Source organism: Pseudorca crassidens, chromosome X (assembly GCF_039906515.1).
Source record: "Pseudorca crassidens isolate mPseCra1 chromosome X, mPseCra1.hap1, whole genome shotgun sequence".
Lineage (NCBI taxonomy): Eukaryota > Metazoa > Chordata > Mammalia > Artiodactyla > Delphinidae > Pseudorca > Pseudorca crassidens.
In genome coordinates this window covers 97,353,183-97,425,271 of record NC_090317.1, presented here as the reverse complement: position 1 = coordinate 97,425,271, position 72,089 = coordinate 97,353,183, and the positions used below count along the sequence as shown (strand labels likewise).

The window sequence follows — 72,089 nt, the reverse complement described above, 5'->3', positions numbered from 1 at the left end:
CTCTGTGGTGACCTAGATGGGAAGGGAATCTAAAAAAGAGTGGAGACATTTTATATATATATATAAATATATACAGAATATATACAGATTCACTTCGCTGTACAGCAGAAACTAACACAACATTGTAAAGCAACTATACTCCAGTATCAATTAATAAAAAAATTAATAAAAATAAAAACAAAGGGACAAAATAAATCTCTAAAAACTGACCCTAAAGAAATGGAGGTATATGAATTACCTAACAAAGAATTCACAATAACCACCATAAAGGTGCACAATGAGATCAGAAAAATGATACATGAACAAAATGAGTTCAACAAAAAGATAGAGAATGTAAAAGAGAACCAGATAGAATTTTGGAGATGAAGAATGTAATAACTGAAATGAAAAATTCACTAGAGGGGTTCAATATCAGACTTGATCAGCAGAAAAGAGAATCAGCAAACTCAACAGTTCATTTTGAAATTATCCAATCAAAGAAGCAACATGAAAAAGGATGAAGAAAGCCTAGGGGATTTATGGGACATCACTGAGCAGATCAACATAGGCGTTATGGCAATCCCAGAAGAAGAAGAGAGAGAAAGGAGGAGAAAGCTTATTTAAATAAACAGTAGCTGAAAACTTTCCAAATCTGGGGAAGAAAGTAGCATCCAGATGCAAGAATCTGTCAAAAGTCAAAGACAAAGAGAGAATTTTCAAACCAGCAAGAGAAAAGTGACTCATCACATTCAAAGGGTGACTCATCACATTCAAAGGAACTCCTGTGAGACTATAAGTGAATTTTTCAGCAGAAACCATGCAGGCCAGAAGGAATATTACTCAAAGTACTGGAAAAACAAAACAAAACAAAAACCTGCTAACCAAGAATACTATATCCACCAAAACTATCCATCAGAAATGATGTAGAGATTTTCCCAGATAAGCAAATGCTGAAAGAGTTAATGACCAGTAGACTAGTCTTACAAGAAATCCTAAAGTGAGTCCTTTAGATTGAAATGAAAACACACTAAACAGCAACACAAAAACATATGAAAGTATAGGGCTTCCCTATCAGTCCAGTGGTTAAGATTTTGCGATTCCACTGCATGGGGTGCAGGTTCAATCCCCTGGTCAGGGAACTAAGATCCCCCATGCCGCACGGTGCAGCCAAAAAAAAAAAAAAAAAAAGCATAAAGCTCACTAGTAAGGATATATATACAGGTAAATACAGAATACTGTCATACTGAAACTATGATGGATGAATCACTTTTAATTGTGGTATAAAGTTAAGATACAAAAGAATAAAAATAACTATAAAAATATGTTAATGGGGGCTTCCCTGGTGGTGCAGTGGTTGAGAATCTGCCTGCCGATGCAGGGGACACGGGTTCGAGCCCTGGTCCGGGAAGATCCCACATGCCACGGAGCAACTAGGCCCATGAGCCACAACTACCGAGCCTGCACGTCTGGAGCCTGTGCTCCGCAACAACAGAGGCTGCAACAGTGAGAGGCCCGCACACCGTGATGAAGAGTGGCCCCCACTTGCCGCAACTAGAGAAAGCCCTTGCACAAAAATGAAGACCCAACACAGACAAAAAATAAATTAATTTTTAAAAAAAGCTTTAAAAATATGTTAATGGATACACAATATAAAAGATGTAATTTCTGACATAAATAACATAAAGTGGAGGGGTGAGAAGTAGAAGTGTAGAGTTTTTATATGTGATTGAATTGTTATCAGCTTAAAATAGATTGTTATAACTATAAGATGTTTCATTTTAAGTCCCATGGTAACCACCAAGAAAATGCCTATAGAAGATACACAAAGAAAATAAGAAAAGAATCAAAGCACGTCACGATTAAAAAAAAAAAATCAATGAAACTCAAAGGAAGACAGCAAGAAAAGAGAGGGACAAAAGAGCTATAAGACAAACAAGGGGGGTGTTAAAGTCCTCTACTATGAATGTGTTACTGTCGATTTCCCCTTTCATGGCTGTTAGTACTTGCCTTATGTATTGAGGTGCTCCTATGCTGGGTACATAAATATTTACAATTGTTATATCTTCTTCTTGGATTGATCCCTTGATCATTATGTAGTGTCCCTCGTTGTCTCTTCTAATAGTCTTTATTTTAAAGTCTATTTTGTCTGATATGAGAGTTGCTACTCCAGCTTTCTTTTGGTTTCCATTTGCATGGAATATCTTTTTCCATCCCCTTACTTTCAGTCTGTATGTGTCTCTAGGTCTGAAGTGGGTCTTTTGCAGACAGCATATATATGGGTCTTGGTTTTGTATCCATTCAGCCAATCTGTGTCTTCTGGTGGGAGCATTTAGTCCATTTACATTTAAGGTAATTATCGATATGTATGTTCCTATTCCCATTTTCTAAATTGTTTTGGGTTCGTTATTGTAGGTCTTTTCCTTCTCTTGTGTTTCTTGCCTAGAGAAGTTCCTTTAGCAGTTGTTGTAAAGCTGGTTTGGTGGTGCTGAACTCTCTCAGCTTTTGCTTGTCTGTAAAGGTTTTAATTTCTCCATCAAATCTGAATGAGATCCTTGCTGGGTGGAGTAATCTTGGTTGCAGGTTTTTTCCTTCATCACTTTAAATATGTCCTACCACTCCCTTATGGCTTGCAAAGTTTCTGCTGAAAGATCAGCTGTTAACCTTATGGGGATTCCCTTGTGTGTTTTGTGTTGTTTTCCCCTTGCTGCTTTTAATATGCTTTCTTTGTATTTAATTTTTGACAGTTTGATTAATATGTGTCTTGGCGTATTTCTCCTTGGATTTACCCTGTACGGGACTCTCTGTGCTTCCTGGACTTGATTAACTATTTCCTTTCCCATATTAGGGAAGTTTTCAACTATAATCTCTTCAAATATTTTCTCAGTCCCTTTCTTTTTCTCTTCTTCTTCTGGAACCCCTATAATTCGAATGTTGTTGCATTCCTTGTTGTCCCAGAGGTCTCTGAGACTGTCCTCAATTCTTTTCATTCTTCTTTCTTTATTCTGCTCTGCAGTAGTTATTTCCACTATTTTATCTTCCAGGTCACTTATCTGTTCTTCTGCCTCAGTTATTCTGCTATTGATCCCATCTAGAGTATTTTTCATTTCATTTATTGTGTTGTTCATCGTTGCTTGTTTCATCTTTAGTTCTTCTAGGTCCTTCTTAAATTTTCTTGCATTTTGTCTATTCTATTTCCAAGATTTTGGATCATCTTTACTATCATTATTCTGAATTCTTTTTCAGGTAGACTGCCTATTTCCTCTTCATTTGTTAGGTCTGGTGGGTTTTTATCTTGCTCCTTCATCTGCTGTGTGTTTTTCTGTATTCTCATTTTGCTTATCTTACTGTGTTTGGGGTCTCCTTTGTGCAGGCTGCAGGTTCGTAGTTCCCGTTGTTTTTGGTGCCTGTCCCCAGTGGCTAAAGTTGGTTCAGTGGGTTGTGTAGGCTTCCTGGTGGAGGGGACTAGTACCTGTGTTCTGGTGGATGAGGCTGGATCTTGTCTTTCTGGTGGGCAGGTCCACATCTGGTGGTGTGTTTTGGGGTGTCTGTGGGCTTATTATGATTTTAGGCAGCCTCTCTGCTAATGGGTGGGGTTGTGTTCCTGTCTTGCTAGTTGTTTGGCATAGGGTGTCCAGCACTGTAGCTTGCTGGTCATTGAGTGAAGCTGGGTGCTGGTGTTGAGATGGAGATCTCTGGGAGATTTTCGCCATTTGATATTATGTGAAGCTGGGAGGTCTCTTGTGGACCAGTGTCCTGAAGTTGGCTCTCCCACCTCAGAGGCACAGCACTGACTCCTGGCTGCAGCACCAAGAGCCTTTCATCCACATGGCTCAGAATAAAAGGGAGAAAAAGTAGAAAGAAAGAAAGAAAGAAAGAAAGGGAAGGAAGGAAGGAAGGAAGGAAGGAAGAAAGAAAGAAAGAAAGAAAGGAAGAGAGAAAGAAAGAAGGGAGGGAGGGAGGGAGGAAGGAATGAAGGAGGGAAGGAAGGAGAGAAAGAAAGAAATAAAATAAAATAAAATAAAATAAAGATAACAAAAATAAAGTTATTAAAATATAAAATAATCATTAAGAAAAAAAAAATTTTAAAGAAAAAAAAAATGGACGGATAGAACCGTAGGACAAATGGTGGAAGCAAAGCTATACAGAAGGCAAAATCTCACACAGGAGCATACACATACACACTCACAAAAAAAGGAAAAGGGGAAAAAATCATAAATCTTGCTCTCGAAGTCCACCTCCTCAGTTTGGGATGATTCGTTGTGTATTCATGTATTCCACAGATGCAGGGTACATCAAGTTGATTGTGGTGCTTTAATCCGCTGCTCCTGAGGCTGCTGGGAGAGATTTCCCCTTCTCTTCTTTGTTCTCACAGCTCCCAGGGGCTCAGCTTTGGATTTGGCCCCGCCTCTGTGTGTAGGCCGCCGGAGGGCGTCTGTTCTTCGCTCAGACAGGACGGGGTTAAAGGAGCCGCTGATTCGGAGGCTCTGGCTCACTCTGGCCGGTGGGAGGGAGGGAGGGTCACGGAGTGCGGGGCGGGCCTGCGGCGGCAGAGGCCGACATGACGTTGCCAGCCTGAGGCGTGCCGTGCGTTCTCCCGGGAGAGTTGTCCCTGGATCCCGGGACCCTGGCAGTGGCGGGCTGCACAGGCTCCCCGGAAGAGGGGTGTGGATAGTGATCTGTGCTCGCACACAGGCTTCTTGGTGGCGGCAGCGGCAGCCTTAGCGTCTCATGCACGTCTCTGGGGTCGCGCCTGTCTCTGGAGCTCCTTTAAGCAGCGTTCTTAATCCCCTCTCCTCACGCACCAGGAAACAAAGAGGGAAGAAAAAGTCTCTTGCCTCTTCGGCAGGTCCAGACTTTTCCCCGGACTCCCTCCTGGCTAGCCATGGTGCACTAACCCCTTCAGGCTATGTTCAGTCCGCCAACCCCAGTCCTCTTCCTGGGATCTGACGGAAGACCGAGCCTCAGCTCCTCAGCTGTGGGAGAGCAGACAAGCCTCTCGGGCTGGTGAGTGCTGGTCGGTACCGATCCTCTGTGCAGGCATCACTCCACTTTGCCATCCGCATCTGCGTTGCTGCACTCTCGTCTGTGGCTACAATGCTTCCCCCTCCGCCCCCCCACAGTCTCCGCCCGCGAAGGGACTTCTAGTGTGTGGAAACGTTTCCTCCTTCACGGCTCCCTCCCACTGGTGCAGGTCCCGTCCCTATCCTTTTGTCTCTGTTTTTTTCTTTTTTCCTTTGCCCTACCCAGGTACATGGGGACTTTCTTGCCTTTTGGGAGGTCTGAGGTCTTCTGCCAGCGTTCAGTAGGTGTTCTGTAGGAGTTATTCCACGTGTAGATGTATTTCTGGTGTATCTGTGGGGAGGAAGGTGATCTCCGCGTCTTACTCTTCTGCCATCTTCCCCTCGTCCTCCTCTTTTCTAATGTAAGCATTTAGTGTTTATAAATTTTCCTCTCAGCACTGCTTTAGCTGTGTCCCGCAAATTTTGATAAAATGTGTTTTCATTTTAATTTTCATTCAGTTCAATATTTATTTATTTAACATTTATTTTATTTATTCGACTGCGTCAAGTCTTAGTTGCGGCACATGGGATCTTTTAGTTGCAGCGCATGGGATCTAGTTCCCAGACCAGGGATGGAACCCGGGCCCCCTGCGTTGGGAGTGCAGAGTCTTAGCCACTGGACCAGCAGGGAAGCCCCTCAATATTTTTTTAAAATTTCACTTGAGACTTCCTCTTTGGCACATGGATTATTTGGAAGTGTTCTGTTTCATTTCCAAGTTTTTAGAGATTTTCCTGTTATCTTTCATGTACTGATTTCTAGTTTGATTACACTGTAGTCAGAAAACAACTATATGATTTCAAATCTTTTAAATTTCTTGAGGTTTGTTTTATGGCCCAGGATATGCTCTATCTTGGTATATGTTCCATGGGCACTTGAAAAGAATGTGTATTCTTCTTTTGTTAGGTGGAGTGCTTTATAAATGTTGATTTAGATCCTATTGGTTGATGGTAGTGTTGCGTTCTTCTATATCTTTTCCAATTTTCTGTCCAGCTATTAATTGTTGAGAGAGGAATGTTGAAGTCTCCAACTATAATTGTGGATTTGTCTATTTCTCCTTTCAGTTCTATCAGTTTTTGTTTTTTGTTTGTTTTTTTTTGCGGTACGCGGGCCTCTCACTGTTGTGGCCTCTCCCGTTGTGGAGCACAGGCTCCGGACATGCAGGCTCAGCGGCCATGGCGCACAGGCCCAGCCGCTCCGCGGCATGTGGGATCTTCCCGGACCGGGGCACGAACCCGTGTCCCCTGCATCGGCAGGCAGACTCTCAACTACTGCGCCACCAGGGAAGCCCAGTTCTATCAGTTTTTGATTCACGTATTTAGCTGTTCTGTGGTTTGGTACATACACATTTAGGAATGCTATGTCTTCTTGGTGTATTTACTCTTTTATCATTATGTCGTATCATTCTCTGTTCCTGGTAATTTTCTTTTTTCTGTAGTCTACTTTATCTTCTATTGATATAGCCACTCCTGCTTTATTTTGATTAATGTTTGAATTATATAGCTCTCCCATATTTCTACTTTCAATCAACCCATATCATATTTGAAGTGTATTTTTTATAGACAGAATATAACTGAGTCATTTTTAAAATCCATTCTGCCACTCTGTCTTATAATTGGTATACTTAGGCCATTTAAATGTAATTATTTATATGTAAAATCTTACGTCTGCCTTTTTATTTTCTGTTTCCTGGTTATTCTCTGCTTTTCATTTCTTTTTCTGCCTTCCTCTGGGTTTCTAGAATATTTTTTAGAATTGTGTTTTATGTGTAGTGTTTTTGAGTATATCTCCTTGTATAGCTTTCTTATTGGTTCTTCTAGGTAATACTTATACTAATGTATATGAACACATACCTATTATTCCTGTCTACCAGTGTCACCATTTTACCAGTTTTAGTGAAGTCTAGAAACTTTATCTCCTTTTGTAAGCCTTTACCCTCCCCAATTTATAATATAATTGTCTTAAATATTTCCTTTACATACATTTACACCCAAATAAGATCTCCATGGCTCTTGGTATGATGAATAATTTTCTGTTGAAACCTATGTTATGAGACTTGGGATTTAATTCGTAACCAGCTTCTAGGTTATGCTGATGCTGCTGGTCTACAGACCACACTTTGAGGAACAAGTTTCTCTGCCTCTCAGTGAATTTTCAAATCAAAAAAAATTAAATAATTCGTTTTCTGTGCAAAAGAAATATTGACATCTGATCTCAGTCCATAGATGACTGTCCTTCTAGTTGGCTGAGACGTGAAAGAAAACACAGGTGCTCTGAAATGCAGCATTCGCACCACCAGAAAAACTTGCCTCGTGTATTTCTCAATATTATGTTTTAATTCTGTAGCTAAGCACCAAGGCCTTTCCTAAACTGTATTCCCTGAGATGCCAGCCTCCTGCAAGGTGTTAACAGGGCTTCTTAAGGAAAAGGGATTCTAAGGTCAATTGAATTTGGAAAGCCTATAGCCTGCACATTTGGGAGTTGACAAAGCCCATTAATTTCCTAAAGACTACAAGAGTACTGAAGTGAAGAAGCTTACTTAATTTTGTCTAACCCAAGCATATTTGACCCCCGAATCTCATAACACCTATTAGCCTCTCAAAGTCCAGCAGAGTTCATGCAACCCAGGTAGGAAGAAGTGCTGTGCACAGGGGACTTTGGTATTTTGTCCTCTAATAATACATTATAGAAAGTATATTATTATACATTATTATGCTAGTGTTCAAATCAGGTATGCCTTGTCAGGAAAACACTTAAATCTTTAACCTTGAATATGCAATCTCTTGCCTTAGTTTGGGCTCCCCCAGAAGCAGACCCCAAGACAAGAATTTGAGCACAAATTTGGGGAGCGGGGGGGAAGGTGATCTCAGGAAACATCAGTAGGAGAGTGAGAAAGTAACTTGGGGAAGAGAAGGGAGACAAAAAGTGTGAGTTGGTGAGCGGGTTACAGTTATGGGCAACTGAGCCTCCGTCCCACTGGGGAACTCTGGGAAGACAGCGCAGGACACACTTTGGGGGTGTCTAGTTACCGCCATACAATGAAGAAAAGAGGCCAGAGTATTTATCCTCAACTCCATCTCTGGCTGAGGGCTGCTCGCAGGGGTGTTAACGCTCTGGCATTTCCTGCCTGCCCTGCCCTGCCCTGCCCAAGGCTGAGAGAACGTGCACAGGCTCAGTCACAGGTGCTCGCTGGAGGGAGCCTGAGTCTCATACTGGAAAAGTGAGCGCCAAGGGGCTGTGAATAGGGCACTGACAGCATCCGCCACATCGCTGGATTCTAAGCATGTTTTTCCGAAAAAATGCCATTTGCAGCAACATGGATGCAACAGAGATTATCATACTAAGTGAAGTCAGTCTGAAAGAGAAAGACAAATACCATATGATATCACTTACATGTGGAATCTAAACTATGACACAAATGAACCTACCTACAAAACGGAAATACACTCACAGACATAGAGAACAAACCTATGGTTGCCAAGGGGGAGGAGGCGTGAGGGAGGGATGGACTGGGAGTCTGGGGTTAGTAGACGTAAACTCTTACATATAGAAAGGATTAAACAACAAGATCCTACTGTATGGCACAGGGAACTATATTCAATATCTTATGATAAACCATGATGGAAAAGAATATTTTAAAAAGAATGCGTGTGTGTGTGTGTGTGTATATATATATACACACACACACATATATATATAACTGAATCACTTTGCTGTATAGCAGAAATTAACACAACATTGTAAATCAATTATACTTCAATTAAAAATATTGATTGAAATAAATAAACGTGCTTTTCCTAGTCTCTTCTTGGCTCTCGTGTAGGTAAATGTAAAACCCTATTAGTGGGACTTCGCTGGTGGTGCAGTGGTTAAGAATCCACCTGCCAATGCAAGGGACACAGGTTCGATCCCTGGTCCAGGAAGATCCCACATGCCGCAGAGCAACTAAGCCCATGAGCCACAACTACTGAGCCGGCATGCCACAACTACTGAAGCCCACGCGCCTAGAGCCTGTGCTCTGCAACAAAAGAAGCCACCGCAATGAGAAGCCCGCGCACCACAACGAAGAGCAGCCCCCGCTCGCCGCAACTAGAGAAAGCCCGCGTGCAGCAACAAAGACCCAACGCAGCCAAAAATAAATAAATAAATTTATTTATTTTAAAAACCCTATTAGTAAAATATTTTTGAGGATGCTGAAATGAACTATTTATTTATTTATTTACTATGTATATTCTAATATATTTTTTTTCTCTTTTTGTTTTTTAAGAAGCCGTCTGGGAATGACCAGGTTGGCTGCAGTAAGATGAGGGAAGGCTGGGAAGGACTGACATCTCAAACTACCCCCTCCCTCCCTGGAATGGCACAGAGGCCAGTGGGGACAGTCTCAGCTGCAGGGACATGGGCCACGACCCAGCTTCTAGGAGGAGAACAGTCCAATATAGCAGAAAGCCCGTGGCCTCTGACAGCCATGGCAAAGCACAGCTGACTGTGATCTTGGCAGCATTAGGAAGGACACACCTGGGTGAACAAAATGTCCCTGAAGGTGCTCAGAGCAAGTGATGGGAATCAGGCATAGGTGATGCTTAGAGAGCCAAGAGGACAGACGGGCAGCGGGTGACAGTCATCAGCTGCCTCCACTGGGGCCGGTCCCTGGGAAGTGATTTGGGCACTACTCTGGATTCTGTGATTAGCCAATCAAGGCTACAGCAAGGCCCCCAGCCTGAAAGGCTTTTAGGAACCAGACGGGTGTCCAAGGCACGGCCTTAAATACAGAGCACAAATCCAAGACCAGGAGAGAGTAGAACTGTGGCTTCCAGTTAGGGAGACAAAAAGATCCAGATGACATTAACAGCAAGGCTGCCCTGTTTCTGGGTCCCAGCACATGGGGCCAGGGCTCCTGAGATAGCCCAGGTTAAGGCCAGAATTTGTCCTCAAGCTTTGGGAAGGCTGCACAAACAGATGGTCATCGAGCAGCCCTAGCAGTAGGGGAGGAAGTTCGCTGAGACCAGGCAAGACTTGGCCCCCTACTGTGATATTTGTAGCCAGGTGGTCAGCGGTTCTTGGCAAGGAGCCCAGCCATCCTTCCCAATACCTTCCTCAGGGCCTCGCATATCCCCTCCTCTCCCTGCCCCACTGCCACCCTAAGCTTTTGGAGCACTTAAAAAACTGGGCATCATGATCCTGCCCAGTGGCCTTGAAAAACAGCTGACTTCTGGGATGGAAAATCATAGGAGCTAATCATTCCTGTGACGACATCCAGAGCTTCCTTCCTCTGTAATTCACAGAGATAGAATTGGCAGGTAATTTGAAAGGCCTGCATTTTTGAATATTTAAAACCCGTCTCTCCCCGAATTTTCTGCTTGCCTAGTGCTAATGGCCCCTTGTCCCCCTCGCCCTTCCGGTGACACTGTCTGTACTTGTCTATTTCGGTTGGTTTCCTGTTAAATGTGCTTCCTTTCCTCTTTCTATTCTTGCTCCTTATTCATCTTTTCCCTTCGACTCATTTACTTGCAATTTTTTTTTTTTTAACCCCGAGTTTGACCCCGGCCGGCTGTCCCCATGCCATGACCCCAACACCACCCCCAACACCACCCCCAACAAGATGTGGATCTTTTCATTTCTATGGACCACGTCACCAGCCATTTATTCCTCGTAGTACTTTTCTTATCCGGTTCCCTTTTTGTTTTGTTTTTAATCCTTCATTACCCAGCTTTCCCTGGCCAATGTTCAAGACAAAACTGCTTATTTGTCTAAGCTTTCTCTCTCTTTCGGTTCTTTTTTCTTTGCTCCCTTTTGCCCCTGGTTTTTCCCCCCGAACATCTGCCAGAGGGTCTATTTTATATCTTTGTTTATACCAATAACAAATACTTCACTTACTATGTTGAATAGATGGTGCTTTTCAGCTCATGGAGAACTTGTTTCTCCTTTGAAAACATTGTATTCAAAGAACCAGATAAACCTCTCTGCTACTTTTCTTGAACTATTTCTGCATTCTCCTCGCAGAATTCCAAACATGTGGCATCACGCGTATTTGGAGCCAGACTTCTGACAAGATGCCCTCCGTCACCCACAGCTTCTTCATGAGTTTTTCCATCAAATGTGACTTCGGTTGTTAAGATGTCCCAGGTGATTAGACTTGCCGGCAGTCTCCTAAATACTCAGCTGAGGAAACCTGATATTGTTGGGAGAGGCTGTTCGGGGGAGATTACTTTGCAACGGTAAAAGTCAGAGGCCTGATGTCTGCAGAATTTTGTTCACTTCTCAGAAGTCCTTTGACTGTGGGATGTGAGGAAGTCCCTCTAAACAATGCTTTGCACGTCTTGTATATTTCACCACAGCAGATCTAGCAAACTACTTTTCTTTGTCCCAGTCAGGCACTCTGAGGCAGAGAACTGTTCAGGGTGGTAAGGCTAGCCAGGGGGTAGCCTGTGGGGTATACCGTTCCAGGCATATTTCCTTAGCTTTCCAGTATTTTGTACATCTGAGAGTTCATATTTTTTTTCTTGAGACTATCTATTCCTTATGGTTCAAGTTAACAAGGGCCGATGGAGTAAAATGATGATGGAGAGGCAGTATAACACGGTGGTTGAGAATATAGATTTGCACGGACATAGAGAACAGACATGTGGTTGCCCAGGGGTTGGCGGTTCGCGGAAGGATGGAGTGGGAGGTTAGCAGCTGCAAACTATTATATATAGAATGGATAAACAACAAGGTCCTACTGTATAGCACAGAGAACTATTTCAATATCCTATGATAAACCATAATGGAAAATAATATTTTTTTAAAAGATGTAAATATATGTATAACCGTATAACTTTGCTGTACAGCAGAAATTAACACAACATTGTAAATCAACTATACTTCAATAAAAAATTTTTTAAAAAAGAATATAGATTTGGAAGGCAGGTGCCCTGGTTTCGACACCTGGCTCTGCCATGTTTAGCATTTTTTTTTTTTTTTTTTTTTTTTTGCGGTACGTGGGCCTCTCACTGTTGTGGCCTCTCCCGTTGCGGAGCACAGGCTCCGGACGCGCAGGCTCAGCGGCCGTGGCTCACGGGCCCAGCCACTCCGCGGCATGTGGGATCTTCCCGGACCGGGGCACGAACCCGTGTCCCCTGCATCGGCAGGCAGACTCTCAACCGCTGCGCCACCAGGGAAGCCCTGCCACGTTTAGCTTTGTGGCAAGTTACTTAACTTCTCTGTGCCTCAGTTTTCTTATCTACAAGTTGAGAATCATGTTATGAGGATTAAGCAAGGTAATATTGTAAAGGGCCTGCTTGGAACAGTGCCTGACACATAGTGAGTATGTTAAAATACTTGGTAAATAAAACCATTGATCCAATTCTAATGGTCTTAATGTTATACAGTCTTTCTTGAAAAATAATTGGATAAGATATATCAAAAGACTGGAAAGACAGCCTTCTTCTGGCAATGTGGAAAATAAAATGTAAACATAGCAAAAATACAATTCTTTAGGGAGCGCCAGACAGACCATCAAAATGACCCTGCTGGCAAGATATCATACTGTGAAACAATAACTCACTGATGGTTGTGCTGTTTATAACTGAGAGGATGGAAGGACAAAAGGGAGGGAGGGAGGGAGGGAGAGTGGAAGGGAAAGAAGAGAAAAGAAAGTCCTCTGAGGTTTGGATTTCTTTTTTACAAATGTACATCCAAGAGAGTTCCTGTAGAAATTTGGGAAGTGTGACAGATTGTATGTGGCCAATATGGCTGCATCAATTGATGTATCCCGTCCCACATGCTCTTTTTTCAATGTGACTTTGACACCCGTCCCACCAAGAAGTGGGGTCTCTGTTCCCTCCTCTGGAATCTAGGTGATGGTTCATGACCGATCCAACCAATGGAATATGGTGGAAATGGTGCTAATGTGACTTCCAAGCCTAGGTCATAAAAAGGATACAGCTTTGGCTCTGCACTCTCTCTCTTTCTGGATACTCGCTCTTGGAATCCAGCCACCATGCTATGTGAGCCATCTGAGGAGGCGAAGTGTAGGTATTTTGGCTGGCAGCCATCATCAGCCACTAGATATGTGAGTAAGTGAGCCTTCGGATGTTTCCAGCTCCCAGTCATGGAGTCTTCCCAGCTGAGGCCTACACACTGTGAAGCAGAGACAAACTGTCTCTGCTGTCCCCTGTCTGAATCCCTGACCCACAAAAACCATAAGAGATGATAAATAATGATTGTTGTTTTAAGCCACTACGTTTTAGAATAATTTGTTATGTAGTAATAGATAAAATAATACAGGAACTATAAGAAGGTAAAGAGTATGGTTTCTAAGAAGGACCATGGTGAACTCCTACACTGTTGGTGGGAATATAAATTGGTACAAACACTATGGAGAACAGTATGGAGGTTCCTTAAAAAACTAAAAATAGAACTACCATATGATCCAGCAATCCCACTCCTGGGCATATATCCTGAGAGAACCATAATCCAAAAAGATACCTGCACCCCAGTGTTCACTGCAGCACTATTTACAATAGCCAAAACATAGAAGCAACCTAAATGTCCATCGACAGAGGAATGGATAAAGAAGAGGTGGTACATACATACAATGGAATATTACTCAGCCATAAAAAGGAATGAAATAATGCCATTTGCAGCAACATGGATGGACTTAGAGATTATCATACTAGGTGAAGTGAGTTAGAGAAAGACAAATATCATATGATATCACTTATATGTGGAATCTAATTTTAAAAATGATACAAATGAACTTACTTACAAAACAGAAACAGTCTTACAGATATCAAAAACAAACTTATGGTCACCAAAGGGGAAACGTGGGGGTGGGGGGTGATAAATCAGGAGGTTGGGATTAACATACACGCACTACTATATATAAAATAGATAACCAACAAGGACCTACTGTATAGCACAGGGAACTATACTCAGTGCTCTGTAATAACCTATATGGGAAAAGAATCTGAAAAAGAATGAGTATACGTACATGTATAACTGAATCACTTTGCTGTACACCTGAAACTAACACAACATTGTAAATCAACTATACGCCAATAAAATTAAAATTAAAGAAAAGAAACTGAAAAAAAAAGAATTTTCCCATGGCAAATCCTGTTTATTTAAGCCTTTGGCATCCATGCCATTTTATGTTGAAATCCTCCCCCCAACAAGCAAACTCGTCATTCTAAAATATTGTCAAATGAACTATGCTTGATCCAAGTCAAATTAAGAATCTCTGAAAAGGCGCCATACTTGGGAGCCTTGAAAGCCCCTCATAGAGATCCAGGGCTCCCTGACCAGGCTGCCATCCAAGGACCCAGTGAAGGAAGGGCTAAAGATTTTCAACCTGAGAGTAATTATGAAGTGGCCTGATGCATGGAGCCCATGAAAAGCACAACCAACAGCATTTTGAACTTATTTCCTACTGTGTTGGCTACAAGTATATACAATAAATGTAAGAAAATATAATTTAAAGTAACTAAAAGAAAACACTACTCAATCCTCTATTATTTCCTAATTAAATATACAAGTAATCCATATTTCATTTTAGATAAATTAAAAAGTAAAAAGTTTTAAAAAGAAAAAAATTAACAAAATCCCACCACCCAGAGATAACCACTCATAATATCTTGGTGTATTCTTTAAAGAAATTATACATATTAATGATATATATAATAAATTATAATATACAATAAAGAAATATTGTATTCACCTGGATATATAGACAGGGGACCATATGAAACATTCAATTCTGTATCCTACTTTTCTCATTTAACAACATATCTATACATCTTTCCATGTCAATAAATAAATATAGCTGTACTTTACTATTTTAATTGTCATATAGCAACCCATTGCTTGAATATACCATAATTTAGTCAATTTCCTATTATTTGGAATTTTGTCATTTCTAGTTGCTTTGTTTTTTAATAAAAATTGTACATATTAAGATCTACAACATGATGTTTGATACACATATAAATAGTGAAATGATTACCACAGCCAAACGAATTAACATTTCCATCTCCTCACATAATTTCCATTTGTGTGTGCATGTTATGTGTGTGCGTTATATGTGGTGTGTGTGGAGAAAGCACCTGATATCTACTCTCTTAGCAAATTTCCACTATACAATACAGTATCATTAACTACAGTCCCCATTGCTGTACAGTAGATCTCTAGAACTTATTCATCCTACATAACTGCTCCTTGGTAGCCTTTGACCAACATCTCCCCATTTCCCTCAACTTTCTGCCCCTGGTAACCACCATTGTATTATCTCCTTCTATGAATTCAACTTTTTTTAGATTCCACATAAGTGAGATCATGCAGTATTTTTTGTTCTGTGTCTGGCTTATTTCACTTAGCATTATGTTTTCCAGGTTCACCCTTGTTTTCAAAATGGCAGGATCTCCTTTTTGAAGGCTGAATGATAATCCATTGTATATATATATCAATATATATACTACATCTTCTTTATCCATTCATCAATCAGTGGACACTTATGTTGTTTCCATATCTTGGCTATTGTGAATAATGCTGCAATGAACATGAGAGTGCAGATAGCTCTATAAGATACTGATTTCATTGCCTTTGGCTATATACCCAGTAATGGGATTACTGGATTGTATGGTAGTTCTCTTTTTAATTTTTTGAAGAACCTGCATACTGTTTTTATGGTGGCTGTACCAGTTTACATTCCCACCAACAGTGTGCAAGTAAGTGTTCTTTTTTCTCCACATCCTCGCCAACACTTGTTACCTCTTTTTTTTTTTGCGGTACAGGGGCCTCCCACTGCCGTGGCCTCTCCCGTTGTGGAGCACAGGCTCCAGACGCGCAGGCTCAGCAGCCACGGCTCACGGGCCCAACCGCTCCGCGGCACGCTGGACCCTCCCGGACCGGGGCACGAACCCATGTCCCCTGCATCGGCAGGCGGACTCCCAACCACTGCGCCAGCAGGGAAGCCCTCCCTTATCTTTTTGATAATAGCCAACCTAACAGGTGTGAGGTGATATAGCTCATTATGGTTTTGATTTGCATTTCCCTGATGATTAATGATGGTAAGCACCTTTTCACGTACTTGTTGGCCATTTGTATGTCTTCTTTGGGAAAATGTCTATTCAGGTCCTTTGCTCATTTTTTTAATCAGATTGGTTTTTTGTGGTTGAATTGTATGAGTTCCTTTTTTTTTTTTTTTGGATATTAACTCATTATCAGATATATGGTTGGTGAGTATTCTCTTCCAATCTGTAGGTTGCCTTTCCATTTGGTTGGTTATTTCCTTTGCTGTGAGGAAGATTTTTAGTTTGATGTAGTCCCACTTGTTTACTTTTGCTTTTGTTGCCTGAACTTTTAACGTCATATCCAAAAAATCACTGCCAAGGCCAATATCAAGGAGCTTTCTCCCTACGTTTTCTTCTAGAAGTTTTACAGTTTCAAGTCTTATGTTTAAGTTTTTAATCCATTTTGAGTTGATTATTGCGTATGTTGTAAGATAGGGGTCCAATTTCATTATTTTGCATGTAGATATTCAGTTTTCCCAACACCATTTATTGAAGAGACTATCCTTTCTCATTGTATATTCTTGGCACCCTTGTCAAAAATTAGTTGTCCGTATATGCTTGGGTTCATTTCTGGGCTCTTGATTCTGTTCCATTGGTCTATGTGTCTGTTTTTATGCCAATACCATACTGTTTCTACTTGCTTTCTATTACCCAGCCTGGAAGTGACCATACTTCTACACACACATATCTGATTAGTTCTTTAAGATAAATTCCTAGAAGTAGAATTGTAGGATCAAAGAGTCAGAATCTTATAGTCTTTGGTGAAACAGTGCTATATTGCCCTCTAGAAAGATTATAACAATTTACACATACACCAGCAGTATATGAGAGTTATATACTTGCTAGCAATCAGATTATTTTTAACTTGGCTAAACTTATAAGCAAAAAATTGTGGATCATTGTTGTTTTAATTTGTACCTTTTAAAGTTGAACATGTTTTTCTTTTGTTTTGGTTTGGGTTTTGGCCATTCGTAGTTATTCAGGAATTGCCTGTGCCTGTTTTTTACCATTTTTATTAATGTATATACACTTTCTAATTGATTTGTTCGAATTATTTATGTGGTAAATATATTAACCCATTGCCTATCAGAGATACTGTAATTACTTAAGTTTCATTTGTCTTTTAATATTATTAATGCTGGTGGCAGTGTTTTCTTTGTTCTTTTTTTAATTTCTCCAAATTTTCTAAATAGAAAATACCTTCGCGTCTAGTGACAATTTTGTTAAATTGTCTGATATTAGCATACACCATATATGCAAAAAGTCCTGGGGGGAAGGTTGCTCTTTGTACTTTTCTGTACTTCTCAGGTTTACTAAAATGAGTAACTAACTTTTATAATCTTAAAAAGTACTCTAAAGAACTTTTTTTTAAGTGCAGAGACATTTTGTGGTCTATGTGAGTGGAATGCCAAAAGCAAGAAGGAGGATGGCAGGGGGAAGAGAGGTGAAGGATGAAACTGGAAATGAAAATGGGAACCAGACAAGCAAGGACTTTGGATTCCATATCTGGGTTGCAGTTGGTAGTTGAAAGCTTTTCGACAGGAAAGTGCTCTAATAGGATCTGTATTTTAGAAGGAGAGCTCTGGCTACAGTGGGAAACATTAATTAGATTTTGGAAATAAGAAGCCATTGGTGATGGTATCAGTTGTTTATTGCTACAATAATGCTGTTTAACAAGGAACCACAGAACCTCAGTGATATACAACAGTGTTCATTGCTCACATGTCTGGGGTCAGCCAGAGGCCAGCTAGGCAATCCTGCAGGTCTTGGCAAGGCTCATCCACACGTCTGTGAGTAATTGCCTGTTGGCTGATCTAGACTGGCCTTGGCTTGTTCCGGACTGTCTTTTCATGGATGTTTGTATAGCTAAGAGGCTTGGAAGATAGAGATGGTATCTCCCTCCACAGCAAAGGGCAAGCATGTTTACTTACCATCTATTATAAAAGATTCACGTTCCCTAACCTTAGAGTTATTCTCCTGTAACCGCCGTCCACTGTGTGTGCAGGCATCCATCTGAGCCCATCCACATCAGCTTCATCAGACTTGGGGAGCAAGTCTGCTTGCTGCACCATGAGTAATGAAATCCTTTACCTTTGACCCAGAAGTCACATGTCTCTTGCCAGCAACAAGGAAACTGTGGCAAGTTAATGGGGTAGAATCTCAAGATCCTTCAGTTTATTTTAAAAATAAAAGTGTTTATTCTTTTTCAGTTTTATTGAGATGTAATTGACATACAGTGCTATGTAAGTTTACAGTGTACAGCATAATGACTTGCATATACTGTGAAATGATTACCACAATAAGTTTAGTTATCATCTATCACCTTACATAATTACAGAAACAAATTTTCCTTTGTGATGAGAACATTTAAGATCTACTCTCTTAGCAACTTAGAAATATACCGTACAGCAGTGTTAACTGTAGTCATCATGTTGTACATTACATCCCTAGTACTTATTTATCTTATAACTGGAAGTTTGTACCTTTTGACCACTTTCATCTAATTCCCCCTGCCCCCACCCATGTCTCTGGCAACCAAAATCTGATCTCTTTTTCTATGAGTTTGGGGTTTTTTTGTGGGGTTTGTTGTTGCTGTCGTTGTTGTTATTGTTTAGATTCTACATATAAGTGATATCATACATTATTTGTCTTTCTCTGACTTATTTCACTTAGCATAATGCCCTCAAGGTCCATCCATGTTGTCACAAATGGCGAGATTTCCTTCTTTTTTATGGCTGAATAGTATCCCCTTGTGTATGTATGTGTGTGTGTGTGTGTGTATATATATATATATATATATATATATATATATATACACACCACATTTGCTTTATTCATTTTAGAACCTTCACAATTCTTGACATCAGTAGCTTCTGCCTTGCAACCATTGGATCCATGAGGATCTTTCACAGTCATATTCCCAGTGCTGGGCACAGGGCTTTTATTTAATTGGCACTTCAGAAATACTTGTCAAATGAATGAATTATTCATTTTTATTTATCCTTTGTTTTTAATAAATAGTCTTGGAAATACCATTTTACTTGACATGGTCATCAATCTCCTGTCACTGCCCAGTACTTCTTAAGACAGTGGTTTCACAGCATTGGGGTATTTGGGTGTATTGTAATTTTTAGAGCATTTTGGGATGGTGCCTGATGCAGTGTTTCCTTATACCCAGCACAGTTATACAAGGGCTCTTATTTTTCTGAAATTCATTTCATTATGAGCTCTGATTTCTTTATGGAAATTCTTCCTGTAGACTTTAGAAAAGAAACTCGTAATGCTTCCCTGTACACTTATAGGTTGGATTCCCAACTATTTGTCCAACCGAGTGGGCAAACCCAGAAGGAAAATAGGGGGAAATAAAAATAGGGAATCAATTGACTCAAAAGGGGAGAAATGGATAAAGGTTAGGACAACTTGTCCATTCAACTGTATTGTGCAAGTTTTCTGCAGCTGTCTGTTCAGCTGCTGAAGTCTGGGTTAAAGTTCAAAAGGGAAAGCTCTATGTGCACATATTTTCCAATTTAAAAAAATGTTCAAGTATTTGCAACTCAAACACTTTCATACGTTAAAAATCCAGTGATGAATTTTAATAAAGCATATATGCAGGATAGGGGAGATTCAGCTCAGATTTAAACATCATCAATATTTAAACTGCATTAATTTTAAAACCTCAACCTTGGCACACTTAGCCTGTCTCCTCCTGCTGACTCTGGTGACAATCTCCAGGCTAAACGTGAGTCATAACTTGTGACACTGCAGACAGCATCTGTGCAGTGGGGTGTTTCACTTCTCACTTTAGCTCATGTTTGCTTGGGCTGATTGGAAAGTAGGGATGTAAGAGGAAAGCAAATTTGAGAATAGGGTTCTCCTAATTTCATTCAAAAGGCTCTGTGTGAAAAAAAAAAAGCCTCTGGACTAAGAAATAAAGTTTTGGTTTTTTTTTTAATGGAACAGATGAGACAGTTTGAGCTTCAATAAGTAGAAGAATGCAATGGAGACTTAATGTCACAGAACTGTACACTTAACCATGGCTAAAATGGTAAATTTTATGTTATGTGTACTTGACCACATTTTTTTTAATGTAATGGATTAAAACCCATAAAGTATGTTTAAATATTTTAATTTATAGTGATATTTTAAAACTAGCCTCTTTGGAGGATATCAGGGAATAAATTCACCATCTGGAAACTAAAAATGAAATTTAAAAATCATCTGAAAAATAAAGGGAAAGAATCAAATGTATATCCTGCTTTTCCTATAGAAACTGTACCACTAGGTAACCAAACAGTACATCATGGAAGCATTTCTTTGTAAAGTTATTCCAACCAACTAATAAATGCAAATAAAATGACAGAATTAGATTATCACTATTTTGCAACTCTCAATGAAGTAACTGATTCAGACAATGAGAATCAACAGGTGCTAATGTTGCAAAAAGAGACACGATCAGAAGCTGTGTATCTCCTGATGAAAGACCTCAGCACTGCTTATAGTCTTGCAAAAGAAATCCAGTTTAAGTCTGGTCAAACCTCTGAATCCAGGACTATTTTTAAGAAAAGTTGGGGACAGGATACATGTTGAAATGCACCATGAATGTGTCATCAACAAAATTCAAATTGTGGGAAACTCTATAGGTCAAATTGTCCATGTTCTTCAATAGGTAACACATAAGGAAAAGAAAGCGATGAAGAAGGGACCTGTAGGTTAAAAGAGGTTTAAAAGATGAATCAATAATTTTTAAATGAGCAAGTCTAAACTAGAATGTCTAAGGATGCACACTTGCATAATGAAGCCATAAAGAAGCGTGAGGAAAGTATTACTATAAAAATCAGGATCGTGGGCATGGAGCGGCTGGCAAAGTACTACTTCTTCACCTGGATGGTAGTTATGAAGGTGTGACCTTATAATAAGTCACTAATCTATACATTGGTTTTGTGTGCATTTCTGTGTTTTATCTTAAAATAAAAATATAACTAAGTGGTACCCAGACTGCCATGTGGATGTGGACAGCTGGTCAGAAAGAAAGACGACAGGAGAAGTGGTGAGGCCTCAGAGTTCGCCTACGCACCAAGCGTTTGCCCAGCTACATGTGGGCAGGGGGCTATTGACTTGTATCATGAATTTGGGTCAAGACAGAGTTTTCAATTCCTGGCAGAAATGAAGAGGAAAGGGCTCAGAAGTTGTTTTACGCCAACCGTATTTTAGTTCCTGGAGCAATTCTGTTCTCTGGTCATCATAGCTCAGGCCAGTCAATTACCAGCAAAAACTTGGAATTACACCTTCAGAACTGTGCTGTCTGAAGGATGTGAGTGAGGAAGTACTAGTTTTAGACACCTCAATTCATTACCGAGCAATGATACAGCATCCGTATCAGCAATGCACTTAAAGCTGTCTCCAAGGCTGCAGCTAGCTCTTTTTCTACCGAGAAATGTGGAGAAAGTGAGGAGCTTATGACATAAACGATACCAAAAAGCCCAGATGTAAGTCCCCAAGGGGAAGGTAATATAAAATGTCAGAGTAGGAGAAATAATGCCAAAGAATCTACCAAAGATTATATTTAAAAGTAGGATACCAATAAACACCTATCAGAATCCTAAAATCCACAAACATGTCAACACCAATTGCTGGCAAGGATGTGGAACAACAGAAATTCTAGCCACTTTGGAAGACTATTGGGCAATTTCTTATAGAGCTAAATGTAGTCTTACCACACAATACAGCAATTGTGCTTCTAGGTATTTACCCAACTGATTTAAAAGTTACGTCCACATAAAAACCTGCATGCGGGGCTTCCCTGGTGGTGCAGTGGTTGAGAGTCTGCCTGCCGATGCAGGGGACGCGGGTTCGTGCCCGGGTCCGGGAAGATCCCACATGCCGCGGAGCAGCTGGGCCCGTGAGCCATGGCCACTGAGCCTGAGCGTCCGGAGCCTGTGCTCCGCAACGGGAGAGGCCACAACAGTGAGAGGCCCGCGTACCGCAAAAAAAACCACAAAAACCTGCATGCGAATGTTAATAGCAGCTTTATTTATAATCACCAAAAAGTGGGGCAACCAAGAGGTCCTTCAGTGATAAAAAGGAATGTGCTATCAAACCACGCAAAAAATATGGATGAATCTTAAATGCATATTGCTAAGTTCAAGTACCCAGTCTGAAAAGGCTACATACTGTATGGTTCCATTTATATAACATTCTGGAGAAGGCAAAACTGTAGAGATAGTAAGTAGATCAGCAGTTGCCAGGGGTTTGAGGAAGGGGGAGGGTTGAACAAGTGAAGTACAGGGGATTTTTACGTCAGTGAAACTATTCTGTGTGATAGTATACTGGCAGATACATGGTGCTATGCATTTGTCAAAACCAATAGAACTGTGCTTGCTTCGGCAGCACATATACTAAAATTGGAACGATACAGAGAAGATTATCATGGCCCCTGTGCAAGAATGACACGCAAATTTGTGAAGCGTTCCATATATTTATCTGCATAATTTTCCATTACATAAATGCATCAAAATCTGTTTTGCTATTACTGGATATTTTTTTCAATAATGTTTTGCTCTTACAAACAAGATTATGATGAATACCTCTGTAAAAACATTTCCCATCTGGGTAAATAAATCTTATGACAAATTCTCAAAAAAAAAAAAACCCATAGAACTTTACAGCTTACAGAGGGAGCTTATCTCAATAGATGCAGAGAAAGCTTTCGAAAAAATTCAACACCAATTTATGATAAATACCCTGCAGAAAGGAGGCATAGGGGGAACTTTCCTCAACATAATAAAGGCCATATGTGACAAACCCACAGCCAACATCATCCTCAATGGTGAAAAACTGAAACCATTTCCACTAAGATCAGAACAAGACAAGGTTGCCCACTCTCACCACTCTTATTCGACATAGTTTTGGAAGTTTTAGCCACAGCAATCAGAGAAGAAAAGGAAATAAAAGGAATACAAATCGGAAAAGAAGAAGTAAAGCTGTCACTGTTTGCAAATGACATGATACTATACATAGAGAATCCTAAAGATGCTACCAGAAAACTACTAGAGCTAATCAATGAATTTGGTAAAGTAGCAGGATACAAAATTAATGCACAGAAATCTCTGGCATTCCTATACACTAATGATGAAAAATCTGAAAGTGAAATCAAGAAAACACTCCCATTTACCATTGCAACAAAAAGAATAAAATATCTAGGAATAAACCTACCTAAGGAGACAAAAGACCTGTATGCAGAAAATTATAAGACACTGATGAAAGAAATTAAAGATGATACAAATAGATGGAGAGATATACCATGTTCTTGGATTAGAAGAATCAACATTGTGAAAATGACTCTACTACCCAAAGCAATCTACAGATTCAATGCAATCCCTATCAAACTACCACTGGCATTTTTCACAGAACTAGAACATAATATTTCACAATTTGTATGGAAACACAAAAGACCCCGAATAGCCAAAGCAATCTTGAGAACGAAAAACGGAGCTGGAGGAATCAGGCTCCCTGACTTCAGACTATACTACAAAGCCACAGTAATCAAGACAGTACGGTACTGGCACAAAAACAGAAAGATAGATCAATGGAACAGGATAGAAAGCCCAGAGATAAACCCACACACATATGGTCACCTTATCTTTGATAAAGGAGGCAGGAATGTACAGGGGAGAAAGGACAGCCTCTTCAATAAGTGGTGCTGAGAAAACTGGACAGGTACATGTAAAAGTATGAGATTAGATCACTCCCTAACAGCATACACAAAAATAAGCTCAAAATGGATTAAAGACCTAAATGTAAGGCCAGAAACTATCAATCTCTTAGAGGAAAACATAGGCAGAATACTCTATGACATAAATCACAGCAAGATCCTTTTTGATCCACCTCCTAGAGAAATGGAAATAAAAACAAAAATAAACAAATGAGACCTAATGAAACTTCAAAGCTTTTGCACAGCAAAGGAAACCATAAACAAGACGAAAAGACAACCCTCAGAATGGGAGAAAATATTTGCAAATGAAGCAACTGACAAAGGATTAATCTCCAAAATTTATAAGCAGCTCAATAACAGAAAAACAAACAACCCAATCCCAAAATGGGCAGAAGATCTAAACAGACATTTCTCCAAAGAAGATATACAGACTGCCAACAAACACATGAAAGAATGCTCAACTTCATTAATCATTAGAGAAATGCAAATCAAAACTACAATGAGATATCATCTCACACCTGTCAGAATGGCCATCAAAAAATCTAGAAACAATAAATGCTGGAGAGGGTGTGGAGAAAAGGGAACACTCTTGCACTGCTGGTGGGAATGTAAATTGGTACAGCCACTATGGAGAACAGTATGGAAGTTCCTTAAAAAACTACAAATAGAACTACCATATGACCCAGCAATCCCACTACTGGGCATATACCCTGAGAAAACCATAATTCCAAAAGAGTCATGTACCAAAATGTTCATTGCAGCTCTATTTACAATAGCCCGGAGATGGAAACAACCTAAGTGTGCATCATCGGATGAATGGATAAAGAAGATGTGGCACATATATACAACGGAATATTACTCAGTCATAAAAAGAAACGAAATTGAGCTATTTGTAATGAGGTGGATAGACCTAGAGTCTGTCATACAGAGTGAAGTAAGTCAGAAAGAGAAAGACAAATACCGTATGCTAACACATATATATGGAATTTAAGGGAAAAAAATGTCATGAAGAACCTAGGGGTAAGACAGGAATAAAGACACAGACCTACTAGAGAATGGACTTGAGGATATGGGGAGGGGGAAGGGTAAGCTGTGACAAAGTGAGAGAGAGGCATGGACATCTATACACTACCAAACGTAAGGTAGATAGCTAGTGGGAAGCAGCCGCATAGCACAGGGAGATCAGCTCAGTGCTTTGTGACCGCCTGGAGGGGTGGGAGGGAGGGAGACACAAGAGGGAAGAAATATGGGAACATGTATATATGTATAACTGATTCACTTTTTTATAAAGCAGAAACTGACACACCATTGTAAAGCAATTATACTCCAATAAAGATGTAAAAAAAAAAAAAAAGTCATTTAGGAGGTCTAGGGATCCCTAGATGGAATACAGACTGTGACAAAAGAATCTAACTACATTACAAATGTATGAAATAACTGCACTGAGGGGGGTGGGAAAAAAGGTAAGTTCCTAAGTAACTTTGGAAAGGAGTAGATACTATAAGACTAAAAACAAAAGAAACTGTGTATAAGCAGCACATTCTGGTTGATAAAGTGTTTTCCCATGGAGGGTAGAGGTTAACAATTCTAATGCTGCTGTACGTGTATCCTGGACATGAGCAATTAAGCAAATAGATGGTAGATCCTGGAAGCCAGGTTTCTCGCCGTTAGAGGGGAAGGTTCCAGACAAGCAAGAGAAGAAGGCTAGAATAATCCTTTTGGTACTGGATTAAACTTGGAGACATCAGTATGGAGATATGTTTAGCTTAATATCGATATAGATGAATACATATAGAACTATTTATAGATATGTAGATATACATTGGTTAGTATACACACGTTTCCGTACGCCATCAGCTGAGAATGCTAAGAAGCAATGATGAACTAGTAACAATGAACACACCTAGTGCCTAGATATTGGTTTCTAATACCATTTTCTAATTTAAAAAAAAAAGAAGGCACCCAGGCTCTTTGCAGAAATGGCTGATTCTAGAGCTGGGGCAGGGGATATACAAAATAAGCCTAGAGCATCTTGTAGTGCCAGAAGGTAAGGTAGCGCTGAACACACACACACACACACACACACACACACACACACACACACACACACAAGGGGTATGGCTAAAGGACAAGGAGTCAGGGACTTCCCTGGCAGTCCAGCGGTTAAGACTGTGCTTCCACTGCAGGGGCACAGGTTTGATCCCTGGTCAAGGAACTAAGAACTGAAAGAGCTCCCAGTAGCCAAAGCTAGAACAATTCGAGTAACAAAATAAAGTACTATTGGATTATAACCCATATATTCATGAGTTCATACTCATGATATAAATGATTGAATAGATAAATAGGTAAGTGGGGAAGAAGAGACAAATGTCCCTGTGCAGAAGAATTCCAAGTAATTTATGTAGATACTCCGCCCTTTAGGAGGTAGAGTGTATCTCCCAACTCCTGAAGTGTCGGCGGTATATAGTAATGTCCTTACAAAGAGAAGAGTATGGAAAGGCAGGGCAGGGCGGGAGGAAGGAGCAGCTTTATGGTAGAGAAATCTGACAAACACTATATCAGCCTTGTGGTCAAGGTCAACACTAAGAGTGATGTCATGTTGATAGTTTGTACACGTGATATGATGTAATGAGAACTGCACTTTACCTCTATGGTCTTTGTCCCCAAAACCTGTAACTCCAGTCTAATCATGAGAAAAAACACCAAACACATCCCCATTGGAGGACGTGCTACAAAACATCTGACCACAACTCCTCTAAATCCTCGTCTCAGGGTCCGCTTCTAGAAGAGCACAAGCTAAAAGAGCCTTCAAGTTCATTTAGTCCAGGAAAGAAAAAAAGAGGTGAAGTGACATCCCCCAGCCCTCACACTGAATTAGTAGCAGAGCTGGGTCGGTGACTAACACAAAGTAATTGCTCAAAAAACTATTGGTTGAAGAATTAAGAATGAAGGTGTAGAACCCAAGTTTCCTGCCTGCTAGTTTGGTGCTCTTTCCACGAAGCAATTTACCCTTAGCTATTAAAAATTCCACAACATTTGGGGGCTACGATTTCATAGATAAACACATAGATGGATATGGTAACTGTCAGCCATTAGGACTGGAACTTATTCCTTATGAAAGGCTGGATGTTTGAAGGGGTCAGGGACCACCTGGGAATGGTAAAATTGGAAATGGGATAGGAGTTAAGATCAGAAATGAGGGGAGGGTCAGCAGGCTGAGTGGCACAAGCAGGAGCCCAGAGTGGCATCAGTGTGTGAGTCACCAAATCCAAGCAAGAGAAGAGGCAGTAGGGTCACAGCGCCGGCAAGAAGCAAGGTAGCAGAAAATAGGATGCAACCAGGATGGCTTTGGACAAAGTGCTGTGGAAAGTCCTCCCCTGTGATGGGACCCTATGGAAGGGTCCTGTTGTCTTAAAGTGGCAGTGTTCAGAATGTGCTACAAGCAATTCACAAAATTACAGTTCTTGAGGTTGACAGACTGTGACACAGATTGCTAGTTACCTATCCACTGTTCATTCTCCCTTTCTTTGTTATGAACAGAAACCCTATATTATTGGGGGTGGCAATGCGCTTAGCTTTAAAACAATACTTTTCCAGCTTTCCCTGCAGATATTGATGGCTGATAGGGTGAAAGCAAAAGTCATTGCGTGAGACTTCTGAGAAAGCTTTGTAAAGAAAACTGACTAATGCAAGTGATTTAACCTTTTGCCCTTGCCCTTTCCTCCTGCCTATGGCCTTGAATGTGTATATATAATGGCTGAGTTGCAACAGCCATCAGGGACTGTGAAGCAATCTTGATGTTGGGAGCCATGCACCAAATATAGGGGAGCAGAAAGAAGGGTCCTGGGTCCTAGATGTGTGTAGAGCTGCCATATCAGCCCTGGATGCCTACTCCGGAACTCCCTTCATGGGAGAAAAAAAAATAAACCCCTATCATGTTTAAGCCACTGTATTCTGGGTTTCTATTACATGCTGTGGAATCTAATCCTAACTGATACATTGACCAAGGAAGGGAAAGTTTAAATTTTACGTATGAATTATCCTAAAGAAAAATGCCAGAAATGTTAGGTTTCCTAAGGTAATGATTAAGCCACTTAAATCTGAAATCATTGACCGATATATAAGGAAAAGAGGAACTTTAATTCAGCCAATCGTTGTAGTTTTTGTTTGTTTTTGTTTTGTTCTGTATTTTTTCTTTTTTGCGGTACGCGGGCCTCTCACTGTTGTGGCCTCTCCCGTTGAGGAGCACAGGCTTGGGACGCGCAGGTCCAGTGGCCATGGCTCATGAGCCCAGTCGCTCCGCAGCATGTGGGATCCTCCCAGACCAGGACACGAACCCGCGTCCCCTGCATCAGCAGGTGGACTCTCAACCACTGCGCCACCACGGAAGCCCCAATCGTTGTATTTTTTGACAAAGGAAAAGTCCGCGTGAGCAAATTTGTGGTGCTGGGTTATGTGCTGCTGTACCTTTGCTATGCTATGGCTTTGGTGAGGGAGCACACAGACCATCTTGAAGAGTTTAGACTTGATGTTGGTTTCTACAATATTATGATTTAGAAGAAATATAGCAATTTGGTCATTCAGATGACCAAAATACATTTCTCACATACATTTGGTCTTCATCCACAGTTCCTCGCTCATAGTTACCCAAACCCTTGGAATTTCCTGAGCAATAAGAACAATAGGAACATCTTTCATTAAAATATTCATTCTCTTGCCCTCAGTTTCCTTCAGAGACATTAAGGTGCAATGGGTGTCTTGTTATTCACAACAAGCCCCTTTCTACCACAACTGGGTTCATGTTAATGAGGTGACTTTGGAGAGCACCTAAAGATGGGGGCTACTAGGGAAGCCAACCAAGAATAGAGGGGGTGGAACTTTCAGTCCCACCACCTGATTTCCGGGCAGGGGAGAGGGGCTGGATGCTGACTCAACTGCCAATAGCCAATGCGTTAATCAATCATGCATATCTAATGAAGCTTCCAAAAAAACCCCAAAAGGAGGGGGTTTGGAGAGCTTCCAGGTTGGGCAACCAGAATGCTTCCATGTGCCCCGCGCTGGGCCCCAAACTCCACGAGGACAGAAGCTCCCTTGGTCAGGACCTCGTCCTGTGTATTTCTTTATCTGACTGTTGATTCATATCCTTTAATATCCTTTGTAGTAAACCTGTAATCTAGTGAGTGAACAGGTTTCCTGAGTTCTGTGAGCTGTTCTAACAAATTAATCAAACCTAAGGAGCGGGTCATGGGAATCTCTGATGAATAGCCAGTTGATCAGAAGTTAATGTTGTATGTGTGTTGATCACACACACACACACACACACACACACACACACACAAAATGGAATACTATTTAGCCATAAAAAGAGAACGAAATCCTGCTATTTGCAACAATATGGATGGACCTAGAGGGCATTATACTAAGTGAAATAAATCAGACAGAGAAAGCCGAACACCGTATGATCTCACTTACATGTGGAATTTAGAAACAACACAACAACAAACCAAGCTCATAAATACAGATAAGAGATTGGTGATTGCCAGAGGTGGGGGATGGAGGCTAGGGGTGAGAGAAGTGCGTGAAGGGTGTCAAAAGGTACAAACTTCCAGCTATAAAATAATTAAATCATGGGGATGTAACGTAAAACATGGTGACTACAGTTAATAATACTGTATAGCATGTTTGAAAGTTGCCAAGAGAGCAGATCTTAAAAGCCCTCATCACAAGAAAAAAAATGTTTGTAACTATGTATGGTGGCAGATGTTAACGAGACTTATTGTGATGGTCATTTCACAATACATACAAATATCAAATCTGTACATCTGAAACATATATAATGTTATATGTCAATTATACCTCAATTAAATTTTTTAAATTATGTCAAATAATTTAAAATATATAGTGTTGACTGTACATCTCTTGTGGGATATATCCTCCAGACAAAAGAAATTTTAGAAAATCTTAAACCTTTAGTGATGATTCTACTATTGCTTTTTTGAAACTATTAGTGTGTATGATATATATACTTTACCCAGTAAAAATAACTAGGACTCCCTGGACCAGGATATATACAAGATAAGCTATTAAAACAGAAAACATGGAAGCTATCAAATATTATTGATGTCAAAAGGGCACAGTAATCAATTTTAAGGGGTTCTACTTGCTAAAGATGGAACAATTTGAACATTAAAAAGAACAATGATCCTAAAGTCAGGAATAAGATAAGAAGGTCTGCTCCTAACACTTCCATTCAACATTGTACTGGAGGTTCTATCCAGGACAATTTGGCAAGAAAAAGAAATAAGAGCCAGGAAAGGAAAAAGTAAAAATATCTCTATTTGCACATGACATGATCTCGTAAATAGAAAATCCTCAGAAATCCCCTAAAAAACTATTAGAACTAATAGTTCAGCAAGATTGCAGGATACAAGATCAATAAACAAAAACCAACCGTACGTCTATACACTAGCAATAAACACTCTGAAAATAAACAATTCCATTTATGACAGCATCAAATAATACTTAGGAATAAATTTAACAAAAGAAGTGTAAAACTTATACACTGAAAATTACACAACATTGTTGAAAGATTAAAGATTTAAATAAATGAAAACTTATCACATGTTTATGGTTAAGGTAGTAATACTTCCCAAAGTGATCTACAGATCCAGTGCGATACCTATCAAAATCCCAGCTTGCTTTTTTGCAGTAATTGACAAGCTAATCCTAAAATTCATATGGAAATGCAAGAGACCCACAATAGCCAAAACCTTGAAAAAGAAGAACAAAGTTGGAAGACTCACATTTCCTGATTTCAAAACTTACTACAAAACTTATAATCAAGACAGTGTGACACTGGAATAAAGACAGACATATAGATCAATGCAATAGAACTGAGAATCCAGAAATAAACCCATTCACTTACAGTCAAATAATTTTCAACAAGCATGCCAAGACTATTTAATGGGAAATGAAGAGTCTTTTCAAGAAATGGTGCTGGCCCCCGTGTTCATAGCAGTACTATTTACAATAGCAAAGACATGGAAGCAACCTAAATGTCCATTGACAGAAGAATGGATAAAGAAGATGTGATACATATATAGAGTGGAATATTACTCAGCTACAAAAAAGAATGAAATAATGCCATTTGCTGCAACATGGATGGCCCTAGAGGTTATCATACTAAGTGAAGTAAGTCAAAGACAAATACCATATGAAATCACTTATATGTGGAATGTTAAAAAATGATACTAATGAACTTATTTACAAAACAGAAATAGACTCATAACATAGAAAACAAACTTATGGCTACCAATGAGGAAAGGGGGGAGGGATAAATTTTGAATTTGGGATTTACAGATATATAAAATAGATAAACAGCAGGGAACTGTACTCAATATCTGGAAACAACAGGGAACTACATTCAATATCTTATAATAACCTATAATGGAAAAGAATCTGAAAAAGAATATATATATCTGAATCACTTTGCTGTGCACCTGAAACATTGTAAATCAACTATACTTCAATAAAATTTTTAAAAAATTTTTAAAAAAGAAGCGGTGCTGGGACATCTAGATATCCACTTGCAAAAGGATGAAGTTGGACACTTACCTCACAACATACACCAAAAATTAATTGAAAATGGATTAAAGACCTAAATGTAAGAGTTTAATCTGTAAAACTCTTAGAAGAAAATATAGGAGTAAATCTTCATGACCTAGGGTTAGGCAATGGATTCTTAGATACAACACCAAAAGCACAAGCAACAACAACAGAAGAGAGAAATTAAACAATACCAAAACTAAAATCTTTTGTGCTGCAAACAATACTATCAAGAAAGTGAGAAGACAAAGGACAGAAGGAAATTTTGCAAATATATCCTTAAGAAGGGACTTATATCCAGAATATGTTTTTAAAAAAAAAGAAACTCTTAAAACTCAATAATAAAAAGACAACCCAACCTAAAAATGAGCAGAGGATCTTTTTTTTTGGCATTAAAAATCATAATTTTATGTTTTCAATGACTATGTGACTAAAAAAGATGGTATTTAAGAGCAAATATTATACACAGGTATTTTTTAAAGCTAAGGGTTTCTCTAAAATATAGGAAAAAATTAAATCTTGCTTTTCTGACAGGCTGATACACTCAACAGACTAAAATACTCTTATATAGAGCAACTTTATAAAATCTATTAGAAACATTATTCTACCAAGACACTTTGGAACCAAATCTCAGCAGTCTTCAGGGAAGACAGTTACACCCTGATTCCTGGATCATTGTGCTCATCATTTTCAAGTTATTTATCACTTCCTTCAGTAATACATTTGCCATGTGCTTTTTCTGGGTTTCTTTTTTTCTTATGAGTATATGATGAGTTATTTTTCTCTTTGATTTTCTCTTTGGGATGTGAGGTAGTAGAAATAGTTTCTTTTTACAAAGCATGTTATAGGCAGAAAACCTTTCAATTCTCTTCTTGCTTTCCTCCATTTTTTGATTTGCTTATCTTTAACAGGAAGTCAGTATATTCCTCTGTCACCATCAGTTTTCCTTTATGGCTTAATGGAACTTCTAAGCCATGTGTGCTCTGGACAGCCAACACAGTCTTTCCTCTCTTTCCCACTATTATGCCAGAGTTCCTGAAAGCAGAATCTATTGCCACTGAATGCTATAAATTCAAGTACAATCACAAAATTTTACCAGAATCTGTGCATCCTGCAACTGTTGACGCTGCACATGAAGAACAAGTGGTTCAAATTTCAAAACGGCACCACCATTCGCTTTCTTTAGGGCTACAATCACGTCATCTTTCACGTACAGTTTGTGTGTAACCAGTAGCCAGCAACGGTTTTGTTTCTGAACCTCAAAACCATTTATACCCCCGTCTAGGAGGATGATGCAGCCAGCGCAGGAACTGGCAGTGAAAAACTGTTCTCGCCCAGTCAAGGGCTGCACAAGCTCTACCACATCCTCGTCCACACTGCCTTTCCAGCTGAGGCCCACTTTGCTCAGACACTTGCACCTTCCATCTCTTGAACGCTGCACTACTATCCGTGCAAGGAGGGAGTTAGGGTCTGCACTTTCACACTAGCCTCGCCTTTCCCTGGGGGCAGCCATATCGAAGCCAGTGGTGGCCAGAAATGTCCAAACTCTAGAGGATCTGAGTAGACATTTCTCAAAAGAAGATGTACACGCCACTAAAAATGTGAAAAGATACCTCAAAACTGGGGTGGGGGAAGAACGTGAAAAGATGCTCAATATCATTAGTCATTAGAAAAATGCAAATCAAAACCACAATGAGATACCACTTTCCACCCAACAGGCTAGCTATAATCAAAAATACACATGATAATAAGTGTTGGTGATGATGTGGAGAAATTGAGACCCTTATATGTTGTTGGTGGGAATGTAAAATGGTGCAGCTGCTTTGGAAAACAATTTGGTAGTTGCTCAAAATGTTAAACATACAGTTACCATATGATCCAGCAATTCCACTCCTAGGTATATACCCAAGAGAAATGAAAACATACGTCTGCACAAAAACTTGTATGTGAATGTTCATTGCAACATTATTCATAATAGCCAAAAAGTGAAAATAACCTTGTATTTGTTTCCTAAGGCTGCAGGGCAGCTAAAAACAACAGAAATTTATTCTCTCACAGTTCTAGAAGCCAGAAGTCTGAAATCAAAGTGCTGGTAGGGCTGTGCTCCCTCTGAAGTTTCTAGGGCAGAATCCTTCCTTGCCTCTTTCAGCTGTTGGTGTCTCCAGTGGTTCCTTGGCTTATTGTGACCCCATCAATCCAATCTCTGCCTTGATCTTTACATGTCTCCTCCTTCTCTCTCTCTCTCTCTCTCTCCTCTATGTGTCTCTTATAAGGATATTTGTCACTGGATTTAGGGCACACTAGGATGATCTCATCTTGAGATCCCTAACTTAATTACATCTGCAAAGAAGCTTTTTCCAAATAAGGTCATGTTCACAGGTTTCAGGGGTTAAGAGATGGCCATATCTTTTTGGAGGCCACCATTCAACCCTCTACAAACCCAAAGGTCCATCAACTGATGACGAGTAAACAAATGTGGTTCATCCATACAATGGAATATATTTTGGTGCTAAAATGTACTGACACATGTGACAGCATGGATTAACCTTGAAAACATTATACTCAGGGAAGGAAGCCAAAGGCTACATGTGGTGCAATTCCATTTAAAGGAAATGTCGAGAATAGGCAAATCAATAGAAACAGAAAGTAGATCAGTGGTTGCGTAGGGTTGTTGCAGCCTTAGGCAGGCTGGGGAGCAACTGCTAACGGGTATAGGGTTTCTTTTTTGGCAGAATGAAAATGTTCTAAAATTGTATTATGGTAATGATTGCACAACTCTGTGAATACACTAAAAACCATTGAATTGTGCATTTTAAATGGGTGAATTGTATGGTATGTGAATTATAATCTCAATGAAATGGTTAAAAGTGAGGAATTAAAAAATGAATGTAATGAATTGAAATACATGACATATGCTAAAAATCCATAGGCTCGTAATGATTTTTCTAAAAAGCTCTTTGGTCATCTTTAGACAATATTGGTGAATAAAGGTAACGAATAACGAATTATTCTGCCTTTCTTATATGAACTGTACTTCAGGGTATCCAAACAGTTGATAAAAGAAAGTTCTTTATTATAGAAAAATTCCCACTAATAAAGGCAGAAGAAATGACAATTAGAAGCTCACAAATTTGTAAGCCCTAATGAAATAATGGATCAAGGCAATGTTTTCCATCAGGTGAAAGGCTGATGGAAACTTTAAAAGAGGGACTAACAGCACCAGAATCTGATGATTAATCTTAGCATCACTAAAAATGGGACAGCCAGACGTCACAGGCCTCCTGATATGGTGCAAAAGGAAGTACACAGTACTACTTACAAAATATATTTTTTAACTGAAATATAGTTGATTTACAATGTTGTGTGTTTCAGGTGTACAGCAAAGTGATTCACATATTTTTTTTCCAGATTTGTTTTCCTTATCGGTTATTACAAAATATTGAGTGTAGTTTCCTGTGCTGTACAGTAAGTCCTTTTTGGTTACCTATTTTATACATAGTAGTGTGCATATGCTAATCCCAAACTCCTAATTTATCCCTCCCTCACCCTTTCCCCTTTGGTAACCATAAGTTTGTTTCCTATGTCTGTGGGTCTATTTCTGTTTTGTATATAAGTTCATTTATTAGAACATTCTCTAACACCATACAAAAAAATAAACTCAAAATGGATTAAAGACCTAAATATAAGACTGGATACTATGAAGTATTCTTGCCAGTAAAATCAAACCTGAATTTGATCAAGCCTGTAAACCTAACTGCCACTTTATAGGAAACACAGGGTTTAAAGGAACATATTAAATGACACTGGAGACATGGATACAATCGGCCAAATACTGACTGTGGGAAATTTGCCAGAGCAGATGTGTCCATTTTTTTCTGCAAACAAATAGCAACAATATAAGAGGAAGGAGTAACCTATCAAAAAGACCTGAGATACATTAACCACATGCAATGAGGGACGCTGTCTGGTTCCTCGTTTGAAGAAACCAACTATTAAAACAAATAACTATGAGATAATGTGGAAGATTTTGAACACTGACTGGATATAAATGATATTTTTAAACTGTCAATATTTTTTAGCTGTGATAAGGGTTATGCTTGGGGGAAAAAGTTTTTATCTTTAGAGATACATACTTAAATATTTACAGACGAGAAGACATAATGTCTGGGATTTGCTTTAAGATAATGTCATGGTGGGGTGAAAAACGTAGTTGGGAATGTAGATGAAACAAGATTGGTCATCTGTTCGTAACTGTTGAAACCACGTGATGGGTACATGGTGGTTCATACACTGTCGTACTAGTATATATGTTTGGAAATGTTCCAGAGTAAAAAGGGGTTTTTTAAGTGTTCTTTGGAGCATTGAGTTGAGGCTTGAGTATGTTTTTTCCATATAAATCCGTATGTTTTTTGCCTAGTAAAGTTTATGGGAATTCCTTCTTGCCTAATCTGACTAAAGCAGATCATTTGGACGGCAGAGAGGCACGCTTTGAAATTGGGTCTGCGGTTTGTTTGTTTTTTTTAATTGAAGTATAGTTGATTTACAATGTTGTGTTGTGTTTCTGGTATACAGCAAAGTGATTCGGGGGGTGTGTGTGTGTGTACATATTCATTTTCGTATTCTTTTCCATTACGGTTTATTGCAAGCCTGAGTTTGAGTTCTAGCACCAGTATTCACTAACTTTGTCAGATACTTAACATTTCTGAAGCTCAAAGCTCAATTTCTTCACTGGTCAAGCAGGCATCATAATAATAGCTCTCACCTGGGGTCGCTTGGGGGATTAAATAAGATAGAGAATACAAAGCACTCAGCACTTGGCACAGTGGCTGGCCGTGCTCCATAGATATCAGAGGCAGCTAATGCTTAATTGTTTCAGTTATCTGTTGTGGGTTCACTTGGATCAGCTGGGAGCTTCTTCTACTCTGTCTGCTGTCAGCTGGGACTACAGTCATCTGGTGGTTGAACTGGGCTGGAACAACCAAGACGACTCACACAGACGGCCAGCAGTTGATGTCAACCGTTGGCTGAAAGCTCAGCTAGGGCTGTTGTCCACAGCATCTATGCATGGCCTCTCCATGTCACTCGGGCTTCTCACTTGATGGTGGAGGAAGTGCCCAAGAGCGAAGAGGAAGCTGCCAGTTCTCAGGGCGTGCAACTGGCACAGGGTCACTTCTGCCACATTCTGTTGGTTAAAGAGTGGCAAGCCCTGTTCAGACACAATGGTAGGGGAAATAAACTCTACCTCTCAATGCGGACAGGGGCAAAGAATTTGCAGCCCTCTTTAATCCACCACCAAGTGTTCCTGTTTCCTCAGTACTTGGTCCATAGATAAAAATATAGATTCCAAGAATCACACCAAAAAATGTACTCATATATGTCTCTAGAAGGTAATTGGACCACACTGGCTGATACTTTCCTTGCTTCTCTGCAGACTAAGACAGGGCCTGGGGAATCGGAGGGGCTAGGCAGCCGCTAGCCCCTCACCAGTGAGAGGAGAAACCAGGGCAGGACCAAGTCTTCACTGCAGAAACACCTTGGCATGAGTCAGTGGTTCTCAAAAATAATTTATGAGACCAAATTAGGTCATCTATTTTTAATTTTTATGGTTATTAATTTGACAAATTGTAATTCAATACTGTTCTCCCAGGCAATAATTCTGGAGACTTGAGGAAATATTAGCATTCCCTTCCAAGGTATTCTTTCCTTAATTCTTTAGTTCCAAGGCATAACAGCTTTCCACATATTTCTTCTCTTATCCTTTGACCAACAACTGCTGACTCTCATGTATTCTCTGATATTAGCTAAAACACTGTCCAGGAGAGGTGATTGTTTGTTTTCATTTACTGCACATTATACAAACACAAAGTTTGGGTAAGAAATATTTCCTAGAGCTAATAAATGCAAAGTTAGGGGCAAGCTTGGGCAATGTGAAGTTTACCTAAAGAGCTTTGCTTCTAATTGGAACAATTACAGTAAACAAATGATTGATAAAGACACCCAGTCACCTCTATAAACAAGGAAGCGGGGAATCCAGCCATGCTGAACACTGTGTTTATTTTCCACTGGAAGAGGATGTAAACTGCAATCACAAGCACGCCACCGTTTAATTTCTATACAAGACCCCCTCCTGGCTTCCTATAAAGCAAAAAACTGATGGCAGTTTTTGCTCACTAAATTTCTTTGTGCAGAATTGTTAAGTGCTATTAATTTTAGCATAGCTTATCAAAAAACAAATGACCAAACAAACAAACCAAAAGGCCTTAAAAAAAAAAAAACCCTTAGGTGCTTCTAAGCTTGGAGTCATTTTGCTGTTGAAAAGATCCCAGCTGACAGCTGTGATATAAATGTATGGAGAAGGAAATAAATACTGGCTCTTAGACCATGACCTGGAAGTTATGTCAGAAGAGTCTGGCATTGTATCAACTGGCCATAAAGCAAATATGGGAGGGAGGGGATGGAGAGGATGGAATGGCCACATGTTTCTGGCCCTATCTGAAGTTCTGAGCACATCAGAGCATACAGCTAGAGGCTCAGAATCATCGTGATGATACACAAGTGGGTGAAATCATTTCCTTAGAAATGAACTGTCTTTGTCTAAGCTAAGACCCTTGCTGACATATCTGAGAAGATGTCTGACTTTTTAAGACTCTTTCTGACTTATTTAAGCCCTTCCTGACTTGTTTCAGACTCTGTCTGATGAATTAGATACCCTTCCTGATTTGTATGGGACCCTTCCTAACTTGTTCAAGACTCTTCCCGACATGTTTGAGACCATCCCTAACTTGTTTCAGACCTATCTTTTCATGTCAGAGCTTTCTGACATATTTGAGATCGTTCCTGATTTGATTGGGATACCTCCTGATGGACTTGAGACCCATCCTGATGTATTTGAGACTAGTCCTGAGGACTTTGACATGCTTCCTGATACATTTGAGACAATCCCCAACATATTTAAGACTCTTCCTGTCTGTCTGAGATCCTTCCCAATATATCTAAAACTTTGACAACTTGGAGACCCATGCTGATTTGAGACTCTTCCAGACTTGTTCGAGAACTTTCCTGGTGTGTTTAAGACCATTCCTGATGTGTTGAGATTCTTCCTCTCTGTTTTAGACTCACATATTTAAAACTCTTCTGGACAATTTTAGATGCTTCCTAACTTGTTTGAGATGATACCTGCCATGTTGGAGACCCCATCTGACATATTTCAGACCCTACTGACGTGTTTGTGACCCTTCATGACTTGTTTGACAGCCTTTGTCACTATGTGAGAAACTTCTTGACATGCTTGAGACTCTTCCTAAGATGTCTGAGCCCCTGACTGATTTGAGAAAATTCCTCATGTATTTCATCCTCTTCCGGACATGTTTCAGATCCTTCGCTACTTGTTGGAGGCTTCCTGACATTTTAGAGAACTAGGTTGATTATTTGAAACTCTCTCTTTCTGTTTGTGACCCTTCCAAAAATATTTGAGACACTTTTTTTTTTTTGCGGTACGTGGGCCTCTCACTGCTGTGGCCTCTCCCGTTGCGGAGCACAGGCTCCGGACGCGCAGGCTCAGCGGCCATGGCTCACGGGCCCAGCCGCTCCGCGGCATGTGGGATCTTCCCGGACCGGGGCACGAACCCGTGTTCCCTGCATCGGCAGGCGGACTCTCAACCACTGTGCCACCAGGGAAACCCTGAGACACTTCTTGACTTGTTGAGACTCTTCCTGACTGAGACCCTTCCTGAGGTAATGAAAACGCTTCCTGAGATCTTCCTGCCATGTTTGAGACTCTTCCTGGCTTGTTTGAGAACATTCATGACACATTTGAGACCCTTGCATATATCTGACCCCTTCCTGGCTTGCTTGAAACCGTTTCTGACTGTTTGAATCTCTTCTTGACATTTTTGAGACACTTTTTGAGGTGTCAGAGATAACTTGTTTGAGATTGTACCTACAGTATTTGAGACCCTTCCTGACTTGTTTTGACAGTCTTTATGACTATGTGGCAGCACTCCTAAGTTGTTTTAGTTTCTTTCTGATGTGTATTAGATTCTTCTTGTCTATTTGAGACTCTTCATGACTTACTGTCAATGCCTAACTGAGTATGAGATCCTTCCTGACATATTTGAGACCCTTCTTGACTTATTTGAGACCATTTCCGACATGTTTGAGACCCTATCTGACTTAATGAGATGCTTCCTAAGAGGTTTGAGAACTTTTCTAGTTGAGACTCTGCCTTTTGAGATGCTTCCAGATGTATTTAGGACTATTCCTGAAATGTTTCCTACTTCTCCTGGTGTGTTTGAGACCCTTCCTGACTACTTTAAGACTGTTCCTGACTTGTTTTGAGCTACTTCCTGACATATCTGAGCCCCTTCCTAACATGTTTGAAACTCTTCTTGACTGTTTGAGCCACTTCCTGTCATGCTTGAGACCCTTCTGATGTATGTGAACAATTCCTGCATGGTTGAGACCTTTTATGACATATGTGAGACACTTCCTAAGCTACTTGAGACTTTTCCTGATGTCTTGAAAGACTCCTTGATTTATTTGAAACCCTTCCTGACACATTTGAGACTCATCCTAACTTGTTTGAAATTCTTTTCGACATTTTTGAGACTGTCTATTGGAGACCATTTTGTATGTATTTTAAACTCTACCTGAGGAATCTGAGACCCTTTCTGACCAGTTTAAGACCCTTCCCTATTTTTCTGAGACTCTTCCTGATATATTTGAAAACATTTCTGACTTGTTTGAAACTCTTGCTGAGCTGTTTGAGACCATTCCCAAAGTACCTGAGACTCTTCCTGGTTCTGAGATCCTTACTAATGTACTTAAAACTCTTCCTGATTACAATCAGATACTGACTTTTGGGGAAACAACTTTCCAACATATTTGAGACCCTGCCTGCCTGTTTGAGAAACACCCTTACAAGTAAGAGGCCCTGCTTGACATTTCTGAGACCCTTTTGGACTGTTGGAGACTCTTTCTGATGACTTTGGCACCCTTCTTCGCTTGTCTCACAGCCTTTCTGACCCTTGGAAAGCCTCCCAGACATGTGTGAGACCCTTCCTGACTAGTTGCGATCCTTGCTGAGGTATATGAGAATTTTCCTGACATATTTAAGACTATTACTAACCTGTGTGAGACTTTTCCTGATACATTTGAGACTCCCTCTGAGTTTGAGATGCTGTCTATTTAACACTGTCCAGACTTGTTTGAGCCTGATGTATTTGAGACCCTTCCTAATGGCTTTGAAACATGTTTTAAAATCTTCCTGAGTGTTTGAGCTCTTTAGTGATGTATTGGAACCATTCTTGTATGGTGGAGACCCTTGCTGAGATATTGGAGGCATTTCCAGCCTTATTTACAATCCTTCCTGGGGATTCCCTGGTGGTCCGGTGATTAGGACTCCAAGCGTCCATTGCCAGGGGCCAGGGTTCAATCCCTGGTCAGGGAACTAAGATCCCACAAGCTGTGTGGCATGGCCAAAAAAAACAATAATGAAAAAAAAAATCCTTCCTAACATATTTGAGACTCTTCTCAAAGTACTGAGAAACTTCTTGATGTATTTTAAACCCTTCCTGAGATACTTGAAATTCATCCTGATTCATTTGAGACCCTTCCTGACAAGTTTTTTTGTCTTTTTTTTTTTTGGCCACGCTTCGTGGCTTGTGGGATCTTAGTTCCCCAGCCAGGTATTGGACCCAGGCCCCGGCAGTGAAACCACTGAGTCCTAACCACTGGACTGCCAGGGAATTCCCCTTCCTGACCATTTTAAAATCCTTTCTTAATCGTTTGAGACCATTCCTGAAGTATTTGAGATTCTTCCTGTCTCTGAGACCCTTCCTGGTGAATGTAAAACTCTTCCTAACTACCTTCAGATAGACTCTTCTTGTCTGTTTAAGACACTCACGGCGACTTCCCTGTTGGTCCAGTGGTTAAGAATCCACCTTCCAATGCAGGGGACATGGGTTCGATCCCTGGTCCAGGAACTAAGATCCCACATGCCACAGGACAACTAAGCCTGCACGCCGCAACTACTGAGCCCGTGTGCTCTTGAGCCCACACACTCTGGAGCCCACGTGCCACAACTAGAGAGAAGCCTACGCACTGCAACGAAGAGCCCACGTGCCACAACTAAGACCCGCCACAGCCAAAAATAAATAAATAAATAAATAAATTTTAAAGTGTTATTTTAAAAAAGACACTCTCTCACAAGTTTGAGACTCTACCTTACTACGTGAGCCTTCTTGACCGGATGAGACCTCTCTTGATTTGTTCGACAGCATTTCTGACAGATTGAGACCCTTCTGATATCGTTGAGATGTTTCCTGAGAAAATTCCTTACATATTTAAGACTTTTCCAGACAGTGTGATCCTTTGGGACTAGCTTAAGATGTTACCGTCATGTTTGAGACCCCTCCCCACCTGCTGGAGACTCTTCCTGAGGTGGTAGAGATTCTCCTTGTATTTGAGATTCTTCTTCTCAGGGTAAGATACTTCCTAATATATTCAAGACCCTTACTGAGTTGCGTCAGAGCTTCCTGGTGTATTTGAGACTCTTCTCTCTGTTTGAGACCGGTCCTGACACACTTAAGAACCTTTCTGACCTACTTAAAACTCTTGCTGAAATGTCTGAGGCACTTCATGACTTGCTTGAGAAATGTACAGACATGTTTGAGACCCTTATTGTTGTTTTTGAGACCCTTTATCTCTGTTAAAACCCTCATTGATGTCTTTAAACCTCTTCCTAATGACTTTGAGATGCTTCCAGAATTGTTTGAGAAGATTCCTGATGTATTTGAGACTTTTTTTCTGTTTGTGATACTTCCTGACATGTTTGAGTCCCTTCTTAATATGTTTCTTACTCCTCCTGATGTAGTTGGGATTCTTCCTGATGTATCTGAGGCCCTTCTTGACTTTTGAGACCGTTCCTAACACGGTGACACTTGCTTGTATCTGACACACTTCTTTTCTGTTTGCAACCTTTACTGGATTATTAATAACTCTCCTTAACTACATTGAGAAACTTCTTGACTGGTTTGAGATATTTTGTCATATACTTGAGACTCTTCCTCTCTGCTTCAAATACTTCCTGACAAGTTTAAGACTCCTCCATACGTGTTTGAGACCCTTCATGCTGTATTTAAGAACCTTCCTTGGGCTTCCCTGGTGGCATAGTGGTTAAGAATCCACCTGCCAATGCAGGGGACATGGGTTCGAGCCCTGGTCCAGGAAGATCCCACATGCCGTGGAGCAACTAAGCCCACATGCCACAACTACTGAGCCTGCATGCCACAACTACTGAAGCCCGCATGCCTAGAGCCCATGCTTCACAACGAGAAGCCACTACAATAAGAAGCCCACACACAACGAAGAGTAGCCCCCGCTCGCCACAGTGAAGATCCAACACAGCCAAAAATAAATAAATTTATAAATTAAAAAAAGAACCTTCCTTGTGTGTTTAAGACTCCTCCTGAAAAGTTTGAGAGTCACCATGACTTGTTTAAGATTCTTCATGACATATTTGAGAACTTCTCTGACGTGCTTGAGACACTTCTCCTATTGAGACCCTTATTGAAATCTTTGAGCCCTTCTGGATGTGCTTGAGACCCTTCCTTTTTGTCTGAGACCCTTTCTGACAAGATTAAAGCTCTTCCTCACTACTTTGAATACTTGTGGTCCAATTTGAGAGAACTGATGTGTTTCAGACTTTTCCTCTTCCTTGGCAACACTTCCTGTCTTGTCTGAGACACATCCTAAAAACCTTGAGACTCGTCCTGATGTATTTGATATCTCTACTGTATTTAGTTTCCTAGGGCTGCTGTAAAAAAAAAAGGCAACCCCCCCCCCACAAACTGGGTGTCTTAAAATAACAGAAAGTAATTCCCTCATGGTTCAGGCCAGAGGTCTGAAATCAAGGTATCAGCAGGATTGATTTCTTCTGGAGGTTCTGAGGGAGAATCTGTCCCATGCCTCTCTCCTAGCTTCTGGTGGTTGTTGGTATTTCTTGGCATTCCTTGGCTTGTGGACATATCACTCCAATCTCTGCCTCCGCCTTCATATGGCATTCACTTTCCTATGTGTCTTCACATGGCCTTCCTATAAGGACAGCAATTATTGAATTTAGGGCCCATCCTAATCCAGTATGGCCTCGTCTTAACTAATTACATCTGCAAAGACTCTATTTCCAAATAAGGTCACATCCTGAGGTTCCAGGTGTACATGAATGGGGGGGGGGTGCATCATTCAACACAGGTGCACCTACAAACATATTTGAGATTCTTCCCAACTGTTTGAGACCCTTCAAGACATATTGCAAACTGTCGGATGAATTTGAGACACTTCCTAACTTGTTTGAGATGCTTCCTGATTTTTTGAGAATTTTTCTAATGTATTTGAAGCCCTTTCTAACTTGCTTGAAAGTCTTCCTGTTTGAGACTCTTCCTAACATGTCTGAGATTGTTCCTGCCATATCTACTACTCTTGTTGACATATTTGTGAATCTTCCCAATTTATTTGAGATATTTCCTGAGAGTGTACCTGGCATATTTGAGTCTTCTGTCTCTTTGAGAGTATTCCTGATGGATTTAAGAAGCTTCCTACCTATTTAACACTCTTTCTGACATGTTTGAGAAGACTTCATGAATTTTTTGAGACTCTTCCAGATGTATATGAGATTTTTTCTGACGTTCTTCAGTCCCTCCTCAACTTGGCTGAGACCTTTCCTGACATGTTCAAAACATGTGAGATGTATTTGAGACACTTCCTGCTCTTTGAAACACCTTACTGACTTATTTCTAGTTTGTCCTTGCTATTTTGAGAACCTTCCTGACTTATTTGAGATGCTTCCTGATGTATCTGAGACACTTCTTCTCTGTTCTGGCTACTTCCTGACAAGTTTGAGAGTCTTCCTGGAGTATTTGAGACACTTCTTGCTATATTCGAGAACCTACCCTCATGTATTTAAGATTTCCTGACATACTTGAGAGCCTTCAAGACTTGTTTAAGATTCTCCACGACATATTAGACACCTTGCTTAAGACCCTTCTCAACTTATTTGAAACTTTACCTGACATGTTTGAGATCCTTCTGGAGGTATTTGGGTTTCTTTCTCTTTCTCTCAGTTTGAGATGTTTACTGACTTGTTTTACAAGTTCTTCTTGACTACTTTGAGAACCTTCCAGACTTGAGTAGATTTCTGATGTATTATTTGAGACTCTTTCCCTCTGTTTGCAACACTTCCTGACATGCTTGCTACTCTACCTGATGATTAGATTCCTCCTGATATACTTGACATTCTTCACCCTCTCAGTTGTATCTGAGACACTTCCTTTCTGTTTGAGACCCTTACTGACTTATCTATAACTCTTCTTAACTACTTTTAGAATGTTTCTGACTTGTTTAAGATGCTTCCACATGTATCTGAGAATCTTCCTCTCTGTTCTAGAAACTTCTTGACATATTTAAAGCCCTTCCTGACATGTTTGAGACGGCTTCTCATGTGTTCCAGACCTTCCTTGCCGTATCTGAGAACATTTCTCATGTATGTAAGACTCTTCTAGACGTGTTTGGGAGCCTTCATGGCTTGAGACTCTGGTATATTTGAGACCTTTTCTGACATGCTTGAGATGCTTCTCGAATTGTTTGAGTCTCCTTCTGAAATGTTTGAGACCCTTCCAGGTTTATTTGAGAGTCTTCTCTCTGTTTGACACCCTTACTAACAAAAGCTCTTCTTGACAGCTTTGTGATCCTTCCAGACAGGTTCAAGAGGATTTGCAACGTATTTCAAATGCTTCCTCTCTCTCTCTCTGCAACACTTCCCATCGTGTTTGAGACACTTCCTGGTATTTGAGACTCTTCCTGTGATTTTTTGCCGACATGTTTGAAACTCTTCCAAAGGTTTTTGATATTCCTCCTAATGATTTTGAGGCCCTACCTGATGTATCTGAAACACTTTCTGATCTGCAAATGACTCTGTTGAATTGTTTGAGACCCTTTCTGACATGTATGAAGCTATTCGTAGAGTATTTGAGACGTTTCCTGTCTGTTTGAGACCCATTTTGACTTGAAGACACTTCCCGCCATGTGTGAGATTACTTTGAAACTGTTTCTAACTTAAGATGATTCTTGATGTGTTTGAGACATTTCCTCTCTGTCTGTGACCCCTCCTGACTTGTTTGAGACACTTCCTGACATGTTTGATGCCCCTCCTAATGAATTTGAGACCCTTCCTGACAAGGTTGAGACTCTCCCTGACTTATATGAGACCCTTCCTGATTTTTGACACATCCTGAAATATTTAAAGCCTTCTCTGACTTGCTTGCAACTCTTCCTGACTCTTTGAGACCTTTCCTGACATGTTTGAGACCACTCCTGACATATTTACTCCTCTTCCTGATGTATTTGAGACATTCCTTGAATTTGAGACTGTTTTTGACAGCTTTGAGATTCTTCTTGTCTCTTTGAGACCATTCCTAATGGATTTGAGAACCTTCTGTACTTATTTAAGACTCTTTCTCCCATGTTTAAGACCCTTCATAATGTATGTGAGACTCTTCCTTACACGTATGATTTGGTTGACATGCTTCCCAACTCAGAATCCCTTAGTGAAATGTTTAAGACCCTTCCAGAAGTATTCAAGACACTTATTGACGCTCACTGACAAATGTAATGTTCTTCACGACTACTTTGAGATCCTTCCAGTCTGGTTTGAGAGGATTCAGGATGCATTTCAGCTCCTTCCTCTCTCTTGACACTTCCTGTCATGTTCGAGACACATCTTGTCATGTTTGAGACTCTTCCTGATGATAGTGAGCGTCCCCCGCCCCCTGATGTATTTGAAACCCTTTCTGACATGCATGACTCCTTTTCATGTACTTGGGACCCTCCCTTCCTAACAGGTATGTGAAGTATTTGAGACTCTTCCTCTCTGAGACACATCCTGGCTTGTTGGAGATGCTTCCTGAGATGTCTGAGATTTCCGGACTTGTTTGAGACTCTTCCTCATATGTTGGAGACTGTTCCTGACACACTTGCTATTCTTTCTGATATATTTGAAAATCTTCTTGCTGTCTTTGAGACATTTCCTGACTGTTTGAGACCATTCATGACATATTTGAGACTCTTCCTGTCCTTTTGTAATCATTCCTGACAGATCTGAGAACGTTCCTTCCCTATTTGAGATTCTTCCTGATGTATTTGAGATTCTTCATAACATTTTTGAAACCCTTCCTGACATTTATGAAATCTTTTCTAACTTGCTTGAGACTCTTCCCAACTTGTTTAAGAATCTTCCTGACATGCTTAAGACTCACAAATGAATTTGAGACACTTCCTTCGGTTCAGTAAACATTACTGGCTTATTTACAGTCCATCCTTACCACCTTGAGAACATTCCTCACTTATTTGAGATGTTTCCTTATGTATTTGAGACTTTTCCTCTCTGTTCTGGACTGTTTCTGAGAAGTTTAAGACTCTTCCTGTCATGTGTGAGGCTCTTCCTCACATATTTGAGAACCTTCCTGACATATTTAAATCCCTTCCTGACATGTTTTAGAGCATCCATGATTTCTTCGAGACTCTTCCTGATATATTAGGAACATTTTTTCTACTTGCTTGAAACCTTTCCTGACAAGTTTGAGACCCTTCTGGAGGTATTTAGATCTCTCTCTCTGTCTGAGACCTTTATGTACTTGTTTGACTTGTTTGAGAAGATTCCTGATGCATGTGAGACCTTTCCTCTCTGCTTGCGACACTCCTAATATGTTTGAGAAACTTCCTGACATGTGTGCTACTCTTCCTGATGTATCTGAGATTCTTCCTAATTCATTTGAGACACTTCCTGATATGTTGATTCTCTGGTTTGTATCAGAGACACTCCATTTCTGTTTGAGACTCTTACTGACTTATTCATAACACTTCCTTACTACTTGGAGAATCTTCCAGTCTGGTTTAAGAGGATTTGTGATATATTTCAGATCCTTCCTCTCTTTGTGACACTTCTTGTCATGTTTGAAACACATCTTGATATGATGAGACTCTTCCTGACCATTTGAGATGTGCCTGCTATGTTTGAAACCCTTACAAAGTTGAGGCTCTTCCTGACTGTTTGAGACTCTTTCTGACTTTCCCGAGACTCTTCCTGACTTTCCTGAGACTCTTCATGACATGTTTGAGACCTATATTTATTTATTTGAGACTCTTCCTGACAAGTTTGAGACTTCTTGACATACTGTGACCTTTCCCAACTATTGGAGACTGTTGCTCTCAGTTTGAGACACTTACTGACCAATTTGAAACTCTTCCTAATGACTTTGAAAGTGTTCTTTACTTGTTTGAGATGATTTGTGATGGTTGAGACATTGTCTCTCTAATGTGACCCTTTCTGATGTGTTTGAGACTCTTCCTGACAGATTTGAGACTCTTCCTAATGTATGATTCTCTTCCTAATTTGCTGGCCTGTTTAGGACCATTAGAGACATATTTTACACTCTGCCTGACAAATTTGAGACCCTTCCTTACCAGCGTCAGACCCTTCCTGACTTGTTTGAGTTGACTACTGTGTTAGATATTCCTCTTGACTATTTGAGTCTCTTCCTGCCTGGGTAAGATGACTCCTGATATATTTGAGACCCTTCCTAACTTATTGTTACCTTTCCTAACTACTTGAGACCTTTCTCATAAAATTTTAAGATCCTTACTCACTTTTTGAGAACCTTCTTAACAGATTTGATACCTTTCTTGATTATATGACACCCTTCCTTCGGGTTTGAGACCTTTTGTGATGTATTTAAGATGTTTATCTCAGTTTGAAGCCCTTACTGACATATTTTGAAATCTTCCTGACTACGTTGAGACCATTACTGACTTGTTTGAGATGATTTCTGATGTATTTGAGACACCTCCTCTCTCTCTGAGAGCATTTATGATACATTTGCCACATTTCCTGATGTATTTAAACCGTTCCTATATGATTGAGACCCTTCTTGTCTTGTCTATGACCCTTCCTGAGGCAATTAAAACTCTTCCTTACCATATGACCCAGCAATTCCACTCCTAGGTATACATTCCCTGCAGAATAAGAACTGATGTTCATACAAAACTTGTACTCAAATGTTCATAGGATCATTATTCATAATAGCCAAAAAGGAGAAACAACCCAAATATCTATCAACTGATGAATAAATAAAATGTGATATATCCATACAGTGGAATATTATTCAGCCATAAAAGGGAATGAAGTACTGATACATACTACAGCACAGACGGATCTTGAAAATATTACACTAAGGGAAAGAAAACAGAAAAAAAGGTCACATGTTATATGATTCCAGTTATATGAAATGTCAAAATAGGAAAATACATAGAGACAGAAAGTAGATTTGTCATTGTCACTGGCTGGGGGTAGGGAGGAACAGTGAGGGACTGCTAATGGGTATAGGGTTTGTTTTTAGAGTGATGAAAATTCTGGAATTAGATAGTGGTGATGGTTGCACAACCTTGTGTACACACTAAAAGCCACTAAATTATATACTTCAACATGGTGAATTTTACTGTATGTGAATTATATATCAACAAGAAACTCTGTTACAAAAACAAAAAACTCTTCCTGATGACTTTCAATTTTGAGATAATTCTTGATGTATTTAAGACCTGTTCTGACTTTTTAAGACCTTTAAGAACATGTTTGAGACATGAAGACATGGAGACCTTTCCTGATGTGGTTTTTTTTTAAGATTATACATGGTTTTATTTTTCTTCAGCTTTATTGAGATATACTTGACATATAACATTGTGTAACTTTAAGGTGTACTATGTGACTATTTGATACACATGTATATTGTGAAATGATTACCACAATAAGGTTAGTTAACACCTCCATTACCTGACATAATTACGTTTTCTCGGTGTGTGGTGAGAACATTCAAGATTTACTCTCACAGCAACTTTCAAGTATATAGTAAACTGTTCTTAAACATATTCACCATGCTATACATTAGATCCCCAGAACTTATTCATCTTATAACTTGTAAGCTTATACCCTTTGACCAACATATCCCATTTCTTCCAACACCATCACCATCCCCCCCACAGCAGCCCCTGGCAACCACCATTCTACTCTCTGTTTCTATGAGTTCAGCCTTGTTAGATTCCATATATAAGTGAGATCATTCAGCATTTGTCTTTATTTGACTTATTTCACTTAGCATAATGCCCTCAAGGTCCATCCAGGTTGTCACAAATGGGAGGATTTCCTGCCTTTTTATGGCTGAATAATATTCCTGTGTGTGTGTGTATGCATCACATTTTCTTCACCCATTCATCAGCCAATGGGCATTTAGGTTATTTCCATGTATTGGCTGTTGTTAATAATGTTGCATTGAACATGGAGATGCAGATATCTATTTCAGATCCTGATTTCATTTCCTTTGGATATATACCCAGAAATGGGATTGCTAGATCATATGATAATTCTATTTTTAATTTTTTGATTTTAATTAAAATTTTTAATTTTTTGTTTTCCAAATGGCTGTACCAATTTACATCCCAAACAATGTAACAGTGCTCTTTTTTCTACATCCTTGCCAAGACTTATCTCTTTTTTAAAAAATATTTATTTATTTTTATTTGGTTGCATGGGGTCTTAATTGCAGCAGGTGGGCTCCTTAGCTGCAGCACATGGGCTCCTTAGTTGTGGCTCATGGGCTCCTTTGTTGCAGCACACAGGCTCCTTAGTTGCGGCATGTGAACTCTTAGTTGCGGCATGCATGGGATCTAGTTCCCTGACCAGGGATCAAACCAGGGCCCCCTGCATTGGGAGCACAGAGCCTTATCCACTGCACCACCAGGGAAGTCCCAACACTTGTTATTGCTTATCTTTTTGATTATGGCCACTCTAACAAGTATGAGGTGACAGCTCACTGTGGTTTTGATCTGCATTTCCCTGATGACACTGTGGTTTTGATCTGCATTTCCCTGATGATTAGTGATATTGAGCACCTTTTCATGACCTGTTGGCCATTTGTATGTCTTTAGGAAAATGCCTTTTCAGGCCCTTTAACCATTTTTAATTGGAATATTTGGGGGACTTTTTGGTATTGAGTTGTATGAGTGCCTTATATATTTTGGATATTAGCCTATCATCAGATATAAGGTCTGCAAATATTTTCTCTCATTCCATAGGTTGTCTTTTCATTTTGTTTATTGTTTCTTTTGCTGTGTAGAAGCTTTTTAGGTTGCTGTAGTCCCACTCATTTATTTTTGCTTTTGTGGTGTGTGCTTTTGGTGTTATATAAAAAAATCATTGCCAACACTAATGCTAAGGAATTTTTCCCCTATGTTTTCCTCTGGGGATTTTAGAGGTTCAGGTCTTATATTTAAGTCTTTAATCAATTTCAAGTTAATTTTTGTGAGTGATGTAACATAGGGATCCATTCCATTATCTTACATGTGAATATCCAGTTTTCCCAATACTATTTATTGAAAAAACTATCCTTTCCCCATTGAGTATTCTTGGCCCCCTTGTCAAATATTAGTTGACAGTATGTGCATGGTTTTATTTCTGGGCTCTCAGTTCTGTTCCATTGGTCTGTGTGTCTGCTTTGATGCCACTAGTATACTGTTTTTATAACTATAGCTTTGTAGTATACTTTGAAATCAGGAAGTGTGATGCCTCCACCTTTGTGCTTCTTTCTCAAAAGTGCTTTGGCTATTCACAGCCTTTTGTACTTCCACATGAATTTTAGGATTGTTTTCCTATTTCTGTGAAAAATGCCATTGGAATTTTGATAGAGATTGCACTGAATATATAGATGGCTTTGGGTAGTGTGGACATCTTAATAATATTAATTCTTCCAATCCATGAACACAGGATATCTTTCCATTTATTTGTGTCATTTCAATTTCTTTCATCAAAGTCTTATAATTTTCACTATACACATCTTTCACTTCCTTGGTTAAAATTCTGCCTAATTTTTCCTATTATTTTTAGTGCTATTATTAATGGGATTGTTTTCTTTTTCAGATATTTCATTGTTAGCGTATAGAAACGCAACTGATTTTTGTATGTTGATTTTGTATACTACAATTTTTCTGAATCTATTGATTAGTTCCAGCAGTTTTTTGGTGGAGTCTTTAGGATTTTCTATGTATAAGATCATATCATCTGCAAACAAAAACAATTTTATTTCTTTTTGTTTATATGTAAGTTTCAGGTGTATATTATAATATACACTACAAAGTGATCAACCCCAAAAGTCTAGTAACTATCCATCCCCATGTAATTGACTCCCTTCAACTTTTTCACCCACCCCCAACACCCTTCCTTTGTGGTAACCACCAACCTGTTCTCTGTATCTGTGAGCTTGCCTTTGTTTTGTTTTGTTTAGATTCCACATATAAGTGAAATCATATGTATTGGTCTTTTTCCTTCTGACTTATTTCACTTAGCATAATACCATCAAGGTCCATCCATGTTGTCACAAATGGCAACATATTCTTTTTTATGGCTGAGTAGTATTCTATTGTATATACACACCCCATCTTCTTTATCCATTCTTCTGTCAATGGACACTTATGTTGTTTCCATATCTTGGCTATTGTAAATAATGCTGCAATGAACACAGGGGTGCCTATATCTTTTCAAATTAGTGTTTTCATATTCTTGAGATAAGTACCCAGAAGTGGAATAGCTGGATCATATGGTAGTTCCATAGTTCTATTCTTAATTTTTTGAAAACTCTCCATACAGTTTTCCATATTGGCTGCACCAAGTTACAATCCCCCCTCAACAGTGTACAAGGGTTCCCTTTTCTCCACATGCTCTCCAACACTTGTTATTTCTTGTCTTATTGATAATAACCATTCTAATAGGTGAGGGGTGATATCTTATTGTGGTTTTGATGTGCATTTCCCTAATAATTAGTGATGCTGAACATCTTTTCATGTGCCTGTTGGCCATCTGTATATCTTCTATAGAAAAATGTCTATTCATATATCTGCCCATTTTTTAATTGAATTATTTTTTGCTGTTCAGTTGTTTGAGTTATTTATATATTGCTAGTAACCCCTTATTGGATTTGCAAATATCGTCTCCCATTCAGTAGGTTGCCTTTTTGTTTTGATAATAGTTTCCTTCACTGTGCAAAAGGTTTGTAGTTTGACATAGTCCCATTTGTTTATTTTTGTATTTGTTTCCTTTGCCTTTGGAGTCAAATCCACAAAAACATCACTAAGACCAATGTCAGTGAGGTTATTGCCTATGTTTTCTTCTAGGAATTTTATGGTTTCAGGTCCTACATGCATGTCTTTAATCCACTTTGTGTTCACATTTGTGTATTGTGTAGGAAAGTGGGCTAGATTCATTCTTTTACATGTGGCTGTTCAGTTTTCCCAGCACCATTTTTAAAAAAATATTTATTTGTTTGTGCCAGGTCTTAGTTGCGGCAGGTGGGCTCCTTAGTTGTGGCTCACCAGCCCCACAGTTGCAGCATGTGGGCTCCTTAGTTGCAGCATGCGAACGCAAACTCTTAGTTGTGGCATGCATGTGGGATCTAGTTCCCTGACCAGGGATCAAACCTGGGCCCCCTGCATTGGGAGCACAGAGTCCTATCCACTGCACCACCAGGGAAGTCCCCCAGCACCATTTATTGAAGAGACTTTCCTTTCTCCACCATATGTTCTTTGCTCTTTTGTCATAAACTAATTGTCCATACATGTGTGGGTTTATTTCTGGGCTTTCAATTCTGTTCCATTGATCTGTGTGTCTGCTTTTGTGCCAGTACCAACTGTTTTGATTACTATAGCTTTATAGTATAGTTTGAAATCAGGGGCCATGATACCTCCAGCTTCATTCTTCTTTCTCAAGGTTGTTTTAGCTACTCACAATCTTTCGTGATTCCATACAAATTTTAGAATTATTTGTTCTAGTTCTGTGAAATATGCCACTGGAATTTTGATAGGGATTGCACTAAATCTGTGGATTGTTTTGGGTAATACTGACCTTTTAATGATAGTCATTCTTCCAATACATGAGCACAGAATATATTTCCATTTATTTCTGTCTTCTTCAATTTCTTTCATCAGTGTCTTATAGTTTTCAGTGTACCGGTCTTTCACCTTGGTAAATTTATCCCTAGGTATTTTATTCTTTTTGTTGCAATTGTAAATGTGATTGTTTTCTTAATTCCTCTTTCTGATAGAAATGCCATAGATTTCTGTATGTTTTGTAACCTGTGACTTTGCTTAATTCACTCCTTAGTTCTAACAGTTTTTTGGTAGTCTTTAGGGTTTTTCTATATATAGTATCCTGTCACCTACAAATAGTAACAGTTTTAATTCTTCCTTTTTGATTTGGATGCCTTTTATTTCTGCTTGCCTAATTGCTGTGGCTAGGATTTCCAATACTATGTTGAATAAAAGTGGCAAGAGTGGGCACTCTTGTCTTGTTCCTGATCATAAAAGGAAAGTTTTCAACCTCTCACCACTGATTATGATGTTAGCTGTGGGCTTGTCATGTATGTCCTTTATTATGTTGAAGTACATTCCTTCTATACATAATTTATTGAGAGTTTTATCATGAAAGGATGTTGAATTGTTATCAAATGCTTTTTCTGCATCTACTGAGATGTTCATATGATTTTTATCCTTCATTCTATCAACGTGGTATATCATATTAATTGATTTGTGTACGTTAAACCATACTTGCATCCCAGGGATAAATCCCACTTGACCATGATGTATGATAATTTTCCTGTGCTGCTGAATTCAGTTTGCTAGTACTTTGTTGAGAACTTTTGCATCTATATTCACCACGGATATTTGCCTGTAGTTTTCTTTTCTTGTAGTATCCTTATCTGGCTTGGTATGAGGGTAATGCTGGCCTCATAAAATGAGTTTGGAGATGTTTGCTCCTCTTCAATTTTTTGGAAGAGTTTAAGAAGGATTGGTATCAATTCTTCTTTAAATATTTGATAGAATTCACCAATGAAACCATCTGGTCCTGGGCTTTTCTTGGTTGGGTGGGGTTTTTTTTCACATCTTTATTGGAGTATAATTGCTTTACAATGGTGTGTTCGTTTCTGCTTTATAACAAAGTGAATCAGTTATACATATACATATGCTCCCATATCTCTTCCCTCTTGCGTCTCCCTCCCTCCCACCCTCCCTATCCCACCCCTCCAGGTGGTCACAAGGTTGGGTGGTTTTTGATTACTGATTCAATCTCCTCGCTCATTATTGGTCTGTTCATATTTTATATTTCTTCACTACCCGGTCTTGATAGGTTCTATGTTTCTAGGAATTTTTCCATTTCTTCTAGGTCATCCAATTTTTTACTGTATAATTGTTCATAATAGTCCTTATTTTCCTTTGTATTTTTGTGATATTAGTTGTATAATCTTCTATTTCTGACTTTACTTATTTGAGTCTTCATTTTTGCTTGGTTAGTCTAGCTAAAGGTTTGTCAATTTTGTTTATCTTTTCAAAAAACCAGCTCTTAGGGATTTCCCTGGTGGTGCAGTGGTTAAGAATCTGCCTGCCAACGCAGGGGACACGGGTTCGTGCCCTGGTCTGGGAAGATCCCACATGCCACGGAGAAACTAAGCCCGTGTACCACAACTACTGAGCCTGCACTCTAGAGCCCACGAGCCACAACTACTGGGCCTGTGTGCCACAACTACTGAAGGCCGGGCACCTAGAACCCATGCTTCGCAACAAGAGAAGCCATCACAATGAGAAGCACGCGCACCGCAATGAAGAGTAGCCCCTGCTCTCCACAACTAGAGAAAGCAACAAAGACCCAAAGCAGCCAAAAAAATAATTAATTAATTTTAAAAAACAGCTCTTAGTTTTGTTGATCTTTTCTATTTTTTTTCTGGTCTCTATTTCACTTGTTCCTTTTCTGGTCTTTGTTTTTTCCTTCCTTCTGCTAACTTTGGGCTAGCTTGCTCTTCTTCTTCTAGTTGAGGTGTAAAATTGGGTTGTTTATGTGAGATCTTTCTGTTTCCTTAATGTAGGTCTTTATAAACTTCCCGCTTCGAATTTCTTTTGTTGCATCCCATGAGATTTGGCATGTTGTGCTTCCATTTTTGTTTGTTTCAAGATTTTTTTAAATTTCCCTTTTGATTTCTTCTTTGACTCACTGGTTGTTCAAGAGTGTGTTGTTTAATTTCCACATACTTGTGAATTTTCCCAGGAGGGACAGAACTTCAGTATTTATCATTCCACCCTCTAGGTACCTGTTGCAGAGGCTAAGTTCCAGGTGAGCATGGCTCCTGTCTTCCACACAGTCCCCACTCCTTGGGTGGAAGATCTACTTCAGGTGCAGTACACTGAGAATACTGTGGCATTGTTCACTCTTTTCCCAGCTTGTTCATGGGGCAGAGGTTTCATGAAGGAAGAGGCAAACTGAGAAGACCAGAGGCTACCACCCCCTCCTCAGTGCCCAGCTCCTAAAGCAGGTGTATCACTTAGAAGGCAGCTGCCACTGTTCCTGCCCCAGCTATGAGCCATGGCTTAGAAATTTTGCCCAAAGGGAGAGGCAGGGCATAAAACAGTGCTCTGGAGCTCTTTCCAAAGGAACTTTATTTGCAACATAATGTAGGGAAGGTCAAGCCTAAGGATACTATCAAAAACAATGGAGGAAAGATGGAAAGCAATTAGGAGGAGACTGATCTTTCATTAGAGGTATAAACTATATCACAGGCCAGCTAGTTTACGGGGAGAACCAGGGAATGTGACAGCTAGAATAGCCCTCTTAGGGTCAGAAAAGCCCTCAAACACTGACCTCAAACACTACCCCTCCAAAGTAGTCTGAATTTAAAGAGTTCATTCTGTGGGGCAATTTATGCCCCAGGGCATTGTTGAAAGCAATAGAGCAATCAGCCAGCAATTAGTGGAGTTTAACAGCTGGGTGTGATCAGGGAAAGAGAGTCAAGAGAGCCCTGCTAAAACCACTTTCATCCCAGGCTGATTGCTCATGCCCAAGACTTTGCCCTCTGAGGAGCAATATCAGAGGTTTAACACTGAAGGGGAAATCGACTTCACTAAAATAATCCAGCCACTCACTAAGCAAATAAACAAACAAACAACAATAACTAGCCCCTGGGGCAAGGGAATCAGTGCCCAGAGTTGCTATAACACATTATATAAAATGTCCAGTTTTCAACAAAAAATTACAAGACATGAAAATAAACAGGAACGTATGATTCATACACAGGGAAAAAATCAGGCAACAGAAACTGCCCGTTAGAGCAATCAGATGTCAGATTTAATAGAACCAAGACATCAAAGTAGCCATTATAAATATATTCAAAGAACTAAAGGAAATCTTGCTTAAAGAAGGAAAGGAAGGTATGATGACTGTGACAGACTGAATGTTTGGTTCCCCTCAAAAATCATATATTGAAATCTAATCCCCGATGTTATGGTATTTGGAGGCAGAGCCTTTGGGAGATAATTAGATCATGAGGGTGGAGCCCTTAAGAATGGGATTAGTGGGCTTCCCTGGTGGCGCAGTGGTTGAGAGTCCGCCTGCCGATGCAGGGGACACGGGTTCGTGCCCCAGTCCGGGAAGATCCCACATGCCGCGGAGCGGCTGGGCCCGTGAGCCATGGCCGCTGAGCCCGCGTGTCCGGAGCCTGTGCTCCGCAACGGGAGAGGCCACAACAGTGAGAGGCCCGCGTACCGCAAAAAAAAAAAAGAATGGGATTACTGTCCTTATAAAAGAGACCCCAGTTATAAAGCAGAAACTAACACACGATTGTAAAGCAATTATACTCCAATAAAGATGTTTTTTTTTAAAAAAAAAAAAAAAGAGAGAGAGAGACCCCAGATCCCTTGCCCCTTCTGCCTTGTGAGGAAACAATGAAAACATAGCTGTCTATGAACAAGGAAGCAGGCCCTTACCAAATATGCCACCACCTTGATCTTGGACTTCCCAGCCTCCAGAACTGTGAGAAATAAATGTTTGTTGTTTAAGCCACCCAGTCTGTGGTATTTTTGTTATAGCAGCCCTAATCAACTAAGAGAATAACCATGTCTTATCAAGTAGGGAATAGCAATAAAGAGATAGAAGTTATATATTAAAAAATAGTAAAATGCAAATTCTGGAGTTGGAAATACAATAACTGAGACTTTTGGTTTCTGGTTCTACATGTAAGAAGTTTGGACGTTGCCACTCTGTCCTAAAAGCAAGTGAAAAGCTGAACAGACTGAAAAAGCAACAGCTCTTCTTGGATCTGTAAGAGGGGAGAACATAGAGCAAATCACTGCCCCAGAGATTGACGAGATAGACAAGTGAACACAGGGAGTCACAGCTTACTTGAACAGAGACTCGCAAGTGGAAACAACCATAGGAACCACTGCAAGGGTAGAAAAACCTGAACTATAATTGACAAATTGCTGGAGGCTCAGTGTGCAACTCTGAAAGCTAAAAACTCCAGGGGGACCCAATTAAGGGGGCCTCCAAGATATTGTGAGATTTACCTCCAGGACTCAACCAATTTCCCACAGTTAATATCAGAGAAAAATCCCTTCATGCTTGTGGGGAGGGGGAGAGGAAAGGAAGCATTTTGAAATACACTACCACACTCCATTCTTCTTAACAAGGTCTGCCCTCATGAGAAACTAGTTAACCAGAGCCTAACCTGCTGCAGTATTATCAGAGCCTAGCTGACCTAGGGGGAAGGGAAATAACAAACTACAGCCCATTCTAGCCATCCTGCCCCAACTATGGGAGAAGAAAAAACCAGAAACTCTTATGAAGTTCACAGTCCAGAGGCACAGTGTCACTAAAAGACTGAGATCTAATCACAGGACAGTACAGTGCTTCCCTTCCCCCGACACCTCACCACCACAATACTAAGGCCTGTTTACAGCAGTTTCTTTTACCCAGTACACCATGTCTGGCTATTAAGAAAAAATTACAAGGCATATCAAAAGGCAAAAAACACACTTTGAAGTGAGAGTAAGCCTCAGAACCAGACATGGAAGGAATGTTGGAATTATCAGACCAGGAATTGAAAACAACTATGATTAAAATACTAAGTGCACCAATAGATAAAGTAGACAGCATGTAAAAACAGATGGGCAATGTAAGCAGAGAGATAAGAATCCTAAGAAAGAGCCATGAAGAAATTCTAGAGATTAAAAACACTGTAACAGAAATGAAGAATGCCTTTGATGGGCTTATTAGTATACTGGACATGGCTGAGTAAAGAATCTCTGAGCTAGAGGATACATCAATAGAATCCTCAAAACCTGAAAGCAAAGAGAACAAAGTCCAAAAAAAAAAAAGAAAGAAAGAAAAGAATATCCAAGGTCTGTGGGGCAACTAAAAAAAAGTATAACATAGGCATAATGAGAACACCATAAGGAGAAGAAAGAGAAAAAGGAATAGAAGAAATATTTCAAACAATAATGACTGAGAATTTCCCCCAAATCAATGTCAAACACCAAACCACAGATACAGGAAGCTCAGAGAATGCAAAGCAGGATAAATTACAATAAAACTACACCTAGGCATATCATTTTCAAACTACAGAAAATCAAAGATAAAGAAAAAACCTGAAAGAAGTCAGAGGTTAAAAAAAAAACAAAGAAAAACAACAAAAACCCACAACACCTTACCTATAGAGGAGCAAAGATAAGAATTACATCTAACTACTCCTCAGAAACCATGCAAACAAGAAGAGAATGAAATGAAACATTTAAAGTGTTGAGAGGAAAAAAACATCAACCTAGAATTCTGTATCCTGCAAAATTAACCTTGAAAGGTGAAGGAGAAATAGACTTTCTCAGACAAACAAAAATTGAGAGAATTTGTTGCCCATAGACCTGCCTTGCAAGAAATGTTAAAGGATGTTCTTTTGAGAGAAGGAAAATAATATAGGGCAGAAACTCAATCTACATAAAGTAAGGAAAAATATCAAAGAAGGAATAAGTGAAGGTAAAATTAAAACTTTTCTTTTTCTTATACTTAATTGATCTGACAACAGTTTGTTCAAAATAATACCAATGTATTTGATTATATATGCTTAATGTATATATCATATATATAGATATATGCTTATGTATGCTTAGATATTAGTGAAATGAATGACAGCAATGATACAAGGGATGGGAGGAAGGAATTACTATTATTTTGTTACTATAACCTCACACTACCCATGAAATGGTACAGTGCTATTTGAAAGGACTTGGTTTAACTATAATTGTATATTGCAAACTCTAGGGCAACCACTAAAAAAGTTTAAAAAGAATTGTGACTGATATGTTGTGAAAGGAAAGAAAATGAAATTATAAAAAATGCTCAATTAAAACCGAAAAGGGAAGAAAAAAGTGGAAGACAAAAATAGGAACAAAGAACAAGAGCCACAAATAGAAAATAGTAATGAATATGGTAGATGTTAATCCAACTACATCAATAATCACTTTGAATGTCAATGGTCTAAATGCACCAATTAGAAGACAAAGAATGTCAGAGTGGATCAAAAACCAAGACCCAACTATATGTTGTCTACATGAAACCCACTTTAACTATAAAGACACATATAGATTAAAAGTAAATGGATGGAAGAAAATATACCATACTAACACTAATCAAAAGAAAGCAGGAATCATTACTTTAATTTCAGACAGAGCAAACTTCAAACCAAGGAACATTATCAAGGATAAAGAAGGGTATTACACAATGATAAAGGGGTCAATTCTCCAAAAAGACATAACAATCCCAAATGTGTATGTGCCTAACAACAGAGTGTCAAACTATGTAAGGCCAAAACTAATAAAATTGCAAAGAGAAGTAGATGAGTCCACTATCATAGTTTTTCCTGGACTCCCTCCCAGCTAGTGGTGGCGCACTAGCCCCCTTAAGGCTGTGTTCACGCAGCCAACCCCAGTCCTCTCCCTGCGATCCGACCAAAGCTGGAGCCTCAGCTCCCAACTCCCAGCATTAACATTTCATGCCTGTCTCTGGGGTCCAAGCTGATAGCCGTGGCTCGCACCCATCTCTGGAGCTCATTTAGGTGGTGCTCTGAGTCCCCTCTCCTCGTGCACACTGAAACAATAGTCTCTTGCCTCTTCAGCAGCTCCAGCCTTCTTCCCAGACTCCCTCCTGGCTAGCCATGGCGCACTAGCCTCTTCAGGCTGTGTTCACGCCGCCAACCCCAGTCCTCTCCCTGGGATCCGACTGAAGCCTGAGCCTCAGCTCCCAGCCCGGCCCACCCCGGCGGGCGAGCAGACAAGCCACTCGGGCTGATGGAGTGCTGGTCTGCACCGACCCTCTGTGTGGGAATCTCTCCGCTTTGCCCTCCACACCCCTGTGGCTGCGGTCTCCTCCGCTCTCCTCCACGGCTCCGAAGCTTCCCCCCTCCGCCACCCACAGTCTCTGCCCGCGAAGGGGCTTCCTAGTGTGTGGAAACCTTTCCTCCTTCACGGCTCCCTCCCACTGGTGCAGGTCCTGTCCCTATTCTTTTGTCTCTGTTTTTTTTCTTTTTTCTTTTGCCCTACCCAGGTACGTGGGGAGTTTCTTGCCTTTTGGGAGGTCTAAGGTCTTCTGCCAGCGTTCACTAGGTGTTCTGTAGGAGTTGTTCCACATGTAGATGTATTTCTGATGTATTTGTGGGGAGGAAGGTGATCTCCACGTCTTACTCTTCCGACATCTTGAATCTCCTCCCCTGCCTGACATCTTTAAGGCCCTTTCTTTCTGATGATATTGAGACCCTTCCTGAGTGCTGAATCAATCCCTGGTGCAGTCTTAAGAAGAGGCAAAAAGACCGTTAGCCTCAGACCTGAAAGAACCTTTCTTTAAGCATCTAGTCAAGAAATGTCTATGACCATATATCAAGAAAAACTCATCAATACTTTTTCCAACCCTCAATTGCAAATGGAAAATAGAGACTTTTGTTGGTCATTTTCCTAGTCTTTTAATAAAAATTTTCTACAAATTTGTTTGTGTCAGTGTTTTTCATGAGAATATAGTTTTAGCTGTTGTCTTGGAGAGCCAAAATAATAATGTCTTACACAATAGAAAGCAGTTCATTTCTCCTTCGTGTTAACATCTGGGCACATGTGGTCCAGGAGTGCCCTCTCAGTACCATGGTGTTTCCCAGGCTCCTCTGTCTTATGGAATTGCCATGCCCTAGTGGAGCTTTTCCACATGGTCCAAGATGGCTCATTAGCACATCCCTCTTCCGTCTTCCGGCCAAAAAGAAGAGGGAAAAGATAGGGAGTAGCAAACTCTGCCCTTTTAAGGACATGACCCGCAAATTGCATATATCACTTCTCCTCACATATCGTTGGCCAGAATGCAGTCACATGACCATACTTAGCTATAAAGGAAGCTAAGTAATGTAGTCTCTATTCTGGGAAGCCATTTTACCTTATTAAAGTCAGGTTTCCATTACTACCAAAAAAAAAAAAAAAAAGACAAAAAGGCTATTAGGGAAAAATTAGCAGTCTCCCATTCTGAAACTTGGAAATTTTTAATTGGGCTTAAAAAAAATTTCCCTCTCTGACAAGAGACGAAAGTGGAATTTTCCTCCCTTTTCTCTTCCTTAACTTGGTAGCTCCCACAGAATAGTTTTTAATTCTAAGCAATGAAAACCAAGGGGAAAAAGGTTGCTGAAAACTGGAGTATTTATTTGTAACCAAAAATGACTTGGACTATCACACTGGTACCTAAAGACCAACCTGAATTTTGTAATGGAATGCCTGTGCATGCAGCAAAAGCTCAGAACATTTTGAGATGCAGAGCAGGATCAGATCACCATCTGGACCATAAATAATTTATACATTTTAAATACCTGGGAATCACATGGGTCAGGAATAAATAATATACTAAATCTCAGGGAGAAAAAAATTCTCCAAACATCGTATCTGTGAATCCAATTTAAATCCTAATGACAGTTCTGAGAATTGGATTAAAATTCAGGAAAGGCCCCTAGTGCTTATGTAAAACTAAATGAATATTATTCTTGATTTTTTAAATATACAAAGAATGGCTGATCAAATTAAGCTTAAATCTCCACAATCCAGTCATAGGATTGCGGCACCAATTGGGATTGAACTCCACATCCAATGCCCTGTCTCTGGGTAAGACTTTGAGGTAAGACTCCCTTATCAGATTCTGACCAAATAGTGACTTTACACACTGGGCCCTGAGTTTGTGCAATATGGTCAATGCTTTAGGGGTTTTTGAGAGTTTGCTGAGGTATCTGATTCTTGAAGAAACAACACGGCAGAAAGAGATACGGGGGGCTGGCCTTGGTTGGTGGTGAGAAGGTGAGACAGAGCACTGGGCTACCCCAGATCCTGGGGGTGGGGCACTGGCAGGGGGTAAGGTCAAGCTGGACATTGTCATAAAGTCACAACAGAAGCTCTTCCAGGGTGGAGCCAGGAGCCTGAAGCCTAGAAATAAACTAGGTTAGGAACTGGCAAGGTAACTTGACCACTGACCTTCACCAAGCACTTGTCAGTGACCTTGGTCAGCCTTTACAGGCCCAGCCATCTACCTGCCAGCCACTCTCTGGGCAGTGCCTTAAAGGCCCCGCAGATGAAGCTTCAGCATTATACTCTCTGGGATGGATTTCAATGAGTTGGTTGGGCATTTTTCTGTCTTATTGGGAAATGAAGGATCATGGGCAGTCCCCCTGAATTTGAATATGTGTGGACACAGATATGTGTTTTTGAGCACTGAGAATTTTTATTTCAAATATATTGAAAGAGTTCTTTTGGACTTAGATGTTTGTTTTTATCATCTATCACTTTGGATATACATAAAAAGGAAAATTATATTACAAAATAAGTTGAAGGTATTCCTGAGGCTCCTTCACATTCAGAACCCCACTTTTCTGAACTTTTTAAATTGAGGTATAGCATACATAAAGTATATAAAGTACACTAGTCCTAAAGTTGATTTTCACTTATATGTGGAATCTGGAAAAAAAAAAAAAAACTTGTAGAGGGTAGAATGGCGCTTACCAGGAGCTGGGGGTGGAGGAATGGGAGAGATGTTGTTTAAGGGTACAAACTTGCAACTAGTAGATAAATAAGTCCTGGACACTATACACAGTACAGTGATTATAGATACCAAAATTGTATTATAAACATTAAACTTGCTAAGAGACTAGATCTTAATTGTTCCCAATACTAGAAGAAATGATACTTATGTGCCATGTTAGAGGTGTTAACTAATGCTACAATGGCAATCATACCACAATATAAATATATCAATATATATATTGTATACCTTGAACTTACACAATGTTATATGTCAAATATATCTCAATAAATAAATTTATATATATATAATTGGTGGGAATATAAATTGATACAACCACTCTGGAAAATAGTTTTACAATATGTACTAAAGTTAAACATATTCTTACCAGCAATTCCACTCCTGAGTATATACCCAAGAGAAATGAGTGCATATGTTCACCAAAATACATGTATAAGAACATTCATAGCAGCACTATTCATACTGGTCAACATTGGCAACAACGAAAACGTCCATCAACAGGGGAATGGATAAATACATTGGTGGTATATTCATACAATAGAATAATACACAGCCACGAAAAAGAACAATGACTAAGATACACAATAACATGGGTGAATATCACAGATATCATGATGAATGAAAGAAGCCAGACACAAAACAGTACATACTGTATGATTCCATCTATATGAGGTTCAAGAACAGGCAAAACTAAGGGATTGTGATAGAAGTCAAAATAATGATTACCTCTTGGATGTGGTGTTATTAACAAAAGCAATAAACGCTCATTGTAAAACACAAACAGTGCTGCCAGGGCCTCTCTTCCCCCATGTATCTGCAAAACTAACTTCTCACCTTTAAGTCTTCATTCAAATGTCACCGAGTCAGCAAGGCCTATCCTGACCACCCTATTATAAATTGCAATCCACAACCCTCAACTCCTAATCCTTTGTACCATACTTTCTCACTTTTTCTATTTTACCTTTTACCTTCTAAAATACCCTAGAATTTACTTATTATATTTTTGGCTTACTACCTCGTCCCCTCGCTAGAATGTAAGCTCCACATCCAGTGACTAGTCTTTGTGGGGAGTATAAAGACCCAGCCCACTTGCCCCAGTTCAGGGCATAACGATAGGCTTATCCCCACTCCACAGCTCCCCATGGGATCCACTGAGGCCTTTGTTACAACCACATCCAAACCCAACTTTTCCCTCTGCCCAATCAGGCTTCACTCACTCTCCAAAGGTATTGATTTCTACAGAACTTCCCAGTAAGTTTCCTGCATGTGAATCATAGTCTCAAAAGTCTGTTTCCTGCCGTACCCGAACTGTGACACTGTCATTCCCTGAAACAGAGAAAAAGGCAGGATCGGGTACTGGGGAAGAGTCATGAGTTCAGATTTGGACATGTTCCCTTTGAAGCAACTTTGCCATATCTAAGAAATGTCAAGCAGGCAGTTGTATATATGAGAAAAAGAATAGATTTTTTTCCCTCAAGCTGTTCATGATATAATCAAGAAGACACGTGCTCCAAAAAAATCCGTAATATGAGGTATTATATTACATAAGATTACAGATGACGTACTAGAGGGGTTCAGAGATGGTCAGGAGAGATTTCCTGGCAAAGGTGACATTTTTTTAATGTGATCAGTGAAGATGGGAGCAGAGGCAGAGCAACGTGAGCTAGGCCTGAAGATAAAACACTCAGAGCAAACACAGGGAGCAGTGGGCAGTTCAGTTTGAATGGAGGTCAGGTGCACAAAGGGGCTTAGAAGGACACAAGGTTAGGAAGTGTATTAACCAGGGTTCTCCTGAGAAACAGAACCAATAGGATATGTATATGTATTGAAAGAGATTTGGTACAAGGAGTTGGCTCACATGATTATGGAGGCTGGCAAGTCCAAAATCTACAGGGTGGGCTGGCAGGCTGGAGACCCAGGAGAGCTGATGCTGCAGTTCAAGTCCAAAGGCCAGTAGGCTAGAGACCCAGGAGAGCTGGTAGTGCAGTTCTAGTCTCAAGACCAGCTACTGTAGAGCCAGGAAGACCAATGTTGCAGGTGAAGTCTGAAAGCAGTCTACTAGAGAATCCTGTTGCTTGGGGGAGGCTGGTTTTGTTGTTCTATTCATGCCTTCTAGTGATTAGATGAGGCCCACCAAATTAGAGAGGGCAATCTGCTTTACTCAAAGTCTACCAATTTAAATGTTAACCTTATCCAAAAACATCCTTACAGAAACACTCAGGATAGTTTGACCAAAGATCTTGGCACCCCATGGACCAGCCAAGTTGACATGTACAGTGAACCATCACAGGAAGGTATGGGCCAGCTGAGGAAAGACCTTGACTGCCAGAGTTTAGGCTGTGGGAACTTCTAAAGGTTTAGAGGCCAGAGGACTGGAATGAGAGCCTAGAGGCAGAGAGAGAACTTAGGAGACTACTGTGACCATCTAGGCAAGAGGGAAAACAGGATAATGATAGTGAGCCTGGAGGTCAGTAAGACCTTGAATGCTAGAGATTAGGCTGTGGGAACTTCTAAAGGTTTAGAGGCCACAGGACTGGAATGAGAGAGCCTAGAGGCAGAGAGAGAATTTAGGAGACTACTGTGACCATTTAGGCAAGAGGGAAAACAGGATAATGACAGTGAGCCTGAAAGGAAGAAACAGAGGCAAGCAATACGGAACTGACAAGACTTGGCAAGTGACCGGTCCTGGGGATGAGGGAAAGTATGCAGAGAATGACTCTGTAGTTTTAAACCTAGGCATCCAGGAGGATGGTGAAGCCACTGAGAGAAATGAAGCGATTGGGAGAGAGAAGATGACTCTCCCTGGGGGCTCCTCTGGTTGAGGAGCTGGGGGCATGTTCAGGTTATCAATTGATGTGTAACAAACCACCCAAAAATGGTGACCTAAAACCAATAAAATATTTTGCTCACAAATCTGAGAATGACTGGATTCACATAGCTGTTCTCACTCCGTATAATGATGCACTGTATTAATTTTGTGTTGGTAACAGGAAATTAATTCTTCACATAAGAATTATTAAATGGCTAATGAAAGCAAACATTTCTGCATATTACCTACTGAATTTTTAAATTCAGCACCATTTTTATCTACTGACACTGATTAATTTTAGATCCTACTTCATTGCCCTAAAAGAAAATTATCTACTGTGTGTACCTCTCCTGTGCTCAGAAAGCGTTCTGAGTTAGAGTATGAAATGTCTAACATGTTTTAAAAGTAGACCTTGGTTGAATGTAAAATGGATGGCTAGTGGGAAGCGGCCACATAGCACAGGGAGATCAGCTCGGTGCTCTGTGACCACCTAGAGGGGTGGGATAGGGAGGGTGGGAGGGAGGGAGACGCAAGAGGGAGGGGATATGGGGATATATGTATACATATAGCTGATTCACTTTGTTGTACGGCAGAAACTAACACAACATTGTAAAGCAATTATACTCCAATAAAGATGTTACATGTATATATAAAAAATAAGTAGAACTTGGTTGAATTACCTATCTTTTAAATTAATTTTAGATTTCCCTTTGATTGTAGTTTTATTGGATTTTATTAAGTATTCTAGATCCAGTTGAAATTTTTTAAATAACTTTATTGAGTCATAACTTACTACCATAAAGTTCACCCTATTTTTAAATGTGCAATGCAGTGATCTGTAGTAAATTTACTGAGTTGTGCAGCCATCCACCTACCGTTTTAGAATATTTGTATCATCCCAGCCCCAGGCAACCACTGCCTCTACAGATTTCCCTTTTCTGGACTTTTCATATAAATGGAATTACACAATATATGTTCTTTTGAGTCCGGCTTCTTTCACTTAGCATGACGCTGTCAAGGTTCACGCATGTTATAGCATGCATCGATACTTCATTATTTTTTATAGCAGAATAATATTCTACTGTATGGATATACCACATTTTGTTTATCTATTCATCAGTGGATGGACGTTTGGGTTGTTTCCACCTTCGAGCTATTATGAATAATACTGCTGTGAATATCTACATGCAAGTCTTTGTGTGGACATAAGCTTTCATTTCTCTTGTGTAGATACCTAAGAGTGGAATGGCTGGGTCATATGGTAAATTTATATTTAACTTTTTAAGAAACTACCAAACAATTTTCCAAAGTTATTGTACCATTTTTTCTTACCTACCCACAGTAGGGTTCCTATTTCTCCACCACATTCTTGCCAGCATTTGTTACCATCTGTCATTTTTATTCTAGCCATCCTAGTGGGCGTGAAATTGTATCTCATGGTTTTGATTCGCATTTCCGTCATAACAATGATGTTAAGCATCTTTTCATGTGCTTAATTAGCCATTTGTACATTGTCTTTGGTGAAATATCTATTCAAATCCTTTGCTCGTTTTTAATTGGGTTGTTCATCTTTTTAAAACTGAGTTGTGGGCTTCCCTGGTGGTGCAGTGGTTAAGAATCCGCCTGCCAATGCAGGGGACATGGGTTCGAGCCCTGGTCCAGGAAGATCCCACATGCTGTGGAGCAACTAAGCCCACATGCCACAACTACTGAAGCCCACGCACCTAGAGCCTGTGCTCCACAAGAGAAGCCGCCACAATGAGAAGCCCGCACACCACAGCAAAGAGTAGCCCCCGCTCACCGCAACTAGACAAGCCCTCGCGCAGCAACAAAGACCCAACGCAGCTAAAAATAAATAAGTAAATAAATAAACTTATTAAAAAAATTGAGTTGTAAGAGCTCTTTATTCTGGGTTGAAATTGAATATAATCAATAACCACCTTTCTAGAGTACAATATGGTATTATGTTCCAAATGCCCTAGAACTTTATTTTTATTTATCCCTCCAAGTGGGCATCGTGGTGGATACTGTGATGCACCACCTAGATCTTTCTTCTTCTTGTCCAACTTCAAGAGTATGGTCAGCAGACAGCCCTTATATATCAGCCCTCCAGGGTCTGCCTCAGCTGCAGAGAACCACCAGGGCAGCCCACATCCAATGACTGATCAATGCAGGGGTATAAAGATCTGGCCATATCCACCCAGCTCTGGACAACTTTGCAGGGCTATTCTAACTCCAGCACTCCCTGTAGGGTCAGCCAAGTCTGTCACCAGGCTTGCATCAAAGCTTAACTTCTCCCTCTTCCCAGTCCTGCTTTCTTCCCCTCCCCTCCACAAGTGTTGATTTCAAGAGCACTTTTCCCAGCTTTACTGAGATATAACTGACATATAACATTGTGTAATTGAAGGTGTACAATATGTTGACTTGATATATTTGAATATTGAAAAATGCATATTTTAGCATTTTAGCATTAGCCAACACCTCCAATCTATCACATAATTACTACTTCTTTGTTGTGGTGAAAACATTTAAGATCTACTCTCCTAGCAACATTCAAATATATAATACAGTATTATTAGCTCTAATCATCATGCTATACATTAGATCCCCAGAACTTGTTAATCTTATAACTGGAAGTTTATACCCTTTGACTAACACCTCCCCATTTCTCCCATCCCCAGCCCCTGGTAACCACCATTCTACTCTCTGTCTCTCTGAGTTCAGCTTTTTTTTTTTTTTAAACGTCTTTATTGGAGTATAATTGCTTTACAATGGTGTGTTAGTTTCTGCTTTATAACAAAGTGAATCAGTTATACATATACATATGTCCCCACATCTCTTCCCTCTTGCGTCTCTTCAGCTTTCTTAGATTCCACAGATAAGTGATATCACACAGTATTTGTCTTTCTCTGTCTGACTTATTTCACTTAGCATAATGCCCTCAAGGTTAATCCAAGTTTCACAAATGACAGGATTTCCTTCTTTCTCATGGCTGAAGAATATGTGCGTGTATCACATCTTTATCCATTCATCCATTAAGGGATACTTCGGTTGTTTCCATATCTTGGCTAATGTGAATAACACTGCAATGAACATAGGAGTGCAGATATCTTTTTGAGATATGGATTTCATCTCCTTAGGGGATATATGCAGAAGTAGGATTGCTGGTTCATATGGTAGTTCTATTTTTAGTTTTTTGAAGAACCTCCATACTGCTTTTCAAAATGGCTATACCAATTTACATTCCCACCAACTCTTATCTGCCAAAATGTTCACTGCAGCTCTATTTACAATAGCCAGGAGATGGAAACAACCTAAGTGTCCATTATCTCTTGTTTTCTTGATAAAAGCCATTCTAATGGGTATGAGGGGGTTATCTCACTGTGATTTTGATTTACATTTCCCTGATAATTAATGATGTCAAGCACCTTTTCATATGTCTGTTGGCCTTTTTTATGTCTTCTTTCAAAAAATGTCTATTCAGGTCCTTTGCCCATTTTTTAATTGGACTTCTTTGGTTTTTGCTACTGCGTTGTGTGAGTTCTTTATATATTTTTGATATTAACCCCTATCAGATCTATGATTTGCAAATATTTTCTTCCATTCCGTAGGTTGCCTTTTCCTTTTGTTGATTGTTTCTTGGCTGTGTAGAAGCTTTTTAGCTTGCTGTAGTCCCACTTGTTTACTTTTTATTTTGTTGCTTGAGCTTTTGGTATCATATCCAGGAAATCACTGCCAAGACCAATGTCAAGGAGCTTTTTCCCTACGTTTTCCTCCAGGAGTTTTACAGTTTTAGGTCTTATGTTTAAGTCTTTAGTCCATTTTGAGTTAATTTTTGTTAGTGGTGTAAGACGGGGATCCAATTTCATTCTCCTACATGTGGTTATCCAGTTTTCCCAATACCATTTGTTGAAAAACTATTCTTTCCCCATAGAGTACTCTTGGCTCCCTTGCCAAGTATTAGTTGACCATACATGTGTGAGTTTATTTCCAGGCTCTCAATTCTGTTGCATTGGTCTATGTGTCTATTTTTACAGCAGTACGATACTGCTTTGATTACTATAGCTTTATAGTATAGTTTGAAATCAGGGAATACGATACCTCCAACTTTGTTCTTCTCTCTCAGAATTGCTTTGGCTATTGGGGATCTTTTGTGGCTCCGTCTTTCATACAAATTTTAGGATTTTTTTTTTTTTTTTTTTTTGGCCATGCCACACGGCATGTGTGATCTTAGTTCCCCCACCAGGAATCAAACCCACACCCCCTGCATTGAAAGCATACAGTCTTCACCACTGGACTGCCAGGGAAGTCCCAGGATTGTTTTTTCTATTTCTGTGAAAAATGCCATTGGAATTTTGATAGAGATTGCTCTGAATCTATAGATTGCTTTGGGTAGTATGGACATTTTAACAATATTAATTCTTCCAATCCATGAGCACAGAATCTTTCTATTTATTTGTGTCTTCTTCAATTTCTTTCATCAAAGTCTTATAGATTTCAGTATACAGATATTTCAACCCCTTGGTTAAATTTATTCCTAAGTATTTTACAGTTTTTGATGCTATTATGAACAGGATTTTTTTTTTCCATTTTCAGATGTTTTGTTGTTAGTATATAAATACCCAACTGTTTTCTGTGTGTCAACTTTGTATCCTGCAACTTTCCTGAATCTGTTGATTAGTGCCAGCAGTTTTTTTGTGGAGTCTTTAGGATTTTCTATATATAAGATAATATCATCTGCACACAAAGACAACTTTATATCTTCCTTTTTGTTTTGGATACCTTTTATTTCTTTTGCTTGCCTAATTGCCAAGAGCACTTCTTAATTAACATCCTACACACTAAACTCCATCTCAGAATCAGCTCCCTGGAGCCAACCTCCAACAGGCAGCTTTCATTTCAACTCCTCAGAGATTCGCACATGCACACATACTATCACTTGATTGGCCCAGAAGTGAGCACCCAACACAAGATGGATGAATCAGAGCCTTTCCCTGGGAGTACTGAACTTGGGAATCTAAGAGACTAAGTTGCTGCCCTTCTCTGGTGCAAACCTGGAAAATAGGGTAGGAAAGAGTAACACAGGGACTTCCCTGGTGGCTCAGTGGTTAAGAATCTGCCTGCCAATGCAGGGGACACAGGTTTGAGTCCTGGTCCAGAAGATTCCACATGCTGGGGAGCAACTAAGCCCATGCACCACAACTACTGAGCCTGCACTCTAGAGCCCACAAGCCACAACTACTGAGCCCCTGTGCCACAACTACTGAAGCCAGCATGCCTAGAGCCCATGCTCCACAACAAGAAAAGCCACTGCAATGAGAAGCCCGTGCACCACAAGGAAGAGTAGCCCCTGCTCGCCACAACTAGAGGAAGCCTACACATAGCAACGAAGACCCAACGTAGCCAAAAATAAATAAATTTTTAAATAAAAGGATTAACACAGTATGTCTGGTTGCTCACTCCTTGCATGTCTCCAAGGGAACCTAGAACCATGATCAAGCATTGCCCAGCACCTGGGAACGTAGGTTTTATATGTTAATGATTGATGATTTCGTTGTGTACACCTGGAGCAATGAACCATGCTGTACCAGCTTGTCAGGATTGCTTTGCACAAACATCAGGATTGATGATATGCACCTAAAGGGAAACAGCTGTCCAGCTGGGCTCTGTGAGGAGATGAAGGAAGCAGGAAAATCCATCTCTGAAGCGTGCCATCTACCATCAAGACGACTGTGCATCTGCCTTCTCCAAGCTCCATAGTGAAGCCAGCAAGTCTCCTACAGTCTTTTGATCTTAGATCGAGACCAGAGAATAGTAAATGGCAACCTGGAGACTAATATCTCTGCCCTGGCAATCAGTTTT

The 72,089-nt window shown here is 39.9% G+C and overlaps 1 non-coding gene and 1 pseudogene across 1 annotated transcript; one reads left to right on the top strand and one right to left on the bottom strand.

Moving 5' to 3' along the window:
* Positions 1 to 22,459: 22,459 nt before the first annotated feature.
* LOC137217716 (U6 spliceosomal RNA) lies at positions 22,460 to 22,566 on the top strand. Its single transcript, XR_010940218.1, has one exon. It is a non-coding gene; the product is annotated as a U6 spliceosomal RNA (small nuclear RNA).
* Positions 22,567 to 32,034: 9,468 nt separating this feature from the next.
* LOC137216694 (tRNA wybutosine-synthesizing protein 3 homolog) lies at positions 32,035 to 64,807 on the bottom strand (annotated as a pseudogene).
* Between the last annotated feature and the right edge of the window lie 7,282 nt (positions 64,808 to 72,089).